We start from the raw sequence: 72,089 nt of genomic DNA, 5'->3' as shown, positions 1-72,089 counted from the left end.
ACTCCTGTTTTCAGTTGCTTTCATCTTGAGGTTAAACCAAGTCACTTTACTGCTAAGAATTTTGGCTTAAAGAAATGTCCCAAGGATTGTATTAAATTTTATGCCACAGCTGTTCTCACCAGATCAAGACCAAAATCAGAGGAGAAAAGTGGGGTTCTTTCACCTCAAAAAAGGTTACCTTTATTACTCTAGGACAGACAGCCCTGTTTGTTAGCTCGAATGATGGGTCTCATGTGCCTTAGCGAACTTAGTACGTGTGCTGGTTTGAATGATGTGTGTTCCCTAGAAAAGCCATGTTTTACTTCTAATCCCATTTTGTAAAGGCAGCCATTTCTTCTAATCCCTATTCAGTATTGTAAATTTGAAACTGTAATTAGATCATCTCCCTGGAGGCGTGATTTAATCAAGAGTGGTTGTTAAAAGTGGATTAGGTAGAGGCGTGTCTCAACCCATTTGGATGGGTCTTGATTAGTTTCTGAAGTCCTATAAAAGAGAAAACATTTTGGAGAAAGAAAGAGATTCAGAGAGAGCAGAGCAGAACGACATAGCTTCAAGAAGCAGAGTTCACTAGCCAGCGACCTTTGGAGATGAAGAAGGAAAATATCTCCCAGGGAGCTTTGTGAAACAGGAAGCCAGGAGCAGAAGCTAGCAGATGATGCTGTGCTCACCATGTGCCCTTCAAGATAAGAGAGGAACCCTGACTCCCTTCGCCATGTGCCCTTCCACTTGAGAGAGAAACCGTGAACTTCATTGGCCTTCTTGAACCACGATATCTTTCCCTGGATGGATGCCTTTGATTGGACATTTCTATAGACTTGCTTTAATTGGGACATTTTCTTGGCCCTAGAACTGTAAACTAGCAACTTATTAAATTCCCCTTTTTAAAAGCCATTCTGTTTCTGGTAAATTGCGTTCCAGCAGCTAGCAAACTAGAACAGTACATAAACATTTTCAGCCACTTTTTCACAGTACAGACTCATAGAAATTTATATCCGGACTTTGATTCATAAACAGAGCAGTTGAACTCCTAAGCTTTGATAACTGTCTCGTAGTTTTTTTGTTTGTTTTTAACTTTTATTAACAAAACAAAACAACATACAAACATGAACATTCTTAACATATGAACATTCCATATTTGGTGTGCAATCAGTGGCTCACAATATCATCACATAGTTGTATATTCATCACTGTGATCATTTCTTTTTTTTTAACTTTTTTTATTGTATAACATTTATACAAAGCAAAGAAAAAAGCAATAGTTTTCAAAGCACTCTTCACCAAGTAGTTACAGGACAGATCCCAGAGTCAAGGGCTACCATATGATCCTCTCAAATTTTTTCTTCTACCTGCTCCAGAATATAGGAGGCTAGAGGGCTTAAATATTTTTCATCATCACAATTGACTTTTTTTCCTTCTTTTTTATAAAAAAATTAACATATATATAAAAAAGCTATAAATGTCAAAGCACAGCACCACAATTAGTTGTTGAACATATTTCAGTGTTTGACATGGATTATAATTCCACAATTTTAGGTCTTCACTTCTAGCTGCTCCAAAACACTGGAGACCAAAAGAGATATCAATTTAATGATTCAGCATTTATATTCATTTGTTAAATCCTCTCTTCACTCTTTAACTCCACCATCACCCTTGATCTTTCCATCCCTCTCTTTAGGGGTGTTTGGGCTATGACAATTCTAAATTTTTCATATAGGGAGGGTCTGTCACTAATATGGGTAGGGAAATGGAACTATCTAATGTTCTGGAGAGGCTGAGCTAGGTTTCAGGACTTATCTGGACCAGGGACCTATCTGGAGGTTGTATGTTTCTGGAAAGTTTCTCTAGTTCATGGAACCTTTGTGGAATCTTATATATTGCCCTAGGTGTTCTTTAGGATTGGCTGGAATGGTCCTGGTTGGGGTTTGACAGGTTGTGATAGGTAACAATGTCTAACTGAAGCTTGCATAAGAGCAATCTCCAGAGTAGCCTCTTGACTCTATTTGAACTTTCTCTGCCACTGATGCTTTATTAGTTATACTTTTCTCCCTTTTGGTGAGGATGTAGTTGTTGATCCCACAGTGCGAGGGCTGGATTCTTCCCTGGGAGTAATCTCCCACATCACCAGGGAGACTTTCACCCAGGGGTGTCGTGTCCCACATAGGCAGGTAGGGCAATGATTACACTTGCAGAGTTGGGTTTAGAGAGCACCATGATCATTTCTTAGAACATTTGCATCATTCCAGAAAAGAAATAAAAAGATAAAAGAAGAAACTCATACATACCATACTCCTTACCCCTCCCTCTCATTGACCACTAGTATTTCCATCTACCCAATTTATTTGAACATTTATTCCCCCTGTTATTTATTTTTAATCCATATATTTTATTCATCTGTCCATATTGTAGATAAAAGGAGCATCAGACACAAGGTTTTCACAATCACACAGTCACTTTGTGAAAGGTATATTATTATACATTCATCTTCAAGAAACATGGCTATTGGAACACAGCTCTACTGTTTCAGGCACTTCCCTCTAGCCTCTCTAATACACCATAAACTAAAAAGGGATATCTATATAATGTGTAAGAATAACCTCCAGGATATCTTCTCGACTCTCTTTGAAATCTCTCAGCCACTGACACTTTATTTTTTTCTCATTTCTCTCGTCCTTATTTTTATACATTCATATTGTGAAGACTCAGTACTTCAGCTTTGTTTCAAACACCAGCAGTCTCTGCCCCACTTCCCACCTCACGCCCCAGCCATGTTCACGCTGCTTAAATTACTCTGTGGAGCTTTCCTTCTATTCTGTGGGTAGTGTCTTCATTTCCTGGCTGCTGAAACAAAGGCTGCACAGTGGTTGGCTTAAAAGATGGAAATTTATTGGTTCATAGTTTTGAGTCTGGAAAAGTCCAAAATTGTGCAGTGGCAAGGCAATGTTTTTTCCACAGACTGTGGCATTCTGGGGCTGGATGCTGGCTATCCTTGGCCCTTGGCTTTTTTGTCACATGGTGGTGCAATGGCAAAGCCTTTCTTCCTCCTCTCAGTTCCGTTGACCTCCAACTTCTGCCCGTAACTTCCTGTCTGTGGCCTTCTCTATAAGGCCTCTAGTAATAGGGTTAAGACCCAACCTGACTCAGTTGGCCACACCTTAACTAAAAATTACATCTTCAAAATGGATTAAGATTAAGAACATGTGTTTTTTGGGGCACCTACGGCAATTGACCACAGGAGCATGCTGACATAGCCTCTTCCTCATGTCTCCATTGCAGGGATGCAGAGACCAACCTCCCACCTTGGAAGACGAAGATTTAGTTTTCTGCCTTACCTCTAGCAAGCCCACTTTTCCATTCCTCTTGTATCCAATGTGCTTATTTGTAATTGAAGTGAGGTTGCAATGTAGCATTCACATCATCATGATGATGGGCATGCTACCAAGAGTGTGTCCCAGAGCACAGGCTGGTGTCCTTTCCTTTCCTGCACAACTTCTTAAATGTGTTTTTATTCCAAAAATGTTTCAACGTATGCCAAAGTTGACAGACCAGATAAGACACTGTAGGTGTCCATGACCCTGATGTTCTATGTTTTCCTCTCCTCTGCCCCATGGATGAATGAATTTCTAAGTCTCCCCCATTACTCTCTGCAGACACCGTGGTAGAGACACTGCTTGGAGGAGTGCCACCCCAGTTATCTCTGAGCAGCCGAGAGAGACAACCTCTGGGACACACCCGGGCAGCCTTTGGAGTCACAGGACAGGTGGCCTCTGCAGGCCACAAAACGAGGCAGATGGCTCCCCTCAGCAGCAGCACCAGGCTACCCTATCCATCTCTTCTTCATGGGGAAGATGTAAAATGCTGTCACCTTGCCTTGTGAATTTGTGTTCCTCTGAAAAGGAGGGACACTGAGCAACTTGTAATTCTTAAGGTTGAGCCCAGGGCTCAGTCCTGACACAGTCTCGTCTGGCTGGGAGAACTGAGGGAAGTCCTCCAGCCTCTTTACCCTCTACTTTCTTGGGTAAAGTAGAGATAGCAATACCATGCCTACTTCATCGAGCTGTTGGATAATCCATTTCAGTAAGTCCTTGGAATAGCATGGGGTCTCTAGCATGCTCAGTGTTCTTCAGCTGTTATTATTACATCTTGGCCTTTTGATGTCTCTTTGTATAGATTGCCCAATCCTATTTTTCTTTTGGATCTTCATCATTCTCTTGCTGATTTGTTCACTTTCTTTGAATTACCTTTTGCTGGATAAAAATGTTGCCAGTGTCCTTCCCAAGTCTTTCCTATCTCTGTTAACTTCTTCCATAGTGTTTTTCATTCCACAGATATCTTTAATTTTGACATGTTCAAATCCATCCATTTTTCCTTTTTAATTGCGCCATTGGCATTTCTTTGATGCATACTTCTTGTTTAGCTGAGTGGCATTTGTTTTTCTATTATTACATATACCTTTTACATTGAAGCTTTTAATATTAATTTTGATGTTTCTAAAAAAGTAATTCATTCACATAGCTTTCTGAAATTCATTCCTCAAAGCTTATGATTATTTTTAAGCCAAGCAGCTTCTGCCTTATTCCCTTCTATACCAGATGTCCCCTCACTGAGGCAACTACTTTCAATTCTTTTATGTGTTTCTTCTGTGATTTATCTCAGTAGCATGCTTCTTAATTTCCGCTATTTTTTGTTTTATACATATTATCTAATGATTTCCTTCCATGAAGAAAAAACTTAGCTTTCCCTACCCTTCTAGCCTTCTCTCAATATGCTTATAGCACCCTCCTTTCTTTGGTTCAATATGAATGTTTACACTACTGTGATCAGATGTATATTGTTCAAGGCTCAGCAACACAGTATATTACACTTCCCAAATTAAACTTCTTGCTTGTGTTTCTCAGAGCTAATGATTGTCTCATTTTCTACTAATTCATCCCCAAATTTTTCACCAAAACTCCAGTAATCAATTTCATTTTTTTCTTGAGCCCTGCATCTCTCCCTCTAATCTGGATTCTCTCATTCATCTAAAGCACCCCTTCACCTTCCCCCCACTGGGAATTTTCTACCTCCTTCTCCTGTAATGACCCCCTTGCTCACTGGAGTTCATGTGTATTCATCAGGGTTTAGTCAGGGAAGCAGAGCTTCTATGGGGATTACAGGGTAAAGACTCCACGGTAGGAACTGGGCCTTACAAAATTGTGGGAGCAGCTGGGGAGTTCTGGAAGAAGGTGATGAGGGATCAGAAAAAACTCACTAGTAGCCCTCCCAAAGTCCTGGTGGGTGGATAAGTTACAGCTTTCAGGGGAAATCTTAGAAGCCAGGCACAATCAGCCACCTACATGGGATGGCAAATGAGAAGGTCACAGAGAGGACCAGAAATGCTGCTGCCTCTGGTGCAGGGCAGAGGGAACACAGACGAACTTGAAATCTCTGGGCACCTCTCTATTTGTCCACCTCCATATATGACCTCAAGAAAGACCTTCAGAGACTTGTGGTCGTTGTTTCACTTCTGCTTCTCAAATCTCATGCAAGTTCCTACTTGGCAACTAAACCCAAACCCATCGGGAAGGGGAAAAGTGGGTTTTTCCAGCTGGAAGTTTCCAGCCTCACCAGCAGACCAGTGTACCATGTCTTCCTCTTTCTTGGTTTTAGTCCATCATTTTGATAGAGCACAACCCATGATAACTTCCTAAGAAAGGCATAATTTATAAAGACATCAATTTTTAAAGACTTGGCATGTCTGGAAATGACTTTGTTCTACCCTCGAATATGATCAGTAATTTTGCTGAGTATGGAATCCTAAACTGGAAACATTATTTTCCTCAAAATAGTGAATGAAGACTTAACTTCACTTTCTTCTAGATTTCTTCCAATTACTTTGTCACTAGGCGGTGGAATATTTTTTTCTTGTCTGGAAGTTCTTAGGATCTTCTTTATCTTTTTTTTTTTTTTTTTAGGTGAATGGTCTGGGAATCGAACCCAGGTCTCCCAGTCTCCCATATGGAAAGTGAGCATTCTACCACTGAACCACCGTGCACCCCCTCCGTATCTCTGATATTCAGAAATTACAAGATGATGTAACTTGATACGTGGGTGATTTCTTTTTCCATTCATAATGTTAAGTACTGATTAAGTCATTCAGCTTAAAAATTCAGCTTTCAATTCTGGATGTCAAACTTTATTGTATTCTTTCTCTGATAATTCACACCTCTCAGTTTTCGCATTTTGCTATTCATAGAAATCCTATCAGATCATCAATTGAATCTCGAATTTTCTAATATTTTCAATGTTATTTTCCACCTCCTTGTCTTTTTTTCTACTTACAGTAAAATTTCCTGTACTGTGCTTTTTTTAAAGAGTCTTAACTTGCAAGAGCTCTTTCCTGTTCTCTGAATATTATTTTCTTTTTATACACACCGCTCTATTTCATAATTTGTCATCTCATACTCTAATACTCTAATTGTTACTTTTTGAAACAAAATCTCTCCTATCCCCAGTAGTGTCTTTCTTTTAAGACCTTTTCTTCTATTTTTGCTTGTTTTTATCTTAGTCTTTCATGTTAGAGGCTTTACCCAAAGGTTGATGATGCCTGTCTGTTTATATTTAAGAGTGGAGCACTAAAACTCCAAGAGAAGTTTAGGAATGGGTGGGGCTTGCTGGCTGATGGCATTCAGTCCAGGGTAACTAGGCCCAGAGCTGGGTTTTGTTTCCATGAGGAACTACAAACGTTGGTTTCTATTGGTTTATTCTTTGGAGCTTGTGGTAGATTGCCTTGGTGGCCCCCATAGTCACATTCTTTACTATGGGACTTTGCACTTTCTCCTCCTACAAGATTGGATAAATCTTCCTGTACATTTGGGCGTGGCTATATGAGTTGTTTTGACCAATGGAATAAGGTGGAATGATGTGCAAGTTCTGGCCTCGGCTTTAAAGGCTTTGCCCATTTGTTTAACCTCTTGCCCTTCTGTCATTCCCATGGCAGGAATGTGCCCAGGGAGCCTGATGGTATGAGGAAGAGGATGAGAGCCATGTGGCACTGACCCTCCCCAGCTGTCTTAGTTTGCAAGCTGCTGGATTGCAATATGCAAGGAATGGAATATCATTTATAAAGGAAATTTAAAAGTTACAAATTTACGATTCTTAGACTATAAAAGTGTCCAAACTAAAACATCCAGGGAATGATACCTTAATTCAAGGTCGATGGGTCAAGAACACTTCTGTCAGCTGAGCAGTCACATGGTGGCATTTGCTGGTCCTTTGCTCCTGAGTTCCATTGCTTTCAGCCTGTATTCCTGTGGTCGTTCCTCACTGTGCTTCTCCAGGGCTGGCTGTCATTTCTTGGCTTCCCTTGGCTCTCTCCAAGTTCTGGCTTCCTTAACAGTTCATGGTGACATCTGCTGTGCTCCAAGCGTCTCTGAACATCCGTGTCTCTGTTCTCCAAGTGTCAGGTCTGCTCTGAAGTTTCTGTTGTCTCCCTCTGTAGGGACTATTGTTTCTGAGGTTTCTCCAAAATGTTTCCTTTTTGAAAGCATTCCAGTAAACTAATCAAGACCCACTTGGAATGGGTGGGAATCACATCTCCATCTAATCAGAAGGTCACACCCACAGTTGGTATGTCGTATCTCTGTGGAGATACTCTAATCAAACATTTCCAACTTACAGTGCGTGGTCTATCTTGGTGACTGTTCTAAGAGTACTTGAAAATTATAAGTTATTCTACTGTGGTTGTGTGGAGTATTGTATAAATGTCTGCTGGTTGACATGGTGTTCAGTTCATTTACATGTTTGCTAATTCTCTGTTTAGTCATTCTATAAGTTGCTGAGTGGGTGTTGAAGTCCCAAGTGTAATTGTTGATTTATCTGCTTCTCCTTCAGCTCTATCAGTTTTTGTTTCCCGTATTTTGGAGCTCTGTTGTTTGGTGCATACACAGTTAGGATTGCTATTTCTTCGTGGTAGATTGATACTTTTATAATTATGTAATAGCCCTCTTTTTCCCTACTAATTTTTTGTTCTGAAGTCTACTTTATCTTATATTAATACAGCCATACCTGCCTTTAAAAATTATTGTTGGAGGCGGACAGAGGAATTGTTCCCACTCCTGCTGTGTCTGCAAGGCAGAGCAAGGAGGAGCATGCCCAGGCCTAGGACTCCAGAGTGCCAGGGCGAGGGATGCCCTAATGGACACACATACAGGTCTGTTCTAGTTTGCTAGCTGCTGGAATGCAATATACCAGAAACGGAATGGCTTTTAAAAAGGGGAATTTAGACTTCCAGAGAAGATGGCGGCTTAGTAAGACGCGCGGGTCTTAGTTCCTCCTCCAGAAAAGCAACTAAAGAAACAGAAACAATACGAAACAGCTCCCAGAGCCACAACAGAGACCAAAAAGACAGCCTACCCATTCTGGAACGGCTGAACGGGCAGGGAGAATCCGCTGCGGTGAGATACCCAAGGGGCGCACGTTTTCCCGGCCAGGGCGGCTGGCGACTGGGGTCCCCTCCACGCATGTGGCTCCCCGGTCTGACTGGGAACGTTGGATAGCGGGGCCCTCCCACCACGCTTGGCATCTCGGGCCAGCTGGGCAATTTGGACCGGCACTCCCCCAAGCCGCGGTGGCTGGCGACACCCCCTCCACGCGGTTTCCCGGACCGACTGCGAGATTCGGATTGGCAAGTTAAAGGAGCCACAGCATCTTTTACTGGTGGGCCCCGCAGACAGACGAGCGCCACGAGTGCCACCAGAGCCCAGAGATTTCACAGAAAAACCTTTCAACCAGCCGGGTCCCACACCCAGGGAAATCTGATCAAATGCCCAGACACCAGCAGAAAATAATGGATCACGCTCAGAAAATTGAAGATATGGCCCAGTCAAAGGAACAAACCAATAGTTCAAATGAGATACAGGAGCTGAGACAACTAATGCTGAATATACGAACAGAAATGGAAAAACTCTTCAAAAACCAAATCAATAAATTGAGGGAGGACATGAAGAAGACATGGGCTGAACAAAAAGAAGAAATAGAAAATCTGAAAAAACAAATCACAGAACTTATGGTGGTGAAGGACAAAGAAGAAAAAATGGAAAAAACAATGGATACCTACAATGGTAGACCTAAAGAGACAGAAGCTACAATTAGTGAACTGGAGGATGGAACATCTGAATTCCAAAAAGAAACAGAAACTATAGGGAAAAGAATGGGAAAACTTGAGCAGGGGATCAGGGAACTGAATGACAATATGAAGCGCACAAATATACGTGTTGTGGGTGTCCCAGAAGGAGAAGAGAAAGAAAAAGGAGGAGAAAAACTAATGGAAGAAATTATCACTGAAAATTTCCCAACTCTTATGAAAGACCTAAATTTGCAGATCCAAGAAGTGCAGCGCACCCCAAAGAGAATAGACCCAAATAGGCTTTCTCCAAGACACTTACTAGTTAGAATGTCAGAGGTCAAAGAGAAAGAGAGGATCTTGAAAGCAGCAAGAGAAAAACAATCTGTCACATACAAGGGAAACCCAATAAGACTATGTGTAGACTTCTCAAAGCAGAAACCATGGAAGCTAGAAGACAGTGGGACGATATATTTAAATTACTAAAAGAGAAAAACTGCCAACCAAGACTTCTATATCCAGCAAAATTGTCCTTCAAAAATGAAGGAGAAATTAAAACATTTATAGACAAAAAGTCACTGAGAGAATTTGTGACCAAGAGACCAGCTCTGCAAGAAATACTAAAGGGAGCACTAGAGTCAGATATGAAAAGACAGAAGAGAGAGGTATGGAGAAGAGTGTAGAAAGAAGGAAAATCAGATATGATATATATAATACAAAAGCCAAAATGGTAGAGGAAAATATTATCCAAACAGTAATAACACTAAAAGTTAATGGACTGAATTTCCCAATCGAAAGACATAGACTGGCAGAATGGATTACGACCCAGCAATACCACTGCTAGGTATCTACTCAAAGGACTTAAGGGCAAAGACACAGACGGACATTTGCACACCAGTGTTTATAGCAGCATTATCTACAATTGCAAAGAGATGGAAACAGCCAAAATGTCCATCAACAGACGAGTGGCTAAACAAACTGTGGTGTATACCTATGATGGAATATTATGCAGCTTTAAGACAGACTAAACTTATGAAGCATGTAATAACATGGATGGACCTAGAGAACATTATGCTGAGTGAGTCTAGCCAAAAACTAAAGGACAAATACTGTATGGTCCCACTGGTGAACCGACATTCGAGAATCAGCTTGGAATATATCATTGGTAACAGAGACCAGCAGGAGTTAGAAACAGGGTAAGATAATGGGTAATTGGAGCTGAAGGGATACAGACTGTGCAACAGGACTAGATACAAAAACTCAAAAATGGACAGCACAATAATACCTAAGTGTAATGTAACTATGTTGGAACACTGAATGAAGCTGCACCTGAAATATCGTTTTTTGTTTGTTTGTTTGTATCTTTTGTTTTTTTTCTTTTTCCTTTATATATATATATATTTTTTTTATTAGTATTATTATCTTAATTCTCTTCTCTATATTAACATTCTATATCTTTTTCTGCTGTTTTGCTAGTTCTTTTCCTAAATTGATGCAAATGTACTAAGAAATGATGATCATACATCTATGTGATGATACTAAGAATTACTGAGTGCATGTGTAGAATGGAATGATTTCTAAATGTTGTGTTAACTTCTTTTCTTTTTTTTGATTAATAAAAAAAATTTTTAAAAATTATTGTTAACATGATATCTTTTTATATAATTTTATTTTCAGTCTACCTATTTTATGTTTGAAGAGAGATTCTCCTAGACAAGCATACAGTTGGCCACACTTTTTCATCCACTCTGCCAATCTGTCTTTTAATAGATGTATTTAAACCATTTACATTTAAATTATTGATATGTTAGGACTTAAGTCTGCCATTTTTTAATTTTTCTTTTTGCTTCCTGTTTCTCTTTCCCATTTTTCTTTATTTGCCTTACTTCAGACTACTTAACAGTTTTTTAAATTCCATCTCTTAGAATTTATTTCCTTTTTACTGTATCACTTTGTATATTTTTCTTAGTGGTTCTTCTTGATATTACAATGTAGATCTATAATGTATCCAGTCCCTTTGGTATTGAAATTTTATTACTTCTAGTGAAGTTTTGAAACCTAACTTCCATTTATGTTCCTTCGCTCTCTCATTTTAAGAATATAATTGTCTCAAGTGTTCCTCCCTGTATATTGAGCTCCATAATAACAAATTATTTTAAAGTTTGCTTCTAGGATCAATTTATGTTTAAGAAACTCATGAGGAGAAGCATACTCTATTACATTTGCCCCTAATTTTATCAATTTCGTTGCTGTTTATTTCCTAATGTTCAAAGCTTTCTTCTGTTATTATTTCCTTTCTGTTTAGAGAGTTTCCTTTAGCTATTCTTCAAGGGTTTGTCTGCTTGCGACAAATTCTCCTAGTTTTCCTTTGCCTGATAATATCGTTATTTTCCCTTCATTCCTCTTTTAGTTTGTAAAAGCTGTCAGAATGCAATATACCAGAAGTGGAACAGCTTTTAAAAAGGGAATTTATTAAGTTGCAAGTTTACAGTTCTAAGGATGTGAAAATGTCCAAATTTAAGTCACAGTTATAAAACTGTCCAAACTAAGGCATCCAGAGACAGATTTTTATTATTTGTCCCTATAGGTAATGCGTTGTTTCTCTCTGGTTGCTTTCAAGACTGTTTTATTTGTCTTTTGTTTTCAGAAGTTTAAATATGATGTGTCTTGGATGGGTTTCTTTGGGTTTTGTACTATTTGGGTATTGCTTAGCTTCTTAAATCTGTAAGTTTATGTCTTTCAACAAATTTAGGAAATTTTCAACCATCGTTTCTTTAAATCCTTTTTTAGCCACATATTCATTCTCCTCTCCTTCTGGTACTTCAATTATATAAATATCAGCTCTTTTGTTATCATTCCATGGTCCTCAGGCTGTTTTCATCTGTTTTTCAGTATAATTCTTTCTGTTGTTCTGATTGAATAATTTCTATTGATCTTTCCTTACGTTCATTGATTGTATCTTATATCATTTCCATTCTACTATTGAACCCATCTAGTGAGATTTTAGTGTCAGCTATTGCTGTTTTCAACTCTGTCATTTCAATTTGGTTCTCTCTTATAGCTTCTATTTATTTGGTAAGGTTTTCTATTTTACTAATTGATTCAAGGGGATTTTAAACACTGTTGAAGCAATTTTAAGGTGGCACTTTGCTTTAAACATTATACCAGATTGTTCCAAAATCTGATTTTATTCAGCTACATTTGATCAGCTTTTCTCATTCAAGTTATAATTTCCCTGGTTCTTGGTATAATGAGTAATTTCCTATTGTATCCAAGACATGTTGGATATTATGGAAGGAGATGCATTGATGCTATTTAAATCTTCTGTTTTGCCAGGCAGCTTCCTACTCAGGTTTAACATGTGACATTCTGACCTTCTTATGTAGGCTATGGTTCCAATGGTAATTTACACTTCTGAGACCTTTCAATGCTATCCAAGTATGCTTCATTCTTCTGGATCCTCTTGAGCTCACTCTGGATCCCTCTTGTGCCACGTGAGAGGCAGAAGTCACTTCCCTAAGCCATGTAGTGTCCCTAACTGGGGGGTGGGGTTCTCTGAACTTTGAGGATGGAGAGACGTTCCCATAGCCTGTCTCCAGTCAGTGCCAATGTGTTTCCCACTCTATATCTGCTAGTGTTCTTTGGAGGAAGTGCCAGCTTTGGCCTCCCTTGTCTGTTGGCTGGAAGGCCATGAAACACCTATCCTGGATCCATAGTGGATAGAGGGCCATGAGACTCTGGGTCTGGTCACCTCCTGCTACTGAGTGGAGTACTAGGAGACACTGGCTCTGCTGGGGCTGAGAGGTAGGAGAGGGGCTCCTGCCTGCTGCCACCTGGTGTAGAATAGGAGATGGGTTGTACTACCTGGATTCTGCCATTACTATTGCTGAGGATAGACTGAGCCATGTGCCAAGAAGAGGTAGGAGATGGAGAACAGTTCACCATTGCTGCTACTGTGGGCCCCTGCTGGCAGGTGTAGAACATGGGATGGGTTGGCTGACCTACTTTAGTCACTGATGTAGTCAGATGATACCTACTGCTGCCCTTAGATGTGCATCTTCCTGCTTAGTCCCTACTGGACATGACCTTCCTTTGGTCAGAGAGAACAGACTTTTGTTTGTTTGTTTTGTTTTCCTTGTATCTGTTTGTAGTTTAGGTTGCAAGCCTCCCTGTTTCCCAGTATGAGCGATATAAAAGGTAAAAAGAAAACCCAAAGAACTCATACTATTGTTTTTAGAGCATGTAGTTGTATTTAGAGGGAAGAATGAGGGAAAAGTGAGTTGGCATCATCTTGTGCCAGGAACAAAATCTCCCCCTCCTAGGTTTTTAAAACTAGTCAAACGAAAACTTATGTTTATACAAAAAAAAAAAAACTGTACACAAATATACTTAGGGATTTCACTTGTAATCACCCCAAAATGGAATCAACTGCAGTATCTTTCAACTGGTGGGTGGATAAAAAAGCTCTGGTACAACCATATAATGGAATACTACTCTGCAACAAAAACTAATGAATCAATGCACATAAGACCATAGAGAAATCTCAGATGCTAAGTGAAAGAAGCCAGACTCAAAAGTTACACATTATTATTCCTCTTATATAACACATTGAAAAAAAAAATGAAAAGAGAGAAAATATAGATCATTAGCTGGTAGGGTCTGGTGATGGGGTAGTGGATACAAAAGGTCATGGAAGAACTCTGTATTACATATTTTAAAGCTCAGTTATTAGATCCATATACATAGTCTGTGATATTAAAAGTTACTGTTCAAAGATATGATAATATCACAGTTTATTTTTACAAGGTACTTGTGCTGATTTGAATCTATTGTGTACCCAGAAAAGCCGTGTTCTTTAATTCTCATTCAATATTGCTAGGTGGGAACTTTTTGATTATCCATGGAGATGTGACCCACCCAGTTGTGGGTAGTAACTTTTGACTAGATGGTTTCCATGGAGATGTGTCTCTACCCATTCAAGGTGGGGTTGCTTACAGCAGCCGTTTAAGAGGGAACCATTTTGGAAAAAACTTTAGAATCCATGCAGCCAGAGACTCTTGGAGATGAAGTAAAACGCCCCCAGGGGAGCTTCATGAAACAAGACACCGGTAGAGAAAGCGAGCAGATGTTGCCATGTGCCCTTCCAGCTGAGAGAGAAACCCTGAACTCCATCAGCCTTTCTTGAGTGAAGGCAACTTCTTGTTGGTGCCTTAATTTGGACATTTTCATGGCCTTAGAGCTGTAAACTTGCAGCTTAATAAATTCCCCTTTTTAAAAGCTGTTTTGTTTCTGGTATATCGCATTCCAGCAGCTTGCAAACTAGAACAGTCCTCATCTAGTGAAGATATATTAATGTGATTGTGGATTAAATTACGTGATTTCTGTTACTTGATTTTTTTCTTAATGCGTTTCTGAGGAGGCTAAAGTCAACTCTATAGAGCAGAGGTAAGAACAGAAATGTGATCATTGGATTTGCCCAGTTGGAATATTGGTGATGTTGATCAGTGTAGTCTGAGTGGAGTGGGAGAGACAGGGTGATTGGAATAGATTGAGGAGAAAATTAGAGGAACAGAAGTGGGAACAATGACAGCATGTTCTGTTATGAGGAAGAGCAAAGATCTGAAACAGGAATTGGTCAAGGAAGTAATTCTAAAGTTGGAAGAGATTGATATTGATAATGTGGATAGAGGATTAGGAATGCTGGGTCAAAGACTGTGATAAGGCAGCAGGGTAGTGCAGGGTTGGCCTTAAATGTGGGAAAGACCCTTCATTCATTTCACCTGGACGAAGGCAGCAAGTGTGGTCCATCTGCAGCTGGAATAGAGAATGAGGTGGTGGGAATATGGGGGTCTAGTCTTCTCTTATTTCCTCAGTTAAGTGTGTGATGACATCATCAGCTGAGTTTAAGTGGAAAAGAAATGAAGTTGAACATTTGGAGAGGAGGTGGAAATGGAAATGGGAACATACCAGAGAAATTCACTGGGGAAATTTTCCAGTTGAGGTGTGCACTCATGAATATAATCTCAGACCATGCATCATGGCTGCTTGTTTTGTTCCAGCCATGCTCGGTTATTCTGCAGGCAGAGAGTAGGAAGATGGTAGGTTGATACTGCACATTTTGCCAAGAGAGAGAGGAAGATCCAAGGGCAGAAAAGTTGTGCAAGGGAATGATTATATGGAATCTGAACTGGGTAAAGAATAGGCAAGAGTATGTTAAGAGTGATGGTTGTCAAAAAAAATTGGAAGGAGCAATAGATTGGAAAATCTCATCATATCCAAAGAAATATTTGATTGGACATATTAGAAAGGTTTACTGGAAAGAAAGAAAGAAGGAATCAGAGAATGGAATAGTAGAAAAAGGAATTTTGGCAATAGAACAATAATGGTAATAGTGAGGTCTAGAGCCACACTGTCCACTAGCAGCTATAGTAACAGTAGCCACATATCAAGTGCTCTGCAGCCATGTGTGTCTAGTGACCACCAAATTAACAACCCCCAAAAATAACATTTCCATCATCACAGAAAGTTCTATTGAACAGTACTGCATAGTATGACTTTGCTGATTTGAAATGATATATGTACCCTAGAAAAGCCATGTTTTATTCCTAATCCCATTTTGTAAAGGCAGCCGTTTCTTCTAATCCCTACTCAGTACTGTATGTTTGAGACTATAATTAGATCATCATTAAATCCTGGTGGTCTGATTTAATCAAGAGTGGTTGTTAAACTGGATTAGGTGACGACATATCTCCACCCGTTTGGGTGGGTCTGGATTAGTTTATGGGAATCCTATAAAAGAGGAAACATTTTGGAGAAAGAGAGATTCAAAGAGAGCAGAGCAGAATGATAGCCACAAGAAGCAGGGTCCACCAGCCAGAGAACTTTGGAGATAAGGAAGGAAAATGCCTCCTGGGGAGCTTCATGAAACAGGAAGCCAGGAGAGAAGAAGCTAGCAGATGATGCTGCCTTTGCCATGTGCCCTTCCGGATAAGAGGAACACTGACCATGTTCACCATGTACCTTTCCAGATGAGAGAAACTCTGACTGTGTTTGCCACGTGCCCTTCCACTTGAGAGAGAAACCATGAACTTCTTCGGCCTTCTTGAACCAAGGTATCTTTCCCTGGCTGCCTTAGATTGGACATTTCTATAGACTTGTTTTAATTGGGACATTTTCTCTGCCTTAGAACTGTAAAGTAGCAACTTATTAAATTCCCCTTGTTAAAAGCCGTTCTGTTTCTGGTAAATTGCGTTCCGGCAGCTAGCAGACTAGGACAATGACCATGGGAGTGAGTGACTAAGGAGAGCAGAAAAGTTTTATTAAAGGTGGGAAGTAAGGAGATTAGTGGAGGCATTTTGGCTAATGATAAACTTACCAAGAATAGAGATAAGAGAAGAGTGTGGGTAATATCAGAGGGAGCCCTGTTTGTAACACAGCCTTTCAGGGGAGGAGTTCTGATGACAGAATTGTGGAGACAGAGTTGAGGTATCCCGAATTTCTGTTTTTCACTAGTGCCCAGGGCCATCACCTACCCATCTACATCCCCAGCCACACCCACCACTTAGGTCAACCTCTACCCCTTTGTCTGTGGCTGCATTGCATTGCTCCCAGAAGAGTCAGCCAATTGTTGGAATTCATTCCAGGTTCTTGCCAAAGAGGAAAGGGAGATATTTCAGAGCTCCACCTGACCTCAGGCCCCAGGCTGACAGAGCAGTACCTCAGAATTCATTCTCACATGAGAGGTGCCGAGAGAGGTGCATCCCACCTGTCTCACAGCTCCCAGTTGCAACACAGGGATGCAGCCAGGACTTGGAACTTGGACCTCTGGCACTGCCATATGTCAGAGCAGACCAGGGCCTCAGTTTTGTTTTGGGTGAGTAATATATGGCCATTGCCAGTCCAGAGCAGGGTCGATGGGTACAGGGGACAAATCTCACTGAAACTCCTTTCCAGGGAATAGAGGAAATAGCAAAGCCTAAGTCCCAAGAATCCCAGGGGATTGGGGAGCCCATGAGACATACCAGACCAGGTTAGACCTTTAATGCGGACAGAAGATATGAGCATTTAGGGGTTGGTGATCTCAATGTGGAACTGCATATGAGTGGCTGTGACCACACATTGGCCCCGGAGGAAAGCACAAGTCTGGCAGGTGTGGCATTGCCAGTGGCCCTGAATGACGTAGATGGCTTTGAGCACCTGGCAGTATCTCCAGTGGATGCGCCACATACGGACCAAAGACTGCAGCTTGACCACCGCCCGTTCCTTCTCTGCATAGGCAATCAGGGCCGCACGCCGTTTCTTCTCCAGGAGCTTCACCATTATCAGCCTCCACCAGCCCTGAATAATCCAGGCCCTGAGGGCCGCGTGCAGCAGTGTCCGGCGCACCAGGGTCCCACGCCACCAGGCCTGGATCACTACGGCTGCCTTTTCTCTTTTCATCAATTTTTTCTATGCAGAGATAAGAGGGGCCACTCAGAGAACGTCCCATACCAACCTCCAGAAAGGGGCCTGATTTAACCTGTTCTTCTTCTGAGAGTTCAGGAACTGAGTTAGCTGGACCCTGACGTAGGCCCAGGAGATAAGGGAGGTGACTCGCTTCTGTCACTATGGACTTGTCACCTTTGCCCTCAGAGTTACAACTACCTCACAGGCGCATTGATCAAGGTAAAAACAGTGAGGACAAGGGAGCATTAGGGAAGGGAGGGACTTTGTTAGTCACATGCCACCTCTTCAGAGCTCATTGAGTTTGGGAGGGTCAGCCTTAGAGTGGTGTTGACTATAGTGGTGTTGACTAGTTATTCTCATTAATTCCAGTCCCAAACCACCAGTGGCTGACTTCTCTTGGCCACAACAATGTATATCGATACTCTGGTGGGTTTTCAGCACCCTCGCCCTGTAATCTACTCCCAGCCTTCTCCTATTTTGAATATTCTACTCTATCTCAGAGACCCCACATTCTCACTTCCTGGCCCCATACTTTGTTGATATCTTTTATTTTCAATAATCACTCTTCATATCATGGTTACACCCAGACCTAGAGATCTCAGGCTGAGAGAGAGAGAACAGGGAACTGAGCCTTATTGAGACAACTCTTTTGGAAACAATCCCACACCCTCAGGACACAGATGTTAAGGTTCTGCATTTCTCTTAACTACATGGAGATTCTACATACCTTTTTCCTTTCTTTCTCCTTCAATATCTGTTGCCATTCTACTGTTTCTTCAAAGTCCTCTATTTCTACTAGAATTAAATTGCCGTCAACCTATATAATGAGAATATAAGGAGAACTGCATGGCTGAATTAAGACTGCTATTTCTCTGTACGCCAAACAAAGGCACCCCTGCCTTAGAATGCCTTCATTTCCCAAGACCTATAAAGTCCAGCATGATTCCCACCCACTCCTTACCCACTTCCCACTCCCTAGCACATCTGGCCATGTTTCTTACACAAAATCGAATCCCCATGGCTTGTCTTAGATGGTTTAATCGCCTTGATTTCTCTGGTTTCCTAGGTCTGGCATGAACAAGATGAGTGAGGGTAAGAGCTATGAGTTAACAATCACACCTATGACATAGAGATTAGGACACCCTCACACAGTACATCTTCCTCAGAAACAAACTGCAGGAACTTGTAATACCTGTCTACTTCCCTCATGTCAGAGATGTGCCAGGACCCAGGGTGGAAACATGGGGCCCTTGGGTGCCTTTCTCCACCAGGGTTCTCCCCTGGTGAGGACCTCACAGCCCTTTTTCATTCGGTCACTGGAAAAGCAGGAAGGATAAGGCCAGATGTCCCCACGCAGCTCTCCACTGTCTTCTCAGATTTAAGCACTTTCTTTCTTCAACTCAAGTTCCAGTATCTTAGCACGCCTTAAATTAGAAAAAAAAAGAAACAAATAAGCCAGATAAATCTGGGATTTGGGAAAATAAACACAAAAAAACTTGAGTGAATGAAATAGAAAACAAAACTGAGAGTGGAAAAGTCCATTTAAAAGATGTTAAAGGTAAAGCTTCATGAATCTGAGCAGAGAGAAAGAGAGCAAGTTAATGTGGAATGAAAAAGTCTTAATAACCAATGAAAGGTTAAAATAGACTTGAGAATATTATAAATTTGGAAACCAGGAGGAAAGTACTTCCTAGCAGAATGCAAAATACAAAATGTGTAAAACTCAACAAATTGAGACAGCTATTAAAAATCCATAAATAAGGCATCGGAACTTGTAGATTCACATCTGAATTCTAAATAACTTATAAATTCAGGGTTTTTTAATGTGACAAACTATTTAAAGCTATTATAAAAGATAGATACTTCCATTTCACATTTCACAGTGCCAGTGTTAATTCCATGAAGAATCCTGGAGGTTTTGACAGTAGTGCCTTTACCTTGGGGAGAAGGGCAATCTTTGTGATATTGAGACCTTCCTTCTAAGAACATGGATAACACCTCCTTTTTTAAAGAGAAATTCCTTCATGTCTTTCTATAAGGTTCTAAAGTTCTGTCTGTAAAGTTTTTTGAGGTATGATTCACATTCCATTAAACTCACCTTTTAAAGTGTACATTCAGTGGGTTTTGATATTTTCATTAGGTTGTACAACTATCACCACAGTCACTTTTGGAGCATTCCAAAACCTCAGAAAGAAACCCCATATCACTTAGCTATTCCACTCAACCTTCCCTTCCTCCCTGACCATAAACAACCACAAATTTACTTTTAGTCTCTGGAGATTTGCTTTAGTGTTAAGGCTCCTTTCATTTAGCATAATATTTTAAAGGATGAACCATGGATCAGTTCTTCATACGTTTTTATGGCCAAATAAGATTCCATTCTATGGATATACCACATTCTGTCTACCCATTTATCCAATGATGGACATTTGGGTTCTCTCAACCTTGCATATTATGATTAACACTGCTGTGAACATTCTTATATGAGTTCTTTGTGTGGACATGTGTTCATTTCTCTTGGTTATATACTAAGAGTGGAATTTCTGGGTCATATGGTAAATGTCTAACCATTTTAGGAACTAACAGTTTTCCAAAGTGACTGCATGATTTTACATTTCCATTAGCACACCCTCAATAACACTTGATATTTTCTGACTTTTTGATCATCATAATTCTACTGGGAATGAAGAACTACGTCACTGTAGATTTGTTTTTCATTGTCTTTATGACTAGTGATGTCCATCATTACTACATGTGCTTATTAGCTATTTCTGTATCTTTGGAGAAATTCTATTCAAATCCTTTTATTGCTGTTTTTGTTTGTTTGTTGTTTTTTGTTTTTGCTGTTTAAGGCAGAAGCTTTTTCATCCAAATAGGGAAAATGCAACATGTCAGGGCATTACAAACAAACTGAAGTTGCCAAACAAGAGGATTGGTCTGTGGCAGAGTCCAACATACACAGTTCTTTGCTCATTTTTAAATTGTCTTCTTTTTTGTGTTATAATTGAGCTGTATGTGTTCTTTAGGTATTCTTTACATAAAGCCTTTACCATACAATTGTCAAACATATTCTTCCATTTTGTGGGTTGTCTTTTCACTTCCTTGATAGTTCATTAATCATAGAAGTTTTAAATTTTGATGAAGTCCAGCTTATCTATTTTTTCCTTTGGTCGTTTGTCATTTAGGTGTCATCTCTAAGAAAGTATCGCCTAATCCAAGAACATGAAGACTTGTACTTCTAAAAGTTCTATAGTTTTAGCTGCTACATTTAGGTATTTAATCCATTCTGAGTTATTTATTTTTATTAGAGAAGTTATGCGTTTACATAAAGATCATACATAAAATAAGGGATTCCCGCACTCCACCCCACCACTAACACTTGCAATGGTGTGGAATATTTGCCACTATTAATGATAATACTTTTTTAAAAATAATTGTATAGAAGGAAAAATATGAGAGGATTGTATGGTAGCCCGTGACAAACTCTGGAATCTGTCCTGTAACTACTTGTTGAAGAGTGCTTTGAAAAGTATTGCTTTTTTATTGCTTTGCTTTGTATCTATGTTATATTATCCAATAAAAAAAGTTAAAAATAAAAAAAATATGCTGAGGAAAAAAATAATTGCTATATATATATAATTAATAAATAAATAATAATTGTACCTTTTTTTAGCAGTACTTACCTTTGTTACAATTGATGAAAGATTATTAAAATTGTTCTATTGTCCATTATTTAACTAGGTATATTTCCCCCCTATACCACTCTATTATTACCACCTTATATTAGTATCATACATTTGTTATAAGCCATGGAAGAATAATCCTATACTTGTACTATTAACTATAGTCTAACATCTACTATAGGGTTCACTGTGCTATATAATCCTATGCTTTATCTTTTCAGTTTTATGCTAGAAATACATATGTATATATATATATACACACTAAAGTTTCCTATTTTAACCACATTCACCTATATAGTACAGGGTTGTGGATTCCACTCACAATAATTTGCTACCATCACCACCATTTGTTTCCAAGCCTTTATTATCAGCCTAAATAGAAATTCTGTATAAGTTAAGCGTCAACATCTATTTTCTAGCCAATCTATCTCCTAGTAACATATTCTAGATTCTAATTCTATGAGCTTGCCTATTAGAATTAGTTCATGACAGTGAGAGCATACAGTATTTGTCCTTTTGTGTCTGGCTTATTTCACTAAACAGAATGTCCTCAAGACTCATTCATGTCAAATGCATGAGGCCTTCATTCCTTCTTACAGCCTAATGATACTCCATCATATTTTGTCATCATACTTTGTTTATACATTCATCAGTTGATGGACACTTTGCTTGCTTCCAGCTTCTAACAATTGTGAAAAATGCCACTGTGAACATCTGTGGGGAAATGTCTTCTGAGCCTTTGCTTTCAGTTCTTCTGGCTTTATTGCCAGATCATATGGCAATTTTATACTTTGCTTCCTGAAGAACTACCAAACACTCTTTCACAACATCTGCACCATTTTACATTCCCACCAGCAATGAATGTGTGTTTCTATTTCTCCACATCCTCTCCAACACTTGTAGTGCACTGTTTGTTTTTAATAATGGCCATTCTAGGAGGTGTGAAATGATATCTCATCGTGGTTTTGATGTGCATTTTGCTACTAGCTACTGATGTTGAGCATCTTCTTCATGTGCTCTTTAGCCATGTTTATTTCCTCTTTGGAAAAATGTCTATTTAAATCTTTTGCCCAATTTTAAATTGAGTTGTTTGTCTTTTTTGCTGTTAAGTTGTAAGATTATTCTATATATTCTGAATATTAAACCCTTATAAGATTGTGGTTTCCAAATATTTTCTCCCACTGAGTAGACTGCCTTTTCGCCTTCTTGACAAAGTCCTTTGAGGAACAAAAGTTGTTAATTTTGATGAGGTCTCATTCATCTATTTTTTCTTTTGTTGCTTGTGTTTTGATTGTAAAGGCTAAGAAACCATTGCCTAACACAAGATCTCAAAGATGCTTCCCTATATGTCCTTTTAGGAGCTTTATGGCCCTGGCTGTTATAGTTAGGTTTTTGATCCATTTTGAGTTAATTTTTACATAAGGTATGAGAAAGGGGCCCTCTTTCGTTCTTTTGCACATGGATGTCAGGTTCTCCCAACACCATTTGTTGAAAAGACTATTCTGTCCCAGTTGGGTGGACTTGGCAGCCTTGTTGAATACCAATTGGCCACAGATGTGAGGATCTATTTCTGAACTCTCCACTTGATTCCCTTTGTTAATAACCTATCTTTATGCCAGTTTTCACCACTGTAGGTTTGTAATTTGTTTTAAAGTCAGGAAGTGTGACTCCTCCAACTTCATCCTTCCTTTTAAAGATGTTTTTGCCTATTTGAGGCCTCTTTCTCTTCCAAAAAAATTTGATAATTGGCGCTTCCATTTCTGCAAAGTAGGTTTTTGTAATTTTTATTGGGACTGCATTGAACTAGATACCTTAATGATATTTAGCCTTCTTATACATGGCCATGGAATGTCCTTCCATATATTTAGGTCTTCTTTGATTTCACTTAACAATGTTTTGTAGTTTTCTGTGTTCCTTGGCTAGGCATTATATAAGATTCTACAAAGGTTCAATGCACTAGGGTAACTTTCCAGAAACCTACAACCTCCAGATGAGTCCCTAGACTAGATAACTCCTGAAATGTTGAAGGGCCAGCCTCTCCAGAACATCAGTTAGACCCATCCCCTTACCCCATATTATTGACAGCCCCTGCCAACATGAAACAGTTAGAATGGGCATAGCCCAAATACCCCTATAGAGTGGGAGAAAGATCAAAGGTGATGGTGGAGTTATACAGAGAAGGTAGAGTTTAACAAATGAGTGATTGCTGAATCATTATGTGGATATTTATTTTAGTCTCCAGTACCTTAAGCAGCTAGAAGTAAAAACCTAAAATGGTGGAATTGTAACCCATACCAAACTGTGAAATCTGTTCTACAACTAATTGCTGCGATGTGCTTAGAAATGTATTGCCTTTAGTATATATGTTATTTTTCACAAAAAAGAAAAAAAATGTTTCTTCTAGCCACCAGTGTTTGGAGCAAGCAGAAGGAAAAATCTGAAATAATGAAATCGCAACCCATAGCAAACTCTAAAATCTGTTCTTATCTACTTATTGAAGTATACTTTGAAAATCATTGCTTTTTTTTCTATTCTTTGTACATTATATTTAACAACAACAAAAAAGTTTTAAAAAATTAGTCCTAAATATTTGATCCTTTTACTTGCTATTGTAAATGGAGTTTTTTTTATTTCCTCCTTGAATTGCTCATTACTAGTGTATAACGACACTACTGATTTTTGCACCTCGATCTTGTATCCAACCACTTTGTTGCATTCATTTATTAGCTTTAGTTGCTTTGTTGTAGATTTCTCAGGACTTTCTACATATATGATCATGTGGTCTGTAATTAGTGAAAGTTTTACTTCCTCCTTTCCAATCTGAATGCCTTTTATTTCTTTTTCTGCCTAATGGCTCTAGTTAGAACTCCTAGCACAATGTTGAATAACAGTGGTGGCAGTGGACATCTTTGTCTTGTTCCAGATCTTAGAGAGAAAGCTTTCAGTCTTTCACCGTTGAGTATGATATCAGCTGTGGGTTTTTCATATATGCCTCTAGCATGTTGAAGAATTTTTTTCAATTTCTATCTTTCAAAGTGTTTTCATCAAAAAAAAGGATACTGGTGATGATGAGTATACAACTATGTGATGATATTGTGAGTTATTGATTATATATCAAGAATGGAATGATCGTATGGTAAGAATGTTTGTGTTTGTATGTTGTTATGTTAAATAAAAAAAGAGGATGCTGGATTTTGTTAAATGCCATTTCTCTGCATCAATCAAGATGGTCATATCTTCCCCCTTCAATTTGTTAATGTGGTGTATGACAGTAATGGATTTTCTTGTGCTGAACCACCCTTGCAAACTTTGGAACTGACTTGATTATGGTGTATAATTCTGTTATTGTGCTCTTGGATTCCATTTTTAAGGATTTTGTTAGGATTTTTTTCATCTGTGTTAATTACAGAAATTGGTATGTAATTTTCTTTTCTTGTAGTACCTCTATCTAGATTGGGTATTAGGGTGATATTAGCCTCATGGGATGAGTTAGGTAGTTTTTTCTCCTCTTCAGTGTTTTGGAAGAGTTTGAGTAGGTATGATATTAATTCTTTTTGGAATGACTGGCAGAACTCACCTGTGAAACCATCTGGTTGACCTGACCCGCAGGACAGTCAACGGGGTCCGCCACCTGCTGAGGGAAGAATGGCTATGGGACAGAGAGACGCAAGAAGGACAGCAAGACAGGATTCTGATCAAGCTGCAAATTTTATTAAGCAAGCCGGGTGTATATATACCGACTTGGGGAGGGAGTAGGGTATGTGGAGCATTATGATAGGAGGGAGTTCGCGCCGGCGGGAAGGGCTGGTTAGATAATTGGTGGGGAGTTCGCCCCGGCAGGAAGGTCCCGGTGGGAACCTATTTCCGTGAAGAACCTTGTTGTACTATATAGATGCCATTGCATCAGCCGGGGTGGCCATGTTGGCTCAATCGCCATCTTAGGTTAGCCTCTGGTCCCCAACATCTGGTCATGAGTTTTTCTGTGTAGGGAAGTTTTTGATGACTGATTCAATCTCTTTGTAATTGGTCTGTTGAAGCCTTCTATTTCTTCTAGAGTCAGTGTAGATTATTTGTTTGTTTCTAAGAATTTTTCCATTTTATTTGAGTCATTTAATTAGCTGGCATACATTTGTTCATAGAATCCTCTTTTCATGATCCTTTTTTATTTATTAATTTTTAATTTTTAAAAAATATATAACAAACACAAACATTCTTAACATATGATCATTCCGTTATACATCTATAATTTGTAATTCACAATATTTGTATGATCCTTTTCAATTCTGTGGTGTCATTAGTAATGTCCCCCTCTTATTTCTGACTTTATTTATTTGCATCTTATTTTTTTTCTTTGTCAGTCTAGTTAAGGTTTTGGCAATTTTACTGATCTTTTCAAAGAACAACTTTTGGTTTTGTTAATCCTCTGTATTGTTTTTTTATTCTCAACTTCATTTATTTATGCTCCAATCTTTGTTATCTTGCCTTCTGTTTGCTTTTGGATTAGTTTGCTGTTCTTTTTCTAGTTCCAACAACTGTGATTTAAATCTTTGATTTTAGCTCTGCCTTTTCTTTTTAATGTATGCTAGAGCTATAAATTTCCCTCTCAGCACTGCCTTCACTGCATCCCATATGTTTTGATTATAGTGTTCTTGTTTCCATTAGTCTCAAGTTATTAATAATTTATCTTGCAATTTTTTCTTTGACCCACTGACTGTTTAAGAGTATGCTGTTTAACTTTCACGTATTTGTGAATTCTCCACTTTGCCTATAGTTGATTTCCAGTTTCATTCCACTAAGGTTAAAGGGAAGTGCTTTGTATAATTTCTTTTTAAATTTATTGATGCTTGCTTTATGACCCAACATGTGGTCTATACTGGAGAATGATCCATGAGCATTTGAGAAGAATGTATATTCTGCTGCTTTGGGGTGCAGTATTCTGGATATGTCTGTTAGTTTTAGTTCATTTATCATATTATTCAAGTTCTCTATTGCCTTATTGATCTCTCTGGATGTTCTATCTATTTATGAGAGTGGTGTATTGAAATTTCCAACTGTTATTGTAGTAACCTCTATTTCTCCCTTCAGGTTTGCCAGTTTGCCTCATGTATTTGGGGACACCATAGTCAGATGTGTGAATATTTATGATTGTTATTTCTTCTTGATAGATTTCCCCTTTTAGTTATGTATGGTATACTTCTTTGTCTCTTGTAAGAGTTTTGCATTTGAAGTCTATTTTTCCCAATATTACTGTAGCTACCCGAGTTCTTTTTTTGTTACAGTTTGAGTGGACTATCTTTTTCTAGACTTTCACTTTCAACCTATTTTTGTCTTTGGGTCTAAGTTGAACCTTTTATAGACAGCATATAGTTGAATCATACTTTTTTGTTGAATCCATTCTGCCAATATGTGTCTTTTGATTGGGGAGTTTAATCCATTAGGTGTTGAAAGAAAAAACTGCCAGCCAAAAATTCTTTATCTAGCAAAACTGTTCTTCAAAACTGAGGGAAAGTTGAAGATATTCACAGCTAGGCAGACTCTGAGAAAGTTCATTAGCAAGACACTTGCTTTACAAGAAATACTAAGGGGAATTCTACAGGCTGAAAGGGAAAGACAGGAGAGTGTGGCTTTGAGGACAGTGTAGAAACAAAGAATATCAGTAAAGGTGATTAAAAGAGTAAAAAGAGAGACAAAAAATAAGATATGGCATATAAAAGCCAAAGGATAAAACTGTTGAAGTACTACCATTACAGTAATAACATTGGATATTAATGAATTAAACTCCCCAATCAAAAGACACAGCCTGGCAGAATGGATAAAAAAAATAAATATGAGCCATTTCTATGCTATCTACAAGAGACTCACCTTAGAGACAAGGATGCAAATAGCTTGAAAGTGAAAAGCTGGAAAAAGTTATTCCATAATAACAGGATAAAATAGACTTTAAGTGCAAAGCTGTTATAAGAGACAAAGAGGGACATTATATATTAATAAATGGGGCAATCCACCAAGAAGAAATAACAAGGATAATTATTTTACTCACCTAACCATGATTGCCCTAAAATACATGAGGCAAACATTAGCAAACCTGAAGGGAGAAATAGATGTATCTACAATAACAGTTGGAGACTTCAATACATCACTCACATCAATAGCTACAACATCTAAACAGAGGATCAAAAAGGAAGCAGAGAACTTGAATAATTTGATAAATGAACTTGATCTAACAAACATATACAGAATAATGCACCCCAAAACAGCAGGATATATGTTCTTTTCAAGTGCTCATGGATCATTCTTCAGGATAGACCACATACTGGGTCACAAAACAAGTCTCAATAAATTTTAAAAAGTTGAAATTATACTATCAGTTTTGCATTTACCCTTTTAATTACCTTTACTGATGATTTTCATTTCTTCAAACTACTCCAAACCACTCTCTCCTCTCTTTTCCTTTTAACCTTCAGAACTCCCTTCAGTCATTCTGGTAAAGAAGATCTTATTTTGACGGGGTCTCTCGGTTTCTGTTTATCTGTGAATATTTTAAACTCGCCCTTATTTTTGAAGGACAGTTCTGCTGAATGAGCAATTCTGGCTGGCAGTTTTTTCTCTTTCAGAGCCTTAAATTGCCACCGCCATCTTGCCTCTGTGGCTTCTGATGAGAAGTAGGCACTTAGACTTACTGAGGATCGCTCATACGTGGCGAATCGCTTTTCTCATGCTCCTTTCAGAATTCTCTCTTTATCTTTGGTATTTGACATTTTGATTAGTGTGTCTGCTAGAGTAGATCAATTAGGCTTTATGCTGTTTAGAGTACCTTATGCTTCTTGGGCATGAATATTTAAGTCTTTCATAAGAGTTGAATATTTTCAGCCATTATTTCCTCAAATATTCTTTCTGTCCCTTTTTCCTTCTCTTCTCCTCCTAGGACACCCACGATGCATATGTTTAGGCCCTTCACACTGTCACTCAGGTCCTGATACACTGCTTAATTTTTTTCTATTCTTTTCTCCAGCTATGCTTCTGACTGTGGATTTCTATTGTCCTGTCCTCTAGATCACTGATTCTTTCCTCTGCCTGTTCCAACCTGCTGTTGTGTGCCTTTAGCGTATTTTTAATCTCCATTATTGTGCCTTTAACCCCCATCATTTCTGTTAGGTTTCTTCTTAAATTTTCAAATTCTTCTTTATGCTCAAACATTGTCTTCTTAATATCGTTTAGCTCTATGTCCATATTTTCCTCAGCTCCTTGAATTGATTTAGAAGATTTGTTTAAACTTCTTTGATTAGTTGTCCGAAATTCTATGTCTCCTCTGAAGTTTTAATTTGTTCCTTTGATTGAGCCACAGCTTCCTATTTTTTGGTATGCCTTGTTATTTTTGCTGATGTCTTAGTATCTGATAATTCTGATGTATTAACTCTGAAGGTCGGTTTCTCCTTTTTGCCTAGGGTTTTATTGTTCATTGGCTTTGTGTTAAGGTTCTTCTTTCATGCTTGGTTAAACTTAGAGTAGCCCATGTTTATTTTCAAAGTTTCTCAGCTCTTCTTCACCTGATTCTTGCCCTGGATATGCAGTACAATTTTTTTTTCTTTTTTGCAGTATTGTTTTTAAAGTTGTACTTTTTGTGCAATTGTATCACCCCAGGAGAAAGCTTCCTTTCCTCCTTTCTGTCCCTGGGAATCTTGATCTGTTCTGTTTGTGTGGAGAGTTTTCTCCCCAGCTCCTATGATTGGTCTATATTCTCTTCCTCATTCAGTGACCCTTTTTCTTTATACTTTTCAGTTCTGGGACCCTCCAGCCTTATAGCAGTTCAGTTCTTCTCCCCCACGCTGTTTTCCTGGAAGGTTTTCTGTCTCCAGTTTCTTCTCCATTAGGGTATCCCACCCTGGGGAGCCAGAGGGGTTAATTCAGAACGGTCCATTTTGCTTACAGGTGATCCAGAAAACAGAGACAGAAATAAGTGTGCTCATCTCTTACCAACAGTTCTGAGGGCATCTCTCTCTCTCTCTCTCTCTCTCTCTCTCTCTCTCTCTCTCTCTCTCTCTCATTTTTCCCCTGAGGATACTTGTGTATGTCACATTGCTCAGCCACTTGTGTTCTGCTCTGGGTCTCTCCAGACTTAGGTGCTGTACCTGGATATGTGTGGAGTTCTAACTTACTGCCCTGAGTGGCTCTGTGATCCGCATCTGCTGCAATCAGGCCCAGGCTGCACTACCTCTGTGGCTCCTAAGTTGCATGGAAGGAGCATGTAGTGAAGGGCCCATACTGGAATGTCCAGGACAAAAATATCCTACTTGATTTTAGAGATTATTTTTCTTTCTCTTCGATTCGGCATTTATGGAGTCTTTCTCCATTGTCTATCATCCTCCAGAGTTCCAACCAAGTGGGACTTGTCCTTTTATTAGTTGATTCTGAGAGGAGAATTTTCCAGGGAGGTCTTATGTTGCATGCTGATGACATCACTCACCTGGTGATTCTTAAGGGTGAGTCCCCGGGCTCCAGTCCTGACACAGTCTTTCTCTGCCTGGGAGAACTGAGGCAAGTCTTTCAGCCTCTTTGAGTCTATTTCCTCCTGAGTAAAACAGAGATTCTGTTTAAAGTAGATTCTGGATAAAGTACACATGTTTTTGTGGAATTCATCCCAGTAACTCCTTGAAACAGCCTGGGGTCCCTAGCACTGCTCAGTGTCCTATAGCTTTTACGTTTACATCTTGACCTTTTGGTGTCTCTCTTTGTAAGTTGCCTGATCCTGTTCTTGGACTACTTTTCTGTTGGATCCCCATTATTCTCTTGCTGATTTGTTCCCCTTCTTTGGAAAGCCCTTTGTAAGATAAAAATGTTGCCAATATTCTTCCCAAGTCATCTCTCTGTTAACTTTTCCATGATGTATTTTGTTCCACAAATATCTTTAATTTCAACACTGTTAAATCCAGTCCACTCTTCCTTTTTAATTGTTGCATGGGCATTTTTTAAAAGCAATGCTTCTTGTCCAGCTAACCGTCGTGTTTGTTTTTTTTTTTTTACATGAACTTTTTACATTGAGGTCTTTAACATTTAATTTTGTTTTCCTATAAAAACAATTCTTGCGTACAGCTTTCTAAAATTCATTCCTCAAAGTTTACAATTATTTTTAAACCCAGCAGCCTCCTGCTTTATTACCTTCTAAACAAGATGTCTCCTCATTGAAGAAACTACTTTCAATTCTTCTATGTGTTTCTTATTTGACATATCGCAATAAAATGTTTATGTTGAAGATTCTTTATTTCCACTTTTAGATAATATCTATTGACTTCCTTCCATAGGAAAAAAAAAACTTACCTTTCATCATGGGCTAAAACTTCACTTATGAAATTCAATTTCCTATCTGTTAAACTTCCCTGTGGAAGTTAACAATAAGGATACATTAAAATTGGTTATTTTTATAACCTACCTAAGCGTAGCCTAGAATAAATTATTTATCTTGCCAAATTCTCCAACTAACCCTGGCATGATAATTTGGCTTTAATTCCTGTATAAGTCTAGACCCTTGCATTCCTGCTCCATGCCTGTTAACCTGATGTTGACAGTGGCATTGTGTGACATGATTAGGGGCCTTTCAACACTGAGGGATAATTCATTCCATGATATTTTTGAATGTCTATTGCGTGCAGAGCATGCATGGCTTTTACCTAAAGGAAATATAATAAACAGTAATTGTAGACGGAAAATTTTGAAACCTTAGCTTTTCCCTCCCTTCTGTCCTCCTCTCAATATGCTTACAGCACCACTTTTTAGTTGTTGTTAAATTAGAATGTAATGTTTACAAAACCACATATAAATTGCTCATGGTTCAGCAACATAGTATATATGATTGCATGTCCATTCATGAACTTCTTGTTTGTGTTTCATGGAGCTAAATTGCCTTGGTTTCCAGTAATTCACCCCCAAAACTTCCACCAAAACTCTGGTAATCAACTTCATTTTTTCTTGAGCCCTGTGTATTTTCTTCCAATCTGAATTAGCTGTTCTTTCATCAAATGAGAGCATACCTTCACCATCTCCCTTAGAATTTATTCCCCCTGACCTGTAATGACTCTCTTCGTTAGAGGCTTTCATGAGCATCCATCAAAGTTTAGTGGAGAAAGTTCCAGTTTCACCCAAAGACATGAAAACATTCCAGCACACCATGTTTTCCTCTTTCTTGGGTTTAGTCCATCATTTTGATCGAGAAAATCCCTCCATAGCTTCCTAAGAAAGAGTGAAACAAGGCAAATTTTTAGAGCTCTGCATATCTGAAAATAATTTTCTACCCTCAAATATGATTATTTTATAAAGTATGGAATTCTAGACTGGAAATATTTATAACTCAGAATTCTTTAAATGTCACTCTACTTTCTTCTAGAAGTCTGATGCATTTCTGACTGCTTTGCCCATGAGATGTGGACTATTTTTTCCAGGTCTGGAAGCTCTTATGACCTTCTCTTTATCTTTAATATTCAAAAGTTACAAGATGACATAACTTGATATGTGGGTGGATTTCTCCCATTCTTAGTGTTTTGGTTTGCTAAAGCTGCCCAAATGAAATATACCAGAAACTGAACAGCTTTTATAAAGGGAATTTATTACATTACAAGTTTACAGTTCTAAGGCTAGAAAAATGTCCAAACTAAGGCATCCAGGAAAAGATACCTCAACTTAAGACAGGCCAAAGTCTGTCACATGGAAAGGTACATGGCTAGGGTCTGCTGGTCACTGTTTCCAGTTCTACTGCTTCCAGCTTCTGATGCCAGTGGTTTCCTCTCTAATCATCTGTAGGCCTTCATGTAGCTCCTCTAGGACACAACTCTGGGTTCTGGCTTACTTAGCATCTCATGAGGAAGGCACGTGGTGACGTCTGCTGGGCTCTTCCTGTCTCTAGGCATCTGCCCTCTCTAATGGCACGCCAAGCATCTCCAAACATCGGTGTCTCTGTCAGCCCTGAAGCAACTGTTCTCCAAGTGTCTGCATCTGAGGTTCCTCCAAAATTTTTCCCCTTTTAAAGGACTCTAGTAAACTAATCAAAATCTGCCTTAAGTGGATGGAGTCACATCTCCATCTAATCAAAAGGCCACACCAACAGTTGGGTGTGTCACATGTCTATGTAATTAATCTAACTAAAAGGTCACACCCACAACTGGGTGTGTCCCAGCTCTGTGGAGACAATCCAATCAAAGGATTTCCATGCTAAGCAATAGGTCTGACCTCACAAGATTGGATCAGGATTAAAACATAACTTTCCTAGGGTATATAACAGCTTCAAACTGGCAAACATAATGTTTCCCAAACATAGCACTTGATTCGTCGTTCAATTTTAAAACTCAGCCTTCAATTCTGAATGTCAAACTTTATTGTATTCTTTCTCTGATCATTTCTACCCCTCAGTTTTCTCATTTTGGTATTCAGAGAACTCCTATTAGCCAGATCATGGGTTGAATCTTGAGTTTTCTAATATTTTCAATATTATTTTCCAACTGTTTGACTTTTTTTCTACTTTAAGTAAGATTTTCTCTACTGTGGTTTTTTAAAGAATCTTAAATTCCATGAGTTCTTTCCTGTTCTCTGAACATTCTTTTCCTTTGATAACACACTGCTTTTATTTAACTAATCTTTATCATATCTTTTTGCACTAAGAATAGTACAGTTTTGAAATATTTTCAAAATATTACTTTTGAAAATAAACCTCCTCTCTTATCCCTAGTAATATCTTTCTTTTAAGCCCTCTTCTATTTTTGTTTATTTCTTTTTCTCCTAGTCTTTCATGTTAAAGGCTTTACATAAAGGTTGAAGATGCCTCATTGTCTGTTTATATTTATGAGTGGGGCAGACTCCCCCCTACATGGTACAAACCATTTAAGGGTGAAAATTTCCCTTATAACATGGTACATAACTCCTAGGGATGAGTCTGGCTCTGGCATTATGAGATTGATAATATCTTCCTGACCAAAAGAGGGGAAAGAAGTGTAATAATATAAGGCATCAGTGGCCAAGATAGAGTAAATACAGTTGAGAGGCTATTCTAGAGGCTGCTCTTAAGCAAACTTCACTATATATTGCTAATTGCCATGGTTTGCTAAACCCCAATCAACATTGTGCTGGTTTGAAATGATGTATGTAACCTAGAAAACCCATGTTTTAATCCTAATCCCATTTTGTAAAGGCACCCATTTCTTCTAATCCCTATTCAGTATTATATGTTTGAAACTGTAAGTAGATCACCTCCCTGGAGGTGTGATTTAATCAAGAGTGGTTGTTGAGCTGGATTAGGTAGAGGCATGACTCCATCCACATGGGTGGGTCTTGATTCGTTTCTGAAGTCCTATAAAAGAGGAAACATTTTGGAGAATTGTGCTGGTTTGAAAGGAAGTATGTTCCCTAAGAAAAGCCACGTTTTAATATAAATCCCATTTCATAAAGGTAGAATAATCTCTATTCAATACTGTATGTTTGAAACTGTAATGAGATCATCTCCCTGGATGATGTGATTTAGTCAAGAGTGGTTGTTAAACTGGATTAAGGGACGACATGTCTCCACCCGTTTGGGTGGGTCTTGATTAGTTTGTGAAGTCCTATAAAAGGAAATATTTTGGAGAATGAGAGATTCAGAGAGAGCAGAGAATGCTGCAGCACCACAAAGCAGAGAGTCCACCAGCTGGCGACCTTTGGAGATGAAGAAGGAAAACGCCTTCCGGGGAGCTTCATGAAACCAGAAGCCAGGAGAGAAAGCTAGCAGATGACGCTGTATTCACCATGCACCCTTCCAGCTGAGAGAGAAGCCCTGACTGTGTTCACCATGTGCCTTCTCACTTGAAAGAGAAACCCTGAACTTCATTGGCCTTCTTGAACCAAGGTATCTTTCCCTGGACACCTTTGATTGGACATTTCTACAGACTTGTTTTAATTGAGACATTTTCTCGGCCTTAGAACTGTAAACTAGCAACTTACTAAATTCCCCTTGTTAAAAGCCATTCCATTTCTGGTATATTGCATTCCAGCAGCTAGCAAACTAGAACAAGAATGATATTCAGAGAGTGCAGAGCAGAACGACATAGCCACAAGAAGCAGAGTCCACCAGCCAGCGACCTTTGGAGATAAAGAAGGAAAATGCCTCCCGGGGATCTTCATGAAACAGGAAGCCAGAAGAAGAAGCTAGCAGATGATGCTGTGTTCACCGTGTGCCGTCCCACTTGAGAGAGAAACCCTGAACTTCATCGGCCTTCTTGAACCAAGATACCTTTCCTTGGATGCCTTGATGGGACATTTGTAAGGACTTGCTTTAATTGGGACATTTTCTCGGCCTTAGAACTGTAAACTAGCAACTTATTAAATTCCCCTTTTTAAAAGCCATTCTGTTTCTGGTATATTACATTCCAGCAGCTAGCAAACTAGAACAAACATCATCCCTGTTGACTCTTAAGAGCACCTAGAGCTCAAACTGAGACTCTATAAAGGTCTCATCACTAGGTTTGCCTTCTTGGAACAGAATTCCCAGAGGGTTCCTAGGTCAGATAAATCTTGAAACTCAGAGGACAAGTCTCTCCATGATTATCAACTAATTACACCCCCTATCCTTTCATGTGGACACCCCTTCTCAACATGAAAACTCAGAACAGGCATTGGCCAAAGATCCCTATAGATTGGAGAAGGAGGAAGTATAACAGAGAAAATGGGATTTAACGAACAAGAATGGCTGCTGAATCACTATATTAATAGCACTTCAACCTCCTGTGTATTGGAGCAACTAGAAGGAAAAGTATGAGATGATTGAATGAGCCCATGACAAACTCTGGGGTCTGTTCTGGAACTACTCATTGAAGTGTACTTCGATAACTATCACTTTTTTCTTTCTTTGCTTAATATATATGTTACATTTTACAATAAAAAAACAATTAAAAGAAAGAGTGAGGCAGAAAAGAGTCCAAGAGAAGCTTGGGCATGGGTAGGGCTTGCTGACAGGTGACATTCAGTCCAGGGTAACTAGCCCAGAGTTGGGTTTTGTTTCCTTGAGGAACTACAAAGATTAGCATCTATTGGTTTATTCTTTTGGAGCTTGTGGTAGATTGCATTGGTGGCCCCTATAGTCACATTCTTTGCTAAGGGCTTTGTATTTCCTCCTCCCACAAAATTGAATATATCTTCCTGTGCATTGGGCTTGGCTACGTGAGTTGTTTTGGCCAATGGAATAAGGTGGAATGATGTACAAGTTCTGGCCTCAGCTTTAAAGGCTTTGCCCACTGTTTGCCCTTCTGTCATTCCCATGGCAGGAATGTGCCCAGGAAGCCTGCTGGTACGAAGGACAGGATGAGAGCCATGTGGCATGGAGCCTCCCCAGCCAAGCTACCCAGCTGAACCCAGCCTCGATCCACATGCCACTGAGGTTTCTGGAACTTTGTTACGCAGCAATAGTGTAGCAACAATTGATGGTGCAGAGTCAGTTTCCCCAGAGAGGAATCCTACAACTTCAGGGCAGAGAGTAGGAGACTGGAACTTGATGGCCAGCCTTCTGTAAACTGAGGAGACACAAAGCTGTAGGCCTCTCTGTTCAATCTGTATGTTTTCAGTTTCAGGTACCACTCCATTTTAGTTAAGTGCCTCACTCCTGCTTTCAGCCATGCCTGAAATCCCTGAATCCAGATGCTATCTGCTTCAATTTACCCAGAAAAAAATTCTCTCTTGCACAAGGTGGAGGAGAGGCTGTTGCCTGGCTATGCATGAAGGAGAGAAATAAGGTGAAGGTGAATCAAATAAATCCATAAATAAATGTTTATATCACACCTTAGATGCTGGTGTGCCTCATCTGTAACTGGTGCCTCAAGTGGAGTAGAGGGCAAGAAAGGGATGTTGGCCAGCCCTTCTATACCTAATGTAATTATTTAATGGATTGCCCATAGTTGCCTCCTGACTTCTTAAAGTAGGCAAGTTTTAAAACTCCAAATTTGGCTCATAAGTGACCAATCCATGATTCAGCTCACACTCAGTTCTGATTCCAGATTAACTGATTTATCCATTCAAGCACAGAATTTTCACTTTTACCACAACACATAGCTTTAAAAGAATGTTCTGGTCTTCGGGGCACTTTAAATGGGAAAGACTTTGACAATTACTGTAAAGAATTTCCTAGGTACACCTCCAGCCAAGTTTCTAATTCACAAAACCAGTTTCTTACAACCAATCATTTCCTGAAAAGGACCTCACATAAAATCCCACTCACCTTTGACTGTGTCTCAGAAAACTGACAAGTGAAAATGGGAGGTTATTGAATCACAAGGATAAGAGTTCCCATAGCAGAGCTACACATAGCATCAGGCCTGGCTGGTTCTAGAGACCAAAAAGAGGGTTTAGGACAGAGCCTCTTTCCATTCTTTGGCTCTATCTATTTTCCTCTGTGCTGGCTCCACTCTCATTAAGCTGTTTCCATGTGGTGGTCTCGGCAGCTCAGAATTCAAACCCTTATAGTTCCAGCAGTTACAACACAACATCAGAACTGACTCTCAGTGGCCTGGCTTGGGTTATGTGCCCCTCCCTGAAGCAAACACCGCGGCCAAATGTACAAAGTATCTTACCATTCTTTGTACACCTGAGCCGAACCTGGGCTTGGTATCTTCATCTCCACGGTGCCACCACATTGAGGTAATCAGGGTAATCAGGGTTCAGAAGAGCAGAACCATGTCTGACAGATGATGAGTTTAATATTAATGATCTGTACCAGCAACTTACAGATCCAGAATTCCAGTGAGTTAGAGAAACAGACACAAGCAGACGTGAGATATGAGAGATGTTGGTAGAGGGAGGCAGGGACTGAGAGCGAAAGAGACTAAGGAATATAGAGTGAGAGGCAAAGATAAAGAGAGACAGAGACAGAGTGACAGAGAGATGGAGTAAAATGGACAGATGAAATGGAGAGGCACCAAGGGCACACACGGAGAAACATTCCCAGATATAAATATTAACTCAAAGGGCTGTGAAAATGTGTCTATTGGAGATAGTGGATCTGGCATGGCTGGCCTAGAGAATTGTGCAAGGATGATGAGACGCTTGTTTCTAGGGAAGTAGGGCTGGAACCTGATGAAAGAACAGACCCCAGACTTGAAAAGGATCATGTATTCAGTCATTGCATAAATATTCACTGACACTGACTATGCATCAGGCGCGGCTCCAGGTCTGGGAAGCAGAGCACTGCACTCAGAATTCCTGCTCTCCTGGAACTTGTGGGGAAAATAGACAAATGACGAGGTGAGAAAACATCAGGTGGTGATGAGGGCTGTGAACACAGGAAAGCGAGTCAGGGACGTCTCAGCGGAGGTGGGAGAAAGCCACCAGGTAAGGTGGTCAAGAAGCCTCCTCGCCGTGTAGAATTGGAGCAGAGACAGACCTGCAAGAAGTGCGAGCTTCCTCTGGAGGAAGACGTGCCTAAGGAGTCAGAAAGTGCAAGTTCTGAAGCAGGAACATGCGTGGAATATTCCATAAACAGCAGCCCACCCAGGGAGGACGGTGAGAGGTTGAGCTGTGGGATGTGCGCCCACTGAGACGGCCAGGGCTGGACTGTGCCCGACTAGGAGGACATTGGGGACGGCTCCCAGTTCTGTTCTGAAGGTAATGGGGAGACGCTGAAGGACTGAGAGCAAAGGGTGACCCTGGCCTCCACGCTGCACAAGTCCAGAGGGCACCATCTGCACCAGCCTCCACGTGGACGAGGCTCCCTGGTGCTGGGCCTCGGCACACACACACACACACACACACACCCCACACCCCACCCCACCCCGACCCTCCGCCTCCAGAGGCGCGGCTGATCCATCACAGCTGCTGCTCACCCTACTCCCGGCCCTCAGAATCGTCCGGCCGGCTCACAGGGCCCCACACACCCCTGCTGGTTCCTCAGCGCCCACGTGTGAGCTGCCAAGTATTTGTCACCCTTAGTTCAGACAGCGACCTCCTGAGCGGTAGGTCAGATGAAGACGGCTGGGGACACAGGGATAGAGCAGACCTGATCATTTCTTTATTGGAAGGGGTACGCATTGTGTCACCCTACAAGCCTGTGAGCCCAGCGAGATTTCCAGCTGAAGATCCAGTTGTTTATCTTTGAGTTCGTAGTGGCCCTGGATAAAGCCACGGGTGTGGCAGTTCCGCCAGCGCCAATAGGCCTGGATGATGCGGGCGGCGCTGACCAGGCGGCAGTACCGCCGGCGGACGCGCCACATGCGGACCCAGGCCTGCAGCCGCACCGCCGCGCGCTCCTGCTTGGCATAGAACTCGAGCGCCGCGCGCCGCCGCCTCTCCAGCTGCGCCGCCAGGTGTTGGCGCCACCAGCTCTGGATGATCCAGGCCCGGAGGGCCGCGTGCAGCAGCTTCCTGCGCACCAGGGTGCCGCGCCACCAGGCCTGGATGGACACGACCGCCGCCTCTTTGGTTGGGATCTTCACTCTGGGGTCTTCCGAGGGAAAACGAGGACACTTAGGACACGCAGGAGACGGCACAGTTTAGCCCCAGGCTGATCCTCTATCAACAGTCGCCCCTTCCTCCAAAATTCAGGAGCTCTGGGTGTCCTGCCTTGGCCTCTCTCTGGTTACTGGCAGTGGACACACGCCTTGACCCCTGAGCCTCAATGAACCCATCTGTGAAATGGGCTACCCCAGCACCTGCTGCCTCACCCAGTCTTACATGGACCTGTTTGGCCAGTGTAGGCCGGAACCCCAGGATTCTGCATCCTGACTGGGATCCAGTCCCTTCCCCTGAGACCCCACCCACTGCTGGGACATGGCATCCTGTGTGCCCCCTGCCTTCTCACCCCGGACTTCAGAGTATTAAAAGATTCTTCCGGGGAGGGGGGGGGAGGGGGGCAAGGGAAGTTCAGTGGTAAAATTCTCGCCTGCCATGCTGGAGACCCGGGTTCGATTCCTGGTCCATGCACCTCCCAAAAACAAACAAAAAATTCAGCAAATGGTACTGCAATAACGGGATACTCACATGGAAAAAGAATGAAATGTGACCCCCACAAGACAGCATACAAAGAAAAAAGAATTCTTCTGCCACACACACTTGTTAAGTTTATCCTTCAGTCCACACATCCGTGAGTACAAACACACACTCACAGACATGCACACGCTCTGGGCCTGGGCTTCGCAGACCTCGGCTCTTGCTCCCCCAGGCACATTTCCCCCCCGCTGCGGCCCCAACTCTACACGATCTGGGTTCAGGCCCCTCTGCCCGCCTCCTTGCCCACTCCACATCTCAGCTGGATCACAGGTCACAGCTTAGAAAGGGAATGGAGGAAGGGGACAGCCCAGGAGGGCTCATCCATCTCCATTCCAGCTCTGTGTACAGTGACATTTGAGCGGTTTGCCTGCCACACCCTCAGTTCATAGCTGTAGTTCTGGTGTAACCTGACAATGGCCCTTTCAGCTCACTGGAGTGTCTCTTTTTGGATGATAAACAACATGGTCACCGACTTCACAGCGCTGGACCTCTGGGGTCAGCGATGTCTCAGGTCAGGGCTCCCCAGCACTGTGCAGCCTGAGGCATCTGGCCACGGGAGGGGGAGGCAGAGGCAGGGTGAGGGGGAGGGTGCGGGGATGCAGTTGCTCCCTCTTCTCTCCTTGGCTCCTTCGAGCTCTGCTCTATGCATGTGATTTCATCACGACAGAAAGGGTTTTTCTGTCCTGCAGTCGGGGCTTGGGGAGGAAGCCTGGGAGAAGGTGAGTGTCCTCCCCACCCCTCAGAGCCAAGTCAACGGCAGACCCGGCTTCCTGCCTTCCCTGGGGCCGCAGCCGTGGAGGGGCCCTGCCTGAGGTCCCCACGGGCAGCGTGTCTTACCCTCCCGGCCAGCGGGAGTGGAACTGTCTCCTGTTCAACACTGAAGGCTCATGACTAGGGATAAATGGCCCCAACCCCCATGTCTGCCCATTTCTAAATTACCCATGGTGAGGGGCAAGATGATTCCATGCCCCTCAGGTCTGCACGTCTCCAGCTGGGACCCCGACAGGAAACGTAGAGGAGGGAGAGAGCAATGATGTCACAAGGGCAGCTGTGACTTAGGCACCCGGATGGCTCCGCAGGTGAGCCGTTCTAAAGGAAAGCCAGAGGACCTGCCTTCCCTGCCAGAGTGACCAGACGCCTGGTGAGAAAGACGACACCCCAACAAATGACACTTGACAGAAAGGTGTAAAACAATACTAATTAGAACCTCCTGGTTTTCATGTAATGAATTTCAGTTCATTTAAACATAACAGTTAAAATCAGTGAGTTTGTTCTCTATGTACTGACACTGAAGGGAGTCCAAGGTATAGCAAGTTGAACAAATCAAGGCCATCTCAATATATACACCTATTTATACACATGTGCTATAAATGTGTTCTTTTAAAAGAGGGATTAGAAAGATACACTATAAAATTTAACAATGATCATCCCTGAAGGACAGGAGAATTGGGTGACAGGCTTAAGTCCCTCACCTTGGCTGAATCTCCGGTGTTTGTTCCATCACAAAGTGCTCCATGATGAGCTTCCTGGGCAAGCAGGACACCCACAGACCTGAAAACCAATGAAGATCCAGGACCAGCCTGGCCCCTTCTCAGGCTCAAATACCCTCAACTTCTCTCCTGTCTTCCTCTGCTCCAGAGGGTTCCCAGGCCACAGTCAGGAGAGGGGTGAGGATGGCTGGTGCAGAAGCTGGTTCAGCTCTGCCTGCTCCTGGCCTCAGAAGACCCACCTAGAAGCACCAAGTCAGTGCTGAGTAGAAAGGTCCAGGGGTTACTTTGAGGCCCTGGCTCCCCCTCAGACTCACAGCCCCAAGGGTCACTGAGGAGTGACCTTTATATAGGATGAGTATGGGGTCAACAGGAAGCAATGAGGGCAATGTAGGTTAAAAGAGACCATTTGAGCCTGGAGGGTTTCTGTAGTAATTTAAGGGGACAAGGGACATGGGGGAGACAATAGTAAGTTGGAAGCCATGGGAAGTGATAGGTACAACATTTGAGTCAGGGAAGGCACAGGAAGTTTCCCTTTGAAGATGGAGGCATTGGTCAGGTCCTAGAAGACCTACATCAGTTTAGCACCCTCAGCAGTCTGAATCGGAGTCGTCCTAGAGACTACATTCCACTGCCCGTGGTAATAACAAAGGATGACCTGAACCCAACTCCACAGATATGAGACTGAGGCCCAGGGACTCCGTATAATTCATCCTGGTCTCACAGCTGACCAGTGAAGGGGCAGCATTTGGTCCCAGCTCTGCCCCACTCAGAGGCTTTGCCCTAGATCTCCTCACCATGTGGACTCCAGTCTCTCCGTGCTTTTCCAATGCTTTTGTGGCTCATTGTTTCTACAAAACTGTCAGCTATCCAGGATCAAAAATGCATTAGTGGGGCCCCTTATCTTGGGGTTTGTTCATATGAAACTTAACCCCACAAAGGATAGGCTAAGCCTTCTTAAAATTAGGCCTAAGAGTCATCCCCAAGAGAACCTCTTTTGTTGCTCAGATGTGGCCTCTCTCTCCAGCCAACACAACAAGCAAACTCACTACCCTCCCCCTGTCTATGTGGGACATGACTCCCAGGGGTGTGGATCTTCCTGACAATGTGGGACAGAAATCCTAGAATGAGCTGGGACTCAGCATCAAGGGATTGAGAAAACCTTTTTGACCAAAAGGGGGAAGAGAGAAATGAGACAAAAATAAAGTGTCAATGGCTGAGAGATTCCAAACAGAGTCGAGAGGTTATCTTGGAGGTTATCCTTATGCATTAATTAGATATCACCTTTTTAGTTAAGGCATTATGGAGAGGCTGGAGGGAACTGCCTGAAAATGTAGAGCTGTGTTCCAGTAGCCATGTTTCTTGAAGATGATTGTATAATGAAATAGCTTTCGCAATGTGACTGTGTGATTGTGAAAACCTTGTGTCTGATGAATCTTTTATCTACCTTATGGACAGATGAGTAAAATGCATGGATTAAAAATAAATAAATAAATAAATAATAAGGGGAACAAATGTTAAAATGAATTTAGTAGATTGAAATGTTAGTGATCAATGAAAGGGAGAGGTGAGAGGTATGGTATGTATGAATATTTTTTTCTGTTTTCTTTTTATTTCTTTTTCTGAATTGATGCAAATGTTCTAAGAATTGATCATGTTGGTGAATATACAACTATGTGAAGAAAAACAAAGAATATTCATATTGTACGTTGATTGGTTTTATTGATAAAATTTTTTTTAAAATTCATTACCGGGTGCATGGGTGGTCCAGTGGTAGAATGCTCGCCTTCCATACAGGAGACCTGGGTTCGAATCCCAGACCATGCACCAAAAATAAAAAGTCATTACCCAAATGGAAGAAGGCAGAACTGAAAGAGAGTACGATCTGTGAACAGAGACAACGCTCATCCAGAGGGAGAGAGCAGCAGTTGCCAGCTTGGGTCTGTGGGCAGAATGGAAGCTTTGTAGATATGGAAATGTTCTGTAATTTGACTATGATGGTGGTCACAGAGGTGTATAAACTTTTCAAGAATCAGTGACACTGTATGACACAGGAAAGATAGAGGATAAAGACTGAAACAGTATAACTTAGCAGTACCTACAGTGGACAATGATCGTGGTTAAAGGCACAAATATTAGAATGTATATGCATGAAGAAGAACAAATGAATGTCAAAATTGCAAGGTGTTGAAAATGAGATGGTATACAGGAAAAAATGCAATCAATGCCATCTAGAGTCTACAGTTAACAGTAACATTGCACTCTGCTTCCACTGAATGTAACAAAGGCAATATGCCAAAACTAAATGTCAATAAGCAGGGAATATGGAGGAGTGGTGTGGGATTCTTTGTGGAAGGAAAGAAAATGTTCTCACATCGATTGTGATGACAAAGCATGGCTATGTGATTATACTGGGAACCACTGATTTTTCACTTAGGTTGGATTGTATGATGTGCGAATAAAACTGTTAAAAAATTAACAACGAGAGGGGGTGCAAGGGTAGTTCAGTGGTAGAATTCTCGCCTGCCATGCAGGAGACCTGGGTTCGATTCCCAGTCCATGTATGTCCCAAAAAACACAAAAACAAACAAAAAACAAAAAAACAAATTCAGCAAATGGTGCTGCAATAACAGGACACTCACATGGAAAAATAATGAAATGTGATCCCACAGTACAGCATACAAAAAAAGAAAGAACAGCGAGATACAGGTGCTGGAGAAAATGTGGAGAAAGAGATGTACCTATTCACTGTTAGGGAAGCAGCCCCTCTGGAGGGCAGTGTGGTGGCTCCACAGGTGCCCAGGGGGTGGGGTTGCCATATGACCCTGCAACTCTGTTGCTAGATATACACTTGGAGGAACTGAGAGTGGGGACATGAATGGACATTTGCACACTTGTGTGGTGGCAATATTGGGGATTCACAATGGATGGAGGTGGCCTAAGGGTACAACAACTGAGGGAAGGAAGGGGGAACTATGGTGTATACATACAGCAGACAACTGAGCAGCTGCAAGGAGTTATGCGGCATGCAACTAGGTGAATGAACCTTAAGGACTGTATGTTGAATGAAATGTCAGAAACAAAAAGACAAATATTCTCACACCTCATTCATATGGACTAGCTATAACATGCAAACTCAAAGAATTAAAGTCAAGAGCATGGATTAACAGGCTGGGGCCTACTGTAAAGGCTCCTAGGCTGTAAGCTCTTACAGCCGTCACATCTATTCCCAAATTATAACTGTTATCTCTAAATTCTGAGATGCTGAGCTATTTGTGTATAGCCTGGTTGTTCCCTGGAACTTTGTGTATTTATGTGACATTTGACACTCAGAGTTAAGCTCTGAAGCTACGAAAGTCAGCATTATTCCATACAGCAACTGTTTAAAAGTTGAAAAATTGATCAGACTTCAACTAGAAATATGAATGAAACTGACCTGGATAGGACTAAGGTAAATCAGAATACAGGGTGAAGGATATTGTCTATATTATTTCCATGTGCGACCAAAGGCAGAAATGTTTATTTGGTGTAAAATTTATATTTTTGCTAATGCACTATCTGGTGTGGCTTGTATGGTCAGTTTATTTGAACATTGTGATTGCATGGTATCTTGAATAGGGAGTGGGATCTTGTTGGTTTGTGTGATGCCCCAATATACCCAAGAGTAATTTAGGCAGAGAATAAAAAGAATTTGCAAAGTCCCCTTAGGAGAAAAAGGAAGAAATATGACACTCCTCCACCTGGGAAATTCCTGACATTTTCCCAAGTATTAGGGACAACCAATTTAGTAGGCCAAGCTCTCGATCTTGAGAACCTCCTTAGTGGTTCAGATATAGCCTCTCTCTCTAAGCCAACCTGATAGGTGAACTCACTGCCCTCCCCTCTGTGTGGGACATAGTAAATCTCCCTGGGTATAAATGTCCCTGGCAACGCGGGACATGACTCCAGGGATAAGCTGACCTGGCATCATGGGATTGAGAAAGCCTTCTTGAACAAATCGGGGGAGACAGAAATGAGACAAAATAAAGTTTCAGTGACTGAGAGATTTCAAATGGAGTCGAGAGGTTATCTTGGAGGTTATTCTTACATAGATATCCCTTTTTAGTTTATGGTGTATTGGAGTGGCTGGAGGGAAGCACCTGAAACTTTTGAGCTCTGTTCCTGTAGCCTTGATTCTTGAAGATAATCGTGTAACTATGTAGCTTTTACAATGTAACCACGTGATGGTGAAAACCTGTGATGGTGGAAAAGGCTGCTACTCCCTTTATCCAGGGTATGGACAGCTGGGTAAAAAAATAAGTTAAAAAAACCATTAAATAATTAGGGGGTGGATAAGGGGTAAAAAAAACTTGGGTAGATTGCAGTATTAGTGGTCAATGAGAGGGAGGGGTAATATGTGTGGGATGTATGTTTTTATTCTTTTTCTTTTTTTTGTGGAGTGATGCAAATATTCTAAAAATGATCATGATGATGAATACGCAACGTGATAATAAAAAAATCGAATGTGATGATGTAATGATACTTTGAACCTTCAATTGCATATTTGGATGGATTATATGTTATGTGAATATATCTCAGTAAAACTGCAATAAAAATCAATGAAACATGCTAAGATGACTAAATATTAATGTGTTTGTAATTCATAACTTATGTATGTGCAAAGCCAGGATAAAAAAGCTATATCCGTCTTGTTATAACTCAGAGATCCTCCTACTGGGTTCCGAGTTTGTTTGGACTGGTAGGGGAGGGATAAGGGCCCCAGTGCTCCAAAGCCTCAGGGACCATCCCACGCCTGGAGCTCAGGGGAAGCTCAGGGGACCCAGGGGGCTGGAGCCCATAAAGGAGGGCTATCCAACCAGGGAGGCCTCGATGTCCACATTTCTGGGATAACACATTTAAATATCAAAACGTCCAGGTTGAAACAAAATATTACAAAGCTTCCAAGAGGCAGTGTAAAAAGGAGCAGTGTAAATCTCCCTGGCAACACGGGACGGGACTCCTAGGATAACCCAAGACCTGGTATCAAGAGATTGAGAAAGCCTTTTTGACCAAAAGGGGAAAGAGAGAAATGAGACAAAATAAAGGTTTCAGTGGCTGAGAGATTTCAAATAGAGTCGAGAGGTTTTCCTGGAGGTTATTCTTATGCACTATAGAGACATCCCTTTTTAGTTTATGGTGTATTGGAGTGGCTGGAGGGAAGTACCTGAAACTGTTGAGCTGTGTTCCAGTAGCCTAGATTCTTGAAGACAAAGTGTATAAAGATATAATGTTTACCATGTGCCTGTGTGATTGTAAGAACCTTGTGTCTGATGCTCCTTATATCCAGGGTATGGACAGATAAGTAAAAAATATGGATAAAAATAAATAATAGGGGGGACAAAGGGTAAAATAAATTGGGTAGATGGAAATACTAATGGTCAATGAGAGGAAGGGGTGAGGGATATGGTATGTATGAGTTTTTTCTTTTTTCTTTTTATTTCTTTTGCTAGAGTGATGCAAATGTTCAAAAAATGATCATGGTGATAAATATACAACTATGTGATGATATTGTGAGCCACTGATTGTACACCATGCATGGAATTTTATGTCAAGAATATATTTTGGGGGTGGGCCACGGTGGCTCAGCACGTAAGAGTGCTTGCCTGTCATGCCCGAGGACCCGGGTTCGATTCCCGGTGCCTGCCTATGTAAAAAAAAAAAAAGAAAGAAAAGAATATATTTTTGTATGTTAAGTTTTTACAATAAAAATTTTTTTAAAAATAGCTTCCTCGACTTTGGGTATCTGTAACGCCTGAGATTCAAAGTTAGAGTTCTGAGACTCTGAAAGTCAGCATTACTCCATACAGCAACTGTTAAGCTGAAAAAGAAATCAGACTTCAATTGGAGATATGAATGAAATGGACTTGGTTAGGACTAAGGTAAATCAGAACACAGGATAATGGATGATAGTGACTGTATTTTAAAACTTCAACTTCTGGGTAAAACCAAAGAAAGAGATGTTTATTTGGTACAAAATGTATATTTCCTTTAGCACGCTATATAATTTCATCTGTCTTGTTTATTTAAACAATATAATTACATGGAACCTAGAATAAGGAATGAGATCTTGTTATTCTGTGCAGGTTGATGTAATACCCCAATACATCCCAGAATATTTGGGGCAGAAAATTTAAAAATATTTGCAAAGACCCCTTTAGAGACTTGGGGGAAATATAGAACTATTAAACTTCCCATCTCAGGAATTCTTGATATTCTCTCAAGCACTAGGGACTCCCACTTTAATAAGTCAAGCCCCTGATCTTGGAGCTTACCTTTATGAAATGTATTCTTGCAAAGAAAAATCTAAGCCTACTTATGACTATAAGTCACCCCCAGAGAGTCTTTTTGTTGCTCAAATGTGGCCTCAGTAAGCCAAACTCTGCAAATAAACTCACTACCCTCCCCCCTTTGTGGTACATGACTCCCAGGAATGTAAGTCTCCCTGGCAATGTGGGACAAGACTCCCAGGGATGAGCCTGACCCTGGCATCGTTGGATTGAGAATGCCTTCTTGACCACAAGGGGGAAAAGAAAAGAAATAAAGTTTCAGGGGCTGAGAGATTTTAAATAGCATTGAGAGGTCAGTCTAGAAATTATTCTTATGCATTATACAGATATTCTGTTTTAGTCTGTAGTGTATTAGAACAGCTAGAAGGAAATACCTGAAACTGTCGTACTGTAATCCAGTAGACTGGGTTCTTGATGATGATTGCATAACTATATAGCTTTCACAGTGTCACCATGTGATTGTGAAAACCTTGTGACTGACACTCCCTTTACCCAGTGTATGGACAGATGAGTAATAAAATAAAGGCAAAAATAAATAAATTATAGGGGGATAAAAGGTATGTAACATTTTGAGTATTCTTTTTCTTTTTCTTTTTCCTTTTTTCTTGGAATAATGAAAATGTTCTAAAATTGAGTGTGGTGATGAATGCACAACCATATGATGATACTGTGAGCCACTGATTGTATACACTGGATGGACTATTTGGTGTGTGAATACATCTCAATGAAAGTGCATTAAAAAAAATAGCTTCCTCCAGATCATGCACTTCCCAAAAACAAACAACACAAATTCAGCAAATGGTGCTGCAATAACAGGATACTCAGATGGAAAAAGAATGAAATGTGGCCCCTGCCATACAGAATATTAATTAATTAATTTTTTAAAAAAAGCTTCCCCAGGGTTCCAGTTTGTTTTGTTACCTGCGAAAACAAAAGGACTGGAATTGGGTCATGAAGATGGGAGAATAAGCCACTCTGGCATTTTATCCTCCCACAGAAGCAACAAACAAAATCAGGCAGAACATCTTCTCCAAGTTGTAGAAAACAGTAAAAAAAAGAGTTACAGTAACAAGACAAGCATTGAAAAAAGACTACTTTAAAATGGTGAGACTTCTTGACACCCTTGCTACTTCTTCTCCCATCCCCTCATCATCTGGGCACAGAGCCAGCCTACACTCCCAGCTATTGACCCTAATCCTGGTTCCACAGGAAACAGTTATCCTTGTACACACATTGGGAGCATATATATATCTGTGCCAGTCTGTCTGGTGGTAGCCTGAACGAGTGAACCAGGACACTCATCACAGGCTTAACTTCCCAGAACTTGCCCTGCAAGTAGAAGGCAGCTCACACAGAAACTACAGTGGTCTGTAGGAGAATAGCCAAGTAGTAACCAACTAGGGCAAATGTTTTCTGACAATGGGACATACAGTGCAGTTCCCAGGACTATGAAGAAACACTGTTTCCTAGGAAAGAGGAACCATTCAGATCTATGTAAACAGGGACCATTCAGATTTATGTAAACAGGGGAAATCCCAGGGCCATGCATACACAGAAAGACCAGAGAGAATCCCTTGCTTTTGCCTCAGTCTACTCTCTAAATTTATTGTTAAGAGAGCTAAACTCTGAAGGAGAGCACTTCTATAGGCCACTCTGCAGACTGGTAAAGGTGATTTCATCTTTATCTTTTTCATTTTTTTTGTTGTTGTTGTCTACTCCGGTATACAAGGAAATCTCTGCTTTAATACTAGCTGGGTACAGGCTTAAGGAAAAGATGCCTCAATGTCCAAATTTCTGGGATAACACATTTAAATATCAGAATGTCCAGGTTGAAACAAAATATTACAAAGCTTCCAAGAGGCAGTGTAAAAAGGAGCAGTGTAAAAAATCAGAAACTTTCAATGAGGTAGACCAGAGCTTGGACATAACAGACAAAAACTTTTTTAAAAAGTCCTAAATGTGCTCAAAGATCTAAAGGTATGCATGTACCAAGTATTAAAGGAAAGCGAGAAAATCATCGAGAATGTCAAGAAAGGGAAAGAAATCATAACAAGGAACTAAACAGACCTGAAGATCACAATTACAAATAAAAGCTTCCCTAGAAGGACTCAACAGCAGATTGGTGCTAGCAGGGAAAAAATTAGTGAACTTGAAGATAAGAAATTGAAATTATTCATTCTGAGGAGCAGAAAGAAAAAGAATGAAGAAAAGTGAACTCAGCCTGAGAGATCTGTAGGACGCGATCAAGCACACCAGTGATGCATTGTGGGAGTCTCAGAAGGAGAATAAAGAAAGGAGAACGAATATTCAAAGAAATGATGGCTGAGAAACTTCTCAACTTTGATTTTAAAAACACATCCAAGACCAACTCCAAGCAGGATAAACCCAAATAGGTCACACCAGGACATATGATAATCAAACTATAGAATGTCAATGACAGAGAATACTGAAAGCTGTAAGAGAGAACTAATGTGTTACATAGAAGGGGGACTCAATAAGACTAAGAATCAATTTCTCATGGGAAACCATGGAGGCAAGAAGTCAGTGGAATGACATATTGAAAGTGTTGAGAGAGAAAAAAAGCCAACCAAGTAGTATAGTAGAACTGTCCTTCAAAAATTAAGGAGATTTGAAAATTTTTAAAAATAAATGAAGGACATTTGGAAGTGGATGGTGATGACGGTGACACATTATTGTGAGTATAATTAAAAGTGCTGAATCATGAATGTGAATGTGGTCGAATGGGGAGGTTTGAGGCTGTGTATGTTACTGGAATGGAAGTTAGAAAATAAACATTGGGCTGTGTAACACAGTGAACTTTGCTGTGGACGATGGACTGGGGTTAATAGTACAAGCAGAAGAATGTTTTTTCATGAATTATAACAAATATTTGACACTACTACAAGATGTTATTAATAGGGTGACATATAGGGAAATATATGCCTAGTGTAAACCATGGACTTTAGTTAATAGTGCTGTTTTGATATTCTTTCATCACTTGTAACAAATGTTCTACACCAAGGTGTTGGTGGTGGGGTGATAAATTGGAATCCTGTATTTTATGCACTGTTATTCTTTAAACTCACAACTTCTTTAATAAAAATATTTTTTAATGAGAGAGACATTGAGACATCCCCAGATAAACAAAAGCTGAGGGAGTTTATCACTGCTAGACCAGCACTACAAGAAATGATAAAGACAAGGAAGTTCTTCAGGTTGAAAGGAAAGGACCCAAGACAATAGATGGAAGTTGCATGAAGAAATAAAGATCTCTAGTAAGGGTTATGACATGAGTATACATAAAAGCCAGTTACATTGTATTTTTTGTTTGTAACTCCACTTTTTTACTTTCTGAAGTATCTAAAATGCAAACACATTAAAAGTAATATTAGAGAGTATTGTGGGCAAATGGCAAAGAAGGAAGCTCCAGGAATGAATCTGTCCACAGGAACAACTATCAAACAGACAAGAACTGTTTGCATCAACTATTTTGAAACTCTTGCGTCTACGAAATCACTGTTCAATATTCTGGGAAGAAGGAAGAGGCTGATAATTTTCAGAAAATACTGGTGAATTTCATTCTCTGTGCAGTGGCTACCATCACCCCAGCCTGGCGACATGCAGCTCTGCAACATTCAACCCAGGTCCCGTTGCTCCCACTCCTTTTCCTCCTCCTCCACCAACCTTTCTAAATTCCCCTCACCTTTGACTAGCATCTCTGCTGGTATAGGTCACATCTTCCTGGATGGTGCAGGGGCAGCCATCCAGATCCTCATCCCTAAGGGATACAGTTCCCTGTTGCCATGTACTTCTTGGGGTCATGGTTGCTATCCCTTTCCATTTATTGCTGTACCTTGGGCAGGGAGCACAGACAGGTGTCCCTGTGAACCACCTGAGCAGCATTCCCATGGTGTAGCAGCAGCTCCGCCTTCTCCTGATGATCAGGGTTAATTATCTTTGCTGGGATAGTAACTCTTTCCATTACCTGCACAGGAAGTCTGGAGTGACGAGGTCACAGCCATTGATTTCGTTCAGTGGGATTCCTACTGTGATCCTTGATGAAAGTCTTTCCTTCCTAGACACTAGGACCTTCAGTTAGACAGAGCTTTAGAATGAAGGGACAGAAGCACAGATTCCCCAAATGGGTAACTGGGAGGGATGGTAAGCAGGACCTTATCACTTCTACACATTGGTTCACAAGCATCTAGATTTCACCTATTAGAGACTCAGCACCATGGAATGGCATTGACTTGGGGCATGGACTGGCATACCATAGCCTAAATAAAGCTTACTGCCTATTTTTGTATACCCTATGAACTAAAAATTGTCTCTTATATTTTCAAATGTTAGAAAGAAATCTTAAGAATAATACTTCATGCCATATTCAAATTTCAATGTCCATAAATAAAGTTTCACAACCACACATTTGCCTATATATTGTCTATAGCGCCCCTCATATTACAACAGCAGAGCTGAAGAAGTAATGGCAGAGACCATACGAGGCACTCTCATCACGTCCCACTGCTGCTCGATGCACAACAAATAACTGAGGGGCAATTCTAACTCAGCAGTGTTTTAAGTGCCAGACATATCGCCATACTGTGACTTTTTTTAACAGCTCATACCCAACATGTCAAAACAAGAAGAGAAAAGTGGACTTTAAATGTCATGCTTTTAAGACACTGTGATATGTACATTATTTTACTGACTTAAATGGCAAAGCAATATGTTTATTAGGCAATGATATTATATACAATACAATGTTATGCATTGACATATCTGACTCAGCAATCCACAAAATTCCTAACTTACAGGAAAAGAATGATCAGAAAACTTAGAAATTTATAAATGGAATGCCTTGTCACAGTAGAATTTATTCACAAAAGTAAAAAATGAAAGTGAAGCTGCAAGCAATGTAAATTTTCAAGTGGCTAACTTGTTAGCCAAGCAAGGTGAGCGGTGAATTTATTATATTATGTTATATTATAGCAGTCAAAGATGCATTCAGGGAAAATAAAACTTTTTGAAAACTATTAGTCTTTCAATGAGGCTCAATGAGAATTAACTGCTCAAGGGCCTTGGAATCAGCATCAATGGTCAATTTTAAAACAAGGCAGATGATTTTGAGTGTTTCTCCTTGGGTCTTGATAAACTGAAGGATGTTGCCAGGACAGATCAGCTGTTTACTTGAGGGGCCTGTGCTGAGTTTGAAGTGACTGAGGAATTAGCCTCTACAAAGACACTACATAAAACAAATAAAAATAACAATATTTTCAAAGTTAAGAAAACACTAATTTAGTACAAACTTAAGTGGAACCTGAGAAGATGTGATTCAATTGATAGTGGTGAAATTATGTGTGCATCAGATAAAAGAGTTAGTTGGACAAATTTCCAAACCTGTCAAATCAAAGGTACTTCAAGCGTACTATTCTTAGACATTGTATTCATCATCAGATACTTTGTGGAAAATACTTAAACCTGTGGTATTATTGAACCAGTATTGTCAATGGTAAACTTCACTTGCCTTTGTGAATTAATCACTATCAGTTCTATGAATTTTTGCCAGTTACAGAGCTGAACAGTCTGACTATCCATGACACAGAACTTCAAAGTCTTAGCTGTGATAAAGATTTATTGAGATTTTTTTCTTAGCTCAGGGCCAAGACTGAAAATCTTCTGAATGAGAAGAATTGCCTTCAACTATTAACAAATACTGAATGACGTTAGAAACAAGCTTTTGCTGCAGACTTTAGGTCTCTTAATGAATTAAACCTGAAATTAAAGACCACAACAATGTATATATATGAAACTTATATACTGATATACTGTAGTACAGCTATTTGTTTGTTTTTTTTTGTAGCTTCTTTTTAGTAGTTATTTTGATAAGTAATTTTGAATCTTAACTAACATCTAGCTGCCTTATACCCTTTCCAAGCTGTCAAAATTAAAACAAGCAGGGAGATCTCCATTCCCACAGATTTACAGTGCATATATTTTCTGAGCTCAAGCTATAGTAGCAGCAGCACTTTTCAGATCTCCATGCAAATACAAAGGGAATGTCCATGTTTCTAAATCCACTTAATTGCACAATTGAGGAACTCCTGTCTAAACTTAAATTCAGAGTAATTAATTTGTAACGTAATGATATACTTAACTCTATAAATGTCTTCCAGGTGATGAATATGTGCAATTAAACTCATGCTCCTGGATCAATGTTCATTATTTGAAAACACCATCTATTTCACACAACAGCTACATGTGAGAAAAGATATTTTCAAAGATGTAATATGTAAAATCTTATTACAGATGGGCATTAATAGATAAACTTTGCAATTGATTTTGATGATAGTGATAGCTGGATAGTTAGGAAAAATACTCAGTATAATCCTTTAGCTGGAAAATGCTTAGTATAGTCTTCGGTAGCCAGAAAAATGTATATTATCATCACATCACTCAAGCAGCCTTGAGTTATTTTAAGCCTAAAAGCCCTTCTTGAAATTGCTTGATATTGACCTGATTTCACAAGTTTACTCTCTGTTCCTGGAAACTTTCCTAGTATTGCCTGTAGGGATGTGATTACAGTCCAAAGCAGTATAGAGTGATGCCAAAAAAAAACACCATATGGTCTGATAATCAGACCTTCCTCTCCTTCAAAAACAAGATCAAAGCCTGAATGAGGGGAGGACTGCTAAGATGACAGGATATGCTGACCAAACAGCTTTTCCCCTTCTGTATTTTTCTTTTCTTCTGCTTTCTTCTGGCATCCTGACCATTTATTTGTCTCTTTGGGCTATAAAAGCCCAAATCACCGTTCTCAATCCTAATTGGTCTTGGAAAATATTTCCTCCTGTTCCTTACATGTGCACCTGTAATAAAACTCACCTTCTCACTGAAACAAAGAGACTCGTTTCTCTGTTTGATACTATATCAAGTGAGCCTAATTATAGGAGAGTGTGTTTTCTTACAGTAACAATTCGGTGAGCCAGCCAGGAGCCCGGCTGCTTTAAGTGCAGCCCTGATCCATGTCTCATTGGCTGTGGGACTCACCTGGACACCTTGGCTCCATGCCTAGCAACTGTCTGGGAATTTTTCCTGTAGGGCCGGGACTGTAGCACCTGTCACAGATGGACATCAGGCACATCTGCATGAAGGTGACTTTGCAATTGAGACGTTCCTGTACTGGGTAAGTGTATGATCTATTTTTTTGGTTGGGGTCTGCATGGTCCAGGAATCGAACCCAGGCTTCCCGCATAGAAGGCGGGCATTCTAACAACTGAACCACCCACACACCCAGTATATGATCTTTTGTTTGTCACTCTTGCTTTGCTTCCTTCTGTTTCAATTAGCCTATTGTGTGAAAAGTCTATTGAGTTGATCCAGGAATTGTCCATGCAGACTCAGTGGGTTTGAGCTCCACTATCCATGACCCCAGATTTATGGTTCCGCTGTTGATTTTGTGCAGTTGCAGCTTGCAGTTGTGTGGGGAATCACTTGTGTTTGAGGAGCTCCTACTCTGATATCGTCTTCATGATTTCTGTTGGTATTGCCCAGCCATGGGAAACTCTCAAAGTGTGCCAGCTCCATCTCTTTCGGGAAGTATTCTTAATTATTGGTCTGAATTTGGAAAGCATCATTTAAAGAAGGAATTATTCATGCGTCATTGTGGCCACAATATAAGTTAAGTAAAGGGGCGGGATGGCCAGAGAATGGGACTCCTGACTTTCAGGTGATTATCCAATTAGAAATGTATTGCAAAAAAAAAGCCATTAGAAGTAATGCCCTATATTCAATCATTTGTGGGGTTGTGTAAATATAAAGACATTGTAAGAAGATTGGATTTATTGTACCTTGAAAATTCAGAGGGAGTTATAAGGGAGAAGCCTGTTACAACAGAAGAGAAACCTATAGAGGAAGCCTCAGGACATTGTGAGGTATTTAAAAGGAAGCCCCTAGACAAGGTCCAAGAGAATAAGAGGCCTTATATAAAATCCTCACTTATGAAAGGATCCATTGGATGACCTTCTTTCCTCCTCATCCCTTCCACCTCTTCCACCTGTTAGTGTAGCGACTGTATCTTGCTTACAGTCTCAAGTATGTGGGGGGTGGGGGCCAACACCTCCCAAAGCAGGTCTGGCAGCAATGCCACTCCAGCTTTCTCCACCATCTATGAGCCTGGCCGAGCCGCCTAGTGCTCCTCCAGCACCCCCATATATTCCTGTGAAAAGAATTGAGCTCCCCCTCTCATACCCACAGTGGTGTGCAATCTGAACAGCGTGTGACTACTTCTGGGGCAGAGCAATCTCCAATATGTCAGGTTCCTTTAGGAGCTGATGGGGAACTATATCAGTCCACATGCTGTTTGCAGAACCTGACTTGTTAAACTGAAGACCGCACACCCAGAGACAGGCCTGATCCAGACCAAATGAAAAGAGTGTTTGGTCCATTTTTGTCATACAGCACCCCAAATTTGGCCAATATTTAGTCATTGATGAATTTGTTACTAACTTCAGAGGAAAGATGAATGGTGTTAGATAAAGTGAGACAAGAAGCAGGTCACTTACAAGAGGTGACTCCCCAGGACTCCATTTACTCCATCCCAAGTATTACTCCATTCCAAGTGCCACCGTCCCTGATGGGAAGCCCTGCGGGGACACTAATGACCCTGGGGAGTGGGCTAGATTAGAGCACTATAAGACACTCATTTGGGCTGGCCTTAAGAACAGGAACCCAAAACAAAAATCTCTGAACAAAATATGGGAGATGCAGGAAGAGACTAATGAGAGTCCTTCTGCTTTATTAGAAAGAATCTTTGAAGAATACCAGAGATATTCTGATATAGATCCAGAAGCTGTGGAGAACACTGGAATAATTAACATGACCATTGTTAGTCACGGTGCTCAAACAGTCTACTCAAATTGAAGAAGCTGGAGGGCAGGCTTGGAATGCCCATGGCAATGGTCACAGATGTTGCTTTCAAAGTATTTAACTATCAGGAACAAACTCAACAAAAATAACAGATGAAACAACAGACTGTCTTTCTGGCAGCTGTTCTGAGTGGGAATTGAGCATGAAGAAGGCATAATGGAGAAAAGAGGAAAGAGAAACCAAGAAAAGATCAGTGCTTACTGCAGGGAGGAAGGGCACTGGAAAAACTGTCCCAAACTGGCAAATAAGAGAAAAGAAAAGAATGAAATGGCATTAATGGCCCATGGATCCAAACTAGAAGGCCCCAGTTTGTGGTGCCCAAGGCATTGGCAGCATTTTCTTCTGCCAAACCTATTTCCTACCTAGAACCTCAGATAAAGGTAAGGGTGGCAAGCAAATAAATGGGCTTTCTTATTTATACAGGAGCAACTTATTCAGTGTTAAGCCAGCAATTAGCCTCCAAGACAAAAGAGCAAATGATAGTTGAAACAAATGGCTAAATACACCTAAGGTGCTTCTATAGCCTTTAAACTGTAAAACTGGGAAAGAGCATTTGCATCAATTTCTGTATGTGCCTGAATGTCCTATACTCTTGCTGGAAAGGAATTTCCTAACTAAACTAAATGCTTAAGTTGTGTTCTCAAAAGGAGAAAATAAAGATTTGAGTGCCACCAGATAAAGGACTGCACCTGCAGCCTACCCTTTTACAAGTTGGAAAAGAAACTGGTATCAGATCATATATTAGAGTGGTCACCTCTGAAGTCTAGTCATCTGACACTCCAGAAAAAGCTATAACTAACTGTCCATCCAGTAAAGATTGAACTCAAGGCCAGAGCAAATCCACCCAAGTTAAGTCAATATCCTTTGTCAATACAAGCAAGGAAAGCCATTATCAGTAATAGAAACCTTAAAAGAAAGTAGCTTCATTCATTTTTGCCAGTCTTCATATAAAACACCTATACCCCCAGTCCTGAAACCTGGCATGAATGAAGAACATAGATTTGTCCAAGATTTAAGAGCTATAAATGAAATTGTAAAAGATGTTTATCCAGTTGTGCCTAATCCTTACATGCTACTGACAACTCCGATGGGGTCCTTCAAACGCTTCTCTGTGTTAGACTTAGAGAATGGTTTCTTTTGCATACCTGAGCTTTTGACTCCCAAGAAATATTTGCCTTTGAATGGGGGGACCCGGACACTAAAGTTAAAGAGCAACTCATGTGGACTGTCTTACCCCAAGGATTCAAGAATGCTCCCATATTCTTTGGAGAATTCTGAGCAAAAGATTTGAATGATTTGCAATATGTAGATGATGTTAGGTCGGGGAATGGGGAAGGGCACTGCAACTTGAGCTGTGGAGGCGTGTTGTCCCTCCCAGCATGACTTCCGGAACTAATGAACCGCCTCTTCCTGACGTCACCTGACTTTCATCCTTAAAAGCTGCCCACACAAAGCCCTCGTGCAGACTCACCTCTCTCCATCTTGGGTTTGGTGAGCTCTGCCGGGAGCACAGAGATAAACCCACCCACTTTAAATTTCCTTGTCTACCTTCCTTCTTTCTCACCCTTTTGCCTCCTAAACCTTTCAGATGATATTTTGATAGTCAGCGAAACTGTAGAAAATTCAGATGCAAATGCTATTAAAACTCTGAACTTTCTTAATGCTAGGGTTTATAAAATGTCTCAGAAAAAGGCTCAAATTACTAAATCCTGTGTCAAGCTCTTTATTCTCCCAGGGTCAGGGGGCCCTCTTGCCTGACAGGCACCAAGCCTTGATGAATGTCTCAGTCCCTAAGACAAAGAGGCAACTGCAAGGATTTCTAGGGATGGCTGGTTTCTGCCATGTCTGGATCCACAATTTTGGATTTATTGCTAAATCTTTTATGCCATTATGCAAGATTCAGACTGAGAAGCCCTAGAAGAGACTGCAAAATGTAATTAGCCTTTCAGCAAATTAAAGAGAAGCTGGGCACCGATCCAGCTTTGGGACTGCCTGAAAGGTAGGGAATAGGGCTTGGGTGTTCTCACACAAAACTTTGTGGGGGTGTCGACAACCTGTAGCATATTTCTCAAAGAAACTGGATTCAGTGACACAAAGAAACTTGCCTTCAGGCTGTGGCTGCCACTGACGATATTTTACAAGAAGCTACAAAATTCACCTTGGGTAGCACATGAGATTTTGTTGGTTTGTCTAGAGTGATGCCCCGATGAATCCCAGAATGATTTGATCAGTGACTGGAAAAGTATTTGCAAGCCCCCTTCGGGGAATGGTGAGAGTGGGGAGAAATTCAACTTCCCCAAGTTGAATTCTTGATATTCTCATAAGCAGTGTGGACAACCAAACCTATAGGCTGAGCCCCCAGTCTTGGGGTTTGTTCACATGAAACTTAACCCCACAAAGGATAGGTCAAGTCTACTTAAAGTTTAGGCCTAAGAGTCACCCCCAAGAGAGCCTCTTTTGTTGCTCAGATGTGGCCTCTCTCTCCAGCCAACATGACGAGCAGTCTCACCACCCTCCCTCTCTCTGTGTGGGACATGACTCCCAGGGATGTGGACCTTCCTGGCAATGTGGAACAAAGATCTTGGAATGAGCTGAGACTCAGCATCAAAGGACTGAGAAAAACCCTAGAATGAGCTGAGAATTAACATCAAGGGATTGAGAGAACCTTCTCGACCAAAAGGGGGAAGAGTAAAATGAGACAAAGTGTCAATGGCTAAGAGATTCCAAACAGAGTCAAGAGGTTATCCTGGAGGTTATTCTTACGCATTAAGTAGATATCACCTTGTTGTTCAAGATGTAATGGAGAGGCTGGAGGGAATTACCTGAAAATGTAGTGCTGTGTTCCAGTAGCCATGTTTCCTGATGATGATTGAACAGTGATATAGCTTTCACAATGAGACTCTGTGAATGTGAAAACATTATGTCTGATGCTCCTTTTAGCTATGATATCAACAAAAGAGTAGAACATATGGAATAAAAATAAATAATAGGGGGAACAAATGTTAAAATAAATTCAGTTTAAAATGCTAGTGGTAAATGAAAGTGAGGGGTAAGGCGTATGGTATGTATAGTCTTTTTTTTCTCTATTATCATTTTATTTCTTTTTCTAAAGCGATGCAAATGTACTAAGAAATGATGAATATGCAACTATGTGATGATATTAAGAATTACTGATTGTATATGTAGAATGGAATGTTATCTTAATGTTTTGTTTGTTAATTTTTTCTTTAATTAATTAAAAAAAAGTTTAAAAATAAATAAACTGCAGAAAGAAAAAAAAAATTCACCTTGGGTCAAGAAGTTGAGTACACATGCCACACAGTGTGCTCTCTCTGCTTAGTCAGAAAAGAGGCTACTGGTTGACTGCCGGCAGGCTAGGAAAATGTCAAGCCATATTATTAGATAACCCTAGCATGGGTCTCTTAAATTCTACAGTTTTGAATTCAGCTACACTTTTGCCTGAATCCATGAGACCGCTATGCATGACTCCATTCAGGTGATTGAGGAAGTGTTCTATAGTCGACCAGATTTGAGGGACACCCTGGCACCCCTCTAAAGGAACCTGACCTGGAAATGTTCACAGATGGGAACAGTTTTATGGACCATGGACATCTAGGGTCAGGATATGCTGTGGTAACACTGACAGAGGTGCTAGAAGCCAACCCCCTGCTGCTGGTACATCAGCCCAGAAAGCCAGACTCATTGCTCTAACCCAAGCCTTGATCATCAGCCAAGGCAAGAAAATAAATATTCATATTAACTCTCACTATGCCTTTTCTGTAGTGCATGCTCATGGGACAATCTGGAAGAAAAGAGGACTTTTAACCACCAATAATAAAGAAATGAAGCACCCAGAGACAATATTAGCTTTATAAGAAACCATCCTGCTACCAACAGAAGTTGCTGTGATACATTGTTTAGGGCATCCAAAGTCAAACTCCATCTAGCAAAAGGGAATCATAAGGCAGATTTGGCAGCAAAGGCAGCTACTAGGAAACTATACGAACCTAAAAGCCCCAAAGCATTCACTCTTATCCCAACTGCAGACCTCTCATCATTCACCCCACTTTATGAAACAAAAAACTTAGAGCTAAAGAATGGGGATTTAATGTTAAGATGGAGAAAGGATGGTTGCAATTGAAATTAGGCCAAGTTTTGCTGCCAAAAAAAAAAAAAAAAAAAAAACTAAGAGAACCGGTGCTGTCATATTTGCACCAGAGGACTCACTATGAAAAAGATGCCTTTGCAACATGGATTAGAGGGCACATTGCAGGACCAAAAATCCAAACAACAATCCATAAAATAATAGGCAAATGTGTTCAATGCCATAAAAATAACCCTCAAAACTAGTGGGTCCCCTCTGACAGGAGGGGTGCAGGCTCATGTGTTTACACCTGGAGAAGATGGGCAAAATGGACTTTATGGTGATGCCCCAAGCAACTGCTCTCTTCTAGTGTTAGCTGACACATTTTCAGGGTGGGTTGAAGCCTTCCCCACCCACACTGAAAGACCAACTGAAGACACAAAATGATGTTGAAAGAAATAATACCTACCTGCAATCCAATTATTAGGTGTATCCTCAGAAGAACTGAAAGCAGAGATATGAATGGACATTTGTACACTGGTGTTCATGGCACCAGTATTCATGATTGCCAATGGATGGATACCAATAATACCTAGTTTGGGCCCAAGGGTACAATGACTGATAAACAGAAGGGCAACTGTGGTGTATCCATATAATGGAGTATTGTGCGGCTGCAGAAAGGAAGCCAGGAGGCATACAACAAGGTGAATGAACCTTAAGGACATTGTGTTAAGCAAAATAAGCCAGAAGTGAAAGGACAAATATTATATGGTTTCTACAATATAAACTAATTAGAAGGAGCCCACTCTGAGAATTAAATATGAGAGGGTAGGTTATCAGGAAATAGAAAGTGGGCAGAGATTGGGCAATCAATGATTAAGGAATACGGAATGGTCAATAAGACTCATTTGGAAAGATTCCTAGATTGTAGCTCTTACAACAGTTACATTTATTCCTGAATTTTAATTGTTATCTCCAAATTCTGAGATGCTGTGCTCTTTGTGTATAATCTTTCAGTTCCCTGGAACTTTGGGTATCTGTGTAACAGAGTTAGAGTTCTGCAGCTCTGAAAGTTAGTGTTATTCCATACAGCAACTGACAAAAAAGCTGAAAAAGAGATCAGACTTCAAATAGAGATATGAATGGTTAGGACTAAGGTAAATCGGAATACAGAGTAAAGGATAATTTTGTCTATGTATTTTAAAACACGTTTTTTGTAATACCCTGATACATTCCAGAATATTTTGGGCAGAAAATAAAAAAGTATTTGCAAAGTCCATTGACTGGAGAAAAATGTGGAACTATGAAACCTCCCCTCCTGAGGAATTCCTGATATTCTCTCAAGCATTAGGGACTCCCATCTTAATAAGTCAAGCTCTTGATCTCTTTATATAGATTTTTGTAATTGAGAAATATCCTCACACATACAGTCCAACCATATTATACAATCAGTGGCTCACAATATCATCACATACTTGTATATTCTTCATCACAATCACTTTGAGGACATTTGCATCACTCCAGAAAAAGAAATTTAAAAAAAGTACTCATACATCCCATACCATTTAGCCCTCCCTCTCATTGACCCACTGTATTTCAATCTATCCAGTTTTTACCCTTTATCCCCCACCATTATTTATTTGTTTTGTATCCTTATCTTTTTACTCATCTGTCCATATCCTAGACAAAGGGAACATCAGAAACAAGGTTTCACAATCATACGGTCACACTGTAAAAGCTATACAGTTATGCAATCTTCTTCAAGAATCATGGCTACTGGAACACGGTGCAACAGTTTCAGGTACTTCCCTCTAGCCACTCCAATACACATAAACTAAAAAAGGATATCTATATAATACATAAGAATACCCTCCAGGATACCCTCCCGACTCTGTTTGAAATCTTTTAGCCACTGTTTTGTCTCATTTCTCTCTTCCCCCCTTCAGTCAAGAAAGCCTTCTCATTCCCACGATGCTGGGTCCCAGCTCATTGCTGGGAGTCAGGTCCCACATTGCCAGGGAGATTTACATTCCTGAGAGTTATGTCTCATGTAGTGGGGAGGGCAGTGAGTTCACCTGCCAGGCTTTAAGCCCTTGATCTTGAGGCTCTTATGAAACTTATTTCTGTAATGGTGAAGCTAAGCCTACTTACCATTATGACTAACAGTCAAACCCAAAGAACCTCTTTCGTTGCTCAGATGTGGCCTCTCTAAGTCAAACTCTGCAAATAAACTCACCACCCTCCCCCCTACGTGAGACAAGACTCCCAGGAGTGTAAGTCTCCCTGGCAACATGGGACATGACTCCCAGAGCCTCACTCTGGCGTTGTTGGATTGAGAATGCCTTCTTGATCAAAAGGGGGAAAATAAATGAAGCAAAATAAAGTTTCAGTAAGTAAAAGATTTCAAATAGATTCAATAAATCATTCTGGAGATTACTCTCATGTAAGCTTCAGCCAGATATTGCAAATTGCCTACAGTTTCAAGAATACAATCAACAGTAGTCCTGAAAACCTTAAAGAATACCCTAGACTCTGTCTAAAACTCTATAACACTTTTTCCTATTAAATTTATTTTTTCAGAAACAAAGCCCCCAGATGGCTCAATGCCAAGTAAGCCCTGAAATCCAGGGGTACCAGTCTCTCCAAGAATATCAGCCCCATTATGTCGACACCCCTTTTCAACTCAAAGAAGTTAGAACGGTCGTTGCCCTGATACCCCTGAAGATGGAGAGAATGATCAAAGGAGAGAAAGGAGTTGTAACTGAGAAGTTAGTATTTAGCACATGATTATGACCTAGTGATTCATCATATAGATATTTATTTTTAGTTTCTAGTATATTAGAATAGCCAGAAGGAAATACCTGAAAATGTTAAACTGTATTCCAGTAGCCTTAATCTTTGATAATGATTATATAGCTATATAATTTTCATTCTTGTGACCATACGATTGTAAAAAACCTTGTGACTGACGCCCCCATATTCAGTGTATGGGTAAATGAGTTTATAAAATAAAGACATGCATGAAAAAAAAAAAAAGAAAGAATGCCCAGATTGGGTGTACCATTTACTGTTCAGAGAAGCAACGGCAGTGCCCTTGTTTCAAAAATAACTCAATGTTCACAGGCAATTTGGGTAAATTGAAAGTTACATGCTACCTGGAGGCCTCAATCAACTGGAAAAATGAGAGAACGAATGACACTCTGAAAAAAAATTATTACTAAGATATGTCAAGAAACTAATCTCATCTGGAACAAGGTGGCCCTTTGCCCTCCTCAGAATCCGAGTTGCACCAAGAAGCAGATTAAGTTTGAATCCTTTTGACATGATGTACAGGAGGCCCTTCCTTAAAAATGCAGTTGAGAGTTCCCCCAACAGCGTGAGCAATAAAGAGTAGAGAGCACAGAGCAAGGTCAAGAGAAAGTAATAGACATTACGGAGAGGGCAGCAGCTTAGAGAGCAGGTTTACTACCTCCCCTATCCATCTCCGCCAAAGGGCCCTTAGGGAACAGAGAGGAGGAGAATGCCCATTGTGTGCCAGTGGGGCCCTGGGGCCCTCTTCACATCACCTCCTTACTCCTCAGTGCAGTCTATAAAGCAGGCAGGATTCTCTCTCCTTTACAGACCAGAGGGCCTTCAAGCTGGGATTCCAGCTCAGACCCACCCCTCCCAGGGTCAGCCTGCACTGCAACTGTCCTGGAGGACACCAAAGCCCTGTGTGTCACCTGTGGCAAACCAACAGCTTGCCATGACAGCAGGCTTGCAGACCCCGTCCTCACCTCCCTGCCCCTCTGGAACCAGCTTTCCCCCTTTCACCTCCTTCCAGCAAGCATCTCCTGGGCAACCTTTAGGAAGGACTTGGAAGGGGGTGGCTTCTGTCTGACCTGGAGACAAAGTGTTTTCTCATCTCTTTAAAAAATAAAGAGGGCAGCCTTAAAAAAAAAAAAAATGTAATTGAGAATATATCTGTGCAGCCCCTGTATAATAAATTGTGAAGATATGCAGTTATCTCTCTGGGAAGTACTATAAAGATGATTTCTGAATTTGCTGATAATCAACCTACAGATATAGCCATGCACTCCTACAAACTAGGAGACAGAGTGTTATGGAAAACATTAAAGAATAAATACCCCAAAGATCACCTTACCCCTAAGTAGGAGGGACTTTATATTGTGTTGCTAATCACAGACTCTTCTCTTAAACTGCAGAGTATTAAGACTTGGATTCACTGTTCAGGAGTTAAAATAAAGGAGAAGGAAGTAGAAGATGCCTCCTACCCACATATCCCCACTGCTGATTTAAAATTACTCTTCCATAAATTGCCTAAAACAATATAATAACTAAGATTAAGTTGTACATCTTTTGCCTTTTTCTTCTATCCTGCTTTGTGCTAGGTAATATCTTCCTAAAGTGGACTATAAAAGCAGCAACTATCCATCAGAGGAATGATAGCTGGGTTTGTACTTATTTGCCTACTGCTGGAATCCTGAGTTTGCCCTGGCCATCTTACCTTTCTCACCACAAAATTGGTCCGATTAGTTCATCCTAATTTATTCTTACAATCCTGTTCTTCCTTACATGGTGGGACCTTCCAAAACCCAGCCTAAGCCCTAACAGGAGCCCTTGAGGAAGTCCTCGGTTTAACTTCACAGCAGCCCAGGACCTCCAGTCTAAATTAGAAGAATATTTCCTAACACATCCCCCCCACCCCACCCTTGTATACTCAATCTGGGATGGGAAAGGATGACTAATAGCAGAAAATGGGACTCTACATGGAAATGCTTCCATTTGTGTATAACAACAAAACACTTCTACCCAGCATAACTTTGTTGGAGATACACCCTATTCTAAGTGTGATGAAGTCATCTCCCCTTGGAAAGATAAATGGCTCAGTGTAAAACCATTAAAACTGTGTAAACTAATCCCAGAACTGGTCTCTGAAGGGAAACAATTATCAGCTTATTGGCCTCCAGCTGGGACCAGGTGGTCTGCAGGTCTAACTTCTGGTCATATTTGCTTTATGATTGGATAGAGAAGTGCACTATTGATACCCCTTTTTGCCTGGGCAAAAAGTCTAACTGAAACTCTGAGTGATGTAAAAGCCTCAGAAACCCACTGTAATGTGCATAAGAAAGGCTTGTAGTCAAGCAGGACCAAGAGAGCCTTACCTGGTGGGAATGGCTTTCAGCTATCTCCCTCCTAGGAGGAAGTGCATTAGATGCCCTTTCCCCAGTTACTGCCCTAGTAAATGTTGCATCTCAATTTATGTAATCCACCAAGGGAGGGCTCAGTCTGCAAAGAGGTAGCTCAAATGAGAAAAGTTATCTTTCAAAATAGAATGGCTGGGCAGGCCATGGTGGCTCAGCAGGCAGAGTTCTCGCCTGCAATGCCGGATATCTGGGTTCGATTCCTGGTGCCTGCCCATGCAAAAAAAAAATAGAATGGCCGCTACTGACTGCAGCTGAAGGGGGAGCTTGTGCTTTTACTGGTATTAAGCGCTCACAGATGACTACCATAACATCTCTTCTATACTAGATCATATGCAAGATGATACTGATCATGTTATAGTCACTAGACTCATTTTCTAAGTGGTTAATGAATTTGCCTATGAAATGGAGAAGAGCCTTTGCTAGCACAGCTTTTATTTTGCTTGCCATATATTTGTTTTGCTATTGCCTGTATTGTATCTATGGGTTTATGTCCAGAGCATCTTCCAGATTAATATAAGAACTTCCTCATTCTTGCTCAGCAAGAAGCTATTACAGAAGATTGGACCCTCACCCGCTTTCCCTTCATAAGAAATGCTCACAAGGTGCCACTTCTGAAGAATAAGAAAATTTCACAAAAAGGTGAGGACTTAAATATAATCCTTTAGCTGGAAAATGTCTAGTATAGTCTCAGTAACTAGAAAAATGTTTATTATCATCAGTTCATGCAAGCAGCCTTGAGTTATTTGAAGCCTAAAAGCCCTTGCTAAAATAGCTTGCTGTTGATCTAATATCTCTAAAGTTTACTCTTTGTTACTAGAAATCTTGCCAGAATTACCGGCAGGGATGAGATTACAGTCCAAAGCAGTATAGAGCAATACCAAAAACACCATATATTCTGATAATCAGCACATTTCTTTCCTGGTAAACAAGATCAAAACGCGAACAAGGGAAAGATCTCTAAGATAACAGGATATCCTGACCAAATAGCTTTTCTTCTTCTATTTTTTTCCTTCTTTCTTTTTTTTTTTTCCTTCTTCTTCTGGATCCTGGCCATTTCTTTGTCTGTTTAGACTATAAAAGCCCAAATCACCCTTTACACTCCAAACTGTCCTGGAAAATATGCCCTCCCACTCCTTACATGTGCACCTGTAATAAAACTCACCTTCTCACCAAAACAAAGAGACTTGTTTCTCTGTTTGATGTGAGACCGGGCAGGCCTAACTACTGAAGACCGTGTTTTCTGACCACTTTCAATCCCAACCAAGCAAAACACTGTCCACACCCCACACACAGACAGACACAAGTTGTATTCTTCTCATTAGTAGAATTGTATTAAAAAAGAAAAATTGTACTCAGTTATTAACCAATAACAATGTTTGTGAAAGTTTGTTTTATCTCTTGTTATATAACCACCTACACATAATAGTGTTATTGATTTTGCCTCTTGGCCCACAAAGCCTAAAATATTTATTATCTGGCCCTTTAGGAGGAAAGCTTGCCAACCCCACTTCCATAATGGTTAATGATGTTGAACATCTTTACCTGTGCTTATTTACCACCCATATGTCCTCACTAGTGACATGTCTCTTCAAGTTTTTGACATTGCCTAATTGGGCTGTTTACCTTCTGATGAGTTTTGAGAATTCTTTATATATTGTAGATAGAAGTCATTTGTCAGATATGTGATTTGCAAATATCTCCTGCCATTGTGTGGTTTTCCTTTTCATTCTCTTAATGATATCTTTCAATCAATAAAAATAACTTTTGATGAATAACTTTTGATGAAGTCCAGTTTGTCAGTTTTTATGGATCATAATTCTGTTGTCCCATCTACAACCTCTTTGCTTAATCATAGGTCGTGGAGATTTTCTCCTATGTTTTCTGTTAAAATTTGTAGTTTTATATTTTAACTTAAGGTTTTGAATTAGTTTTTGTGTAAGATGTGAAGATTGGGTTGAGATTAGTTTTGTTTTTTTTTTTTTGCATATGGATTTCCAATTGTTTCATGTAGGTGAATCATCAGCAGGACTATATCCAAAAGAAGAAATAAAATGAGACCCAGGTGGGACTGCTCCACCCCGCAATGGGGTCTGTTGAGATTCTGAAGAAAAAAGCACTAAATGCCAGGGAGAGCTGTCCTTAAGCATTTAGTAGGAGAACTTACAGAGAACTGCAGCCAACAAATTAGACAATCTAGACGAAATGGACAAATTCCTAGAAACACATGAGCAACCTATGCCAATTCTACAAGAAATAGAAGACTTCAACAGGCCAATTACAAGCAAAAGGACTGAATAAGTCATCAAAATCCTCCCAATAAAAAAGTCCAGGATCAGATGGCTTCACAGATGAATTCCACCAATTATTACAAGAAGAGTTACACCAACCCTCATCAAACTCTTCCATTCTATGAAGCCAACATCACCCTTATACCAAAGCTAAATAAATATACTATTTAAAAATTATAGACCAATTTCTCTTATTAATATAGATATAAAAACCCTTATCAAAATACTTACAAATCAAATCCAATAGCACAGCAAAAGAATTATACACCGAATTACACACTATGATCAAGTGAGTTTTATCTCAGGTATGCAAGGGTGGCTCAACATAAGAAAATCAATTAATGTAATACATCACATCGATAAAATGAAAGGGAAAAACACATGATCATCTCAATTGAAGCAGAAAAACGCATTTGACAAAAGTCAGCATTCTTTCTTAATGAAAACATTTAGAAAACTAGGAAAATTCCTCAACATTATAAAGGATATATATGAAAAAACCATGACTAACATTATACTCAACGGTGAAAGACTGAAACCTTTCTCTCTAAGATTGGGAAAAGCCAAGGATGCCCACTATCACCACTGTTATTCAACCTTGTATTGGAAGTTCTAGCTAAAGCAACTTGGTAAGAAAAAGAAATAAAAGGCATCCAAATTAGAGAAGAAGAAGAAGTAAGACTTTAAATATTTGCAGATGACATAATCCTACATATATAGAAAATCCCCCCAAAATCTGCAAACATAACTACTAGAGCTAATAAAAGAATTCAGCAAAGTGGTGGAGTACTAGACTAACATGCAAACATGAGTAGTGATTCTAGACACTAGTAATGAGTAAGTTAAGTAGGAAATCAAGAAAAATTTATTTATAATAGCAACTAAAAGAATCAAATATCTAGGAATAAATTTAATCAAAGATGTAAAGGACTTGTTCAGAGAAAACTAAAAAACATTCCTAAAAGAAATTAAAGAAGACCTAAATAAAGGAAGGAAATTCTGTGTTCATGCACTGATAAACTAAGACATAAATTCTGCATAAAATTATTGACAGATACAATGTAATCCCAAACAAAATTCCAAAACCCTACTTTGCAGAAATGGAAGAGCAAATTATCAAATTTATTTGGAAGAGTAAGGAGTCCCAAATAGCCAAAATCATCTTGAAAAACAAAAAATGAAGTTGGAGGACTCACACTTCCTGACTTTAAAATATTTTACAAAGCAACAATAGTCAAAACAGCATGGCATTGGCATAAGGATAGATATACAGACTAACAAAAATGGATTGAGAGTTCAGAAATAGACCCTCACACCTATGGCCAATTGTTTTTTGACAAGGCTGCCAATTCCACCCAATTGGGAAAGAATTGCCTCTTCAACAAATGGTGCTGGGAAAAACTGGATATCCATATGCAAAAGAATGAAGGAGGAACCCTGCCTCACATTATACACAAAAATTAACTCAAGGTGGTTCAAAGACCTAAATATAAAAAACAGGTCTATAAAAATCCTAGAAGAAAATGTAGGCAAACGTCTTCAGAATCTTGCGTTAGACAATGGTTTCTTAGACTTGAAACCCAAAGCACCGAACAAAGCCAATCAGGTTGGGACTAAGCCAAAGAACAAGTAACAAAAGAAAAAGTAGATAAATGGGACCACACCAAAATTAAAAACTTCTGTGCATAAAAGGACTTCACCACAAAAGTTAAAAGACAACCTATTCAATGGGATAAAATATTTGGAAACCACATACCCAATAAGGGTTTACTATCCAGACTATATAAAGAAATCCTACAACTCAACAATAAGATAAATGACCTAATTACAAAATGGGCAAAAGACTTGAGTAGACATTTCTCCCAAAAGAATACACAAATGGCTTAAAAGCACAGGAAAAGATTCTCAACATCACTATCAGGTAAATGCAAATCAAAATGAAATATCATTTCACCCCCACTAGAATGGCTATTATTAAAAAAAAAAAAAACAGAAAACTGCAAGTATTGGAGAAGATGTGGAGAAATAGAAAGCTCATTCATTGTTGGTGGGTATGTAAAATGGTGCAGCCACTGTGGAAGACAGTTTGACAGTTCCTCAGGAAGCTAAATATAATATGATCACACGGTTGAGCAATCCTGCTACTAGCTACTGCTCAGAAGAATTGAAGACAGGAACTCAAAAAGACCTTTGCACACTGATGTTCATAGCAGCATTATTTACAATTGCCAAAAGGTGGAAGCAGTCCAAGTGTCCATCAACTGATGGGACTCAAAAAGACATTGGCACACCAATGATCATAGCAGCATTATTCACAATTGCCAAAAGGTGGAAGCAGCCCAAGTATCCATCAACTGATGAATGGATTAACAAAATGTAGTACATACATATGATGGAATATTATTCAGCTGTAAAAGGGAATGAAGTCTTGATCATTGTGACAACATGGATGAATCCTGTGGAAATTATTCTGAGTAAAATAAGCCAGATACAAAAGGGAGTCATGTCCCATGAAGGGGGAGGACAGTGAGTTCACCTGCTGAGTTGGCTTAGAGAGAGAGGCCACATTTGAGCAACAAAAAAGCTTCCCTAGGGGTGTCTCATAGGTATAATTATAAGTAGTCTTATCTTCTTCTTTGCAGGAATAAGTTTCATAGGGTGAACCCCAAGATCAAGGGCTCAGCCTATTGAATTGGTTGTCCTCACTGCTTGCAAGAATATCAGAAATTCCCCAGATAGGGAAGTTGAATATTTCCTCCTCTCTCCCCAGACCCCCATGGGACTTTGCAAATGCTTTTTTTATTCTATGCCCAAATTACTCTGGGATATATCAGGGCATGACATAACCTGTACAAACTAGCAAAATCCCACACCCTATTCAAGAGTCTATGAAAAAAGGTTAAAATAAATTGGGTAGGTAGAAATACTAGCGGTCAATGAGAGGGAGGGGTAAGGGTATGTAATGTATGAGTTTTTTCTTGTTATTTATTTTTCTGGAGTGAAGCAAATGTTCTAAAAAATGATCATGGTGATGGATACACAACTATACAGTGATATTGTAAGCCATTGATTAAAAAAAATCAAGACACCATGTATGGATTGTTTGCATGTTATAATTCATCAATAAAAATATTTTAAAAAAAGATTCCATGTAATTATGGTGTTCAAATAAACCAACCATAGAAGTTAAATTAGATAATGTGGGAGAGTGCCTAGATGGCAGCTTAGAGAGGTGTGGGATTTAGTTCATCCTCCAGAACAGCTACTAAATAGCAGGAACAGTACAGGAACAACCGCTGGGGCCACATCAGTGACTGGACACAGAGCGTACCCCAGTCTGAACCAGCTGGACTGGCTGTGAGCCCACCCAGAACCATGAGAGCCTCAAGCCATGGTGCCCGATGCCCCTCCCCCACAGCCTGCTTCCCAGAGGGGAAGGGAAAAGGACTTTACCAGCTGCTGGGGCTGGGCGCAACTAAACTTCATTTGTGGAATTAATTCACAAATTCTGACTACTAAAAATAGGCTCCCAGCTCAGCTAAACCTGGCCCAAGTGGAGGTTGCTGATTTTTGCCCCAGGGCTGAGGGGGCCGGGCTGACAGGAAAAGAAAAAAGAAACGGAGGTTTTTTTGGATCAGATAGCACATAATACACGAAAGCGTCTGGGCCCTGAAGGAAAGGAGGGGGCACATAGGAACTGAAGGTACACAAAACAACATACCAATTTATACTCTTGATTGGCAAACCTGAGGAACGGGGTTCCTGCTCTGAGAAGGATTTTTCTCTTTCTTTTTTGTGGCTGTGTTTCTACAAAAGCTTGACTGCCTTTGGATACAGCAGCAGGGCTTCTGAGGCTGCAACTGCCCCAGGCATAGGCAGAAACAAGCCTGTTTGAGGGCTTGTCTGGAGCCTGTGCCTTCCCCAGGGGAGGGGTGGGGCCCAGCTCAGGTGGATTCCCTCCCTCAAGGAATTCAGACCCCAGGGTTTGGAAATTTGAAGTGATTAAAGCCAGCCTACAACCTCTCCTCTGTCTCCACCATGCCCCCAGCAGGGAGAGTCTGCTGAAGTTAAAGGTATCGCATCACCTTATGCTGGTGGAACCCGCAGGCAGATAAGCACCACATACTGGGCAGGATAGGAAAAACACAGAGTCCAGCGACTTCACAAGAAAGTTTTTCAACCTGCTGAGTCTTACCCTCAGGGAAAACTGATGCAGGTGACTCTTTCTTCCTGATAGGAGGCCAGTTTGGTCTGGGAAAATTTGGCTGGGGTCTATAATACCTAAGTAGACCCTCCTAAGGGTGGGGGGGAAAGGCAGCATACAGGCAGGGCAAGAAAAAAGAAAATAAGAACTGAAAAATTCTGCTCTGTTAAACAAAACCTTAGCTAGTGGTCCAGAAAAAGCTGAACTGAAGGTCAAAGAACAAATAGACAACAAAGTCATTCAGCAAGAAAATCCTAGGTAAAAGAAGTAAAAACAATTTCCAGATTAAACTAGTTAAGATAATTAAATGCCTAGATGCCAGCAAAAAATAATGAATCACACTAGGAAAATTGAA

General features: G+C 40.3%; 2 protein-coding genes and 1 long non-coding RNA gene across 4 annotated transcripts; 1 reads left to right on the top strand and 2 right to left on the bottom strand.

Annotated features, from left to right (window-relative positions):
* Window positions 1-17,124: 17,124 nt before the first annotated feature.
* On the bottom strand, window positions 17,125-18,678 carry IQCF2 (IQ motif containing F2). Its single transcript, XM_077129122.1, has 3 exons — window positions 18,547-18,678; window positions 18,273-18,362; window positions 17,125-17,548 (listed from the first exon to the last, which is right to left on the bottom strand). Exons 1-3 carry the CDS (start codon window positions 18,562-18,564, stop codon window positions 17,165-17,167), a joined length of 492 nt encoding a protein of 163 aa, XP_076985237.1. The 5' UTR covers window positions 18,565-18,678; the 3' UTR covers window positions 17,125-17,164.
* Window positions 18,679-38,214: 19,536 nt separating this feature from the next.
* LOC143657114 (IQ domain-containing protein F5-like) lies at window positions 38,215-40,332 on the bottom strand. 2 transcript variants are annotated; one of them, XM_077129123.1, is made up of 2 exons: window positions 40,153-40,332; window positions 38,215-38,690 (listed from the first exon to the last, which is right to left on the bottom strand). In XM_077129123.1, the coding sequence occupies exons 1-2, from the start codon at window positions 40,177-40,179 to the stop codon at window positions 38,229-38,231; spliced, it is 489 nt and encodes a 162-aa protein (XP_076985238.1). In that variant the 5' UTR covers window positions 40,180-40,332; the 3' UTR covers window positions 38,215-38,228. The 2 variants fall into 2 exon arrangements, with proteins under 2 accessions (XP_076985238.1, XP_076985239.1); XM_077129124.1 differs by having other exon boundaries at window positions 38,215-38,668; window positions 40,153-40,285.
* On the top strand, window positions 40,278-67,674 carry LOC143657115 (uncharacterized). The gene is made up of 4 exons (XR_013162748.1): window positions 40,278-40,354; window positions 54,125-54,209; window positions 65,782-65,881; window positions 67,254-67,674. It is a non-coding gene; the product is annotated as an uncharacterized LOC143657115 (long non-coding RNA).
* The last annotated feature ends 4,415 nt before the right edge of the window (window positions 67,675-72,089 follow it).

Source organism: Tamandua tetradactyla, chromosome 15, assembly GCF_023851605.1.
Source record: "Tamandua tetradactyla isolate mTamTet1 chromosome 15, mTamTet1.pri, whole genome shotgun sequence".
NCBI classification, from domain to species: domain Eukaryota; kingdom Metazoa; phylum Chordata; class Mammalia; order Pilosa; family Myrmecophagidae; genus Tamandua; species Tamandua tetradactyla.
The sequence above is the reverse complement of the archived record's forward strand: the minus strand, read 5'-3'. Positions and strand labels throughout refer to the sequence as shown.

Bases quoted from the DNA above. Each gene is read 5' to 3' on its own strand.
- IQCF2 (XM_077129122.1), bottom strand. The intron at 17,549-18,272 runs GTATGTAGAATC...ATCTCTGCATAG, and splicing joins AGGAGAAAGAAAGGAAAAAG to AAAAAATTGATGAAAAGAGA.
- LOC143657114 (XM_077129123.1), bottom strand. From the start codon at position 40,179: ATGGAATCATCTTGCCCCTCACCATGG. The intron at 38,691-40,152 runs GTAATTTAGAAA...GCGTGTCCTAAG, and splicing joins CATCTTGCCCCTCACCATGG to TGTCCTCGTTTTCCCTCGGA.